This window comes from Phalacrocorax carbo, chromosome 21, assembly GCF_963921805.1.
Source record: "Phalacrocorax carbo chromosome 21, bPhaCar2.1, whole genome shotgun sequence".
NCBI lineage: Eukaryota > Metazoa > Chordata > Aves > Suliformes > Phalacrocoracidae > Phalacrocorax > Phalacrocorax carbo.
This window is the reverse complement of record NC_087533.1, coordinates 4,697,566-4,769,654: the sequence shown is the minus strand read 5'-3', so window position 1 is coordinate 4,769,654 and position 72,089 is coordinate 4,697,566. Positions and strand designations below refer to the sequence as shown.

The 72,089-nt window shown below is 42.5% G+C and overlaps 2 long non-coding RNA genes across 2 annotated transcripts in view; both read right to left on the bottom strand.

The window, feature by feature from the left end:
- LOC135316692 (uncharacterized) overlaps positions 1 to 336 on the bottom strand; it is a 93,782-nt gene extending 93,446 nt beyond the window's left edge. The window contains exon 1 of the long non-coding RNA XR_010375936.1: positions 258 to 336. This is a non-coding gene — a long non-coding RNA (uncharacterized LOC135316692). The remainder of the gene's footprint in view (positions 1 to 257) is intronic.
- A 26,649-nt stretch (positions 337 to 26,985) lies between these two features.
- Positions 26,986 to 67,794, bottom strand: LOC135316673 (uncharacterized). Its single transcript, XR_010375915.1, has 3 exons — positions 67,493 to 67,794; positions 63,551 to 63,607; positions 26,986 to 27,159 (listed from the first exon to the last, which is right to left on the bottom strand). It is a non-coding gene; the product is annotated as an uncharacterized LOC135316673 (long non-coding RNA).
- Between the last annotated feature and the right edge of the window lie 4,295 nt (positions 67,795 to 72,089).

Sequence of the window (72,089 nt, the reverse complement as noted above, 5' to 3'; positions counted from 1 at the left end):
TGCTGACCATCAGGAGGGCCGGACTCCTACCTCGGGAGCCCTGATCCACTCCCTCGACGTCCCACTGACTAAGGACAGCTCCACATTCACATTTCTGCTTTCGTGGGCTAAGGCTGGGCTTGCGTGAATATCATCCCTAGTCTCCTCTCCTTTAGACATATATGAATCTGCAACCTTCCTTTAAACACTATAGAGGTAAGCGTGACACAGAAATTACGAGATAATTAGAGAGATGTATGGAAAACAAATATACATACCCTTTGTTCCACTGGGTTGCTCTGAAACACAATGCTATGGTTTGTCCCTTCTCTCTCAATCTCTCACCAACGCTCAGCTACATGGGAGAAAACAAATTTATATTAAACTCAAGCATTATGTCTAGTTCATTACTAACACCTTCTAAACAGTGCTGAGCCTCTTACATAGACACTTTGTGCGATAACCCCAACCTATAGGGCAAATCAAGCCACAACAACTGACAGCAGTTACAGTCTTGGCCTATATTCTGAATTAAAATATAAGCAACTAGTAATAAAAACAGCAACACACACACACAAAAAAAATCTGGGTTCTGCAAAAGCTACTTAATTTCCCACGCCCAAAATCTATGTTGCAGTCTCTTTATATCTGAGATGCATGTGTATGACAGATGGCAGCTCCTGCAGTACATGTAATACACCACCTTTGTACAAATATCGTACTGTACAAATAATCATCAGTTAGTTTCTGCAATAATTGTGCAGGTAGGATCATTAACACCACCCTTAATTTTACTGGTAAGTTGGCTGAGACAGAAGGGTGCAGAGGATTGTCTAAAGCAAATAAGTAACAATGAGAACTCCAAAGCATCCTCCCATCTCTGAGTCCATGAAGGGCTTTTTTAAATTGAAAAAGAAAAAAATAATCTTCGGCATAGTTTGACCCAATGCCAACTGAAGTTTGAAGATTTAAAACAAACAAACAAACAATGGACTTCAGCTCACACCCAAGGTTCATAGCTAATAAAACATTTATGTTACACTAAAAATGTGGCTTAGCTTAAGTATCCATTTTTAACTATCAACTGAAGTGAAAACATTAATTCATGCAAATCAATATTCCCTAAACAATAATTTTCCTCTAGAACATTTCTTCTTTTTTAATATAAACTCTTATCTAACATAACCCATTTAAAGTATTATATCTGCAGAGTTCAGCAATTAGCTCAGTAAATTGTTTTCCTTGAGTGTATGCAAGGTTACATTACATAGTGAAATATAAAGTGTATGCTATAGTGAATGAAAACCTCTCTTTGAGCAATGATTATCTTTCAAAAAGGCTGGGATAAGGGCCAAATTACCAAAACAAATTCAAGCCAGCTATTAGAGTTGTACTTGTTCATCCAAAGTCCCCTGTTATTTCATGCAAGTATCCACTTTCAATGCATCTTCGGAGGTTTTCAAATGTAATTGTTTATATGTAGTACCCACAGACTGTGTTTTCCTGAAAACAATGGCCAGAAAAATCCAATCTGAGGAATAAACAAGCAAGCAAATAGGAAATGGGTGCGAAGAAAAGCACAGAGACAAAGAAGGGACGGTACAAAAACCAGCCAAATGAAAGCAGGAGGTGGCACTGAGGGTACTTCAGGTGCTACCAAAAGTGGGGACAAGGACGGAGGAGCCACACCTCCTCTGCCTGCTAATGCAAAACAAAACTCATGAGAGTCACAGAGATTTGTGGAAATATAATATTTCACATGGAGATTGTAGAAGACTGCTGAATCACCTAAGCCATCCTACTCAAAATATGGCTTACCTCAAAATCGAATGTGATGTTGTCTACTTGAGCTCTGAAAATCCCTAAGAATGGAGATCCCACAGCCTCGCTGGGCCCCTGCTCCAGTGCTGCACCACTCTCCCAGGTCTGGGTCCATCCCCACGCAATATATGCAATCAGAATTTCCCTTGTTGCAGCTATGACAGAAGGGTGGGGGTTTTTTTCCCCAATTGTTTAAAGAAGGCTTCATTCAGCTCTTCCTCTCAATCAGGTTGTTTATAGATGATGACCACCACAACACCTTCTTTGTGGGCCTCCCTACTCTGTTCCTGACCCACAAGTTCCCAACACCCACTGCTACTCCTCTGCACAAAAAAACCAACCCCCTATCATTTTCTGCTGTGTACATCTTTGTCAAAGAGCTGTATCCATCCACTGTAACACTCTGGTCACGTGAACTATTCCACCATGCCTGCCATTGCAGCAAACCTTGATTAAAGCCCTTAGTACTGAAGTACTAATTAAATAAAGGTACTGTTACATACAGTAGGTGAAGCAAGGCACACAGATACTAAGAGGGCTAATTGCCCTCAAGTGTTAATGACAGAGCTGTGAAGACAATATAGGAACCCAAACTCCTCATCTTACAAGTTACCTTTTAAACTAAATAGCTGTTGATGATGCCCTAGAGGGCAAAATGAGAAGGAAAGCTTCTCATGGAGAACAGTCACATGGGGCCAGATGCTCAGCAGATCAAAATCGGTCAACTCCACTGCCTTCAATGCAGCTATGCCAATTTACATCAGTTGATGATGTGACCTATATTATGAACACTAGCTCGAAGCAGCTGAGAAATATAACCCTGATTTATTCCAAATACATTATATTTAATGCTGTCACTTATCTTTTACATGCCAACATGCAAGCTCAGGAGACAAACACATTTGGATACTCTCAGCTGGGAACCGTGTTCTTGCAACGCTCCTAGATGATGCACATACTGTCTCTATTTGTGTTCACCCTTTCAGATGGCATAGTGCCCACGAAGCAAGCTGATTAGCACTTGCCCTGGGCTATCAAGGCAAGGCAATGGTATGTTTAGATCAGCAAACTGCATAACAATATAAATGTCATCTATTCTACAAGAAGCTTTGGCAGTATTTGCATCTTGTGCTTCACTACATGTATGTGCCAAAAAGAATCTCAAAGGCTTGCAAAAGAAAGACAGCCATGGGATTCGCCAGCCCTCCTGGTTGCCAAGACATGCTGTATAGCAGTGGGTGCCTCATTATAATCCCTAAGGACCATCTACCGGGTGTCAGGTTGTATATAATGTGAACACTACTGGTCCATAAATATCTACCAGGCATCAGATTGTATATAATGTGAACACTACTGGTACATATATATATATATATATCTCCTTTTTTGCTCAGCCAGGCTCATAAGCAGAAAAAGAACCACAGTGTGTCTGGCACAGTTCAAGACATGATCTGTACACTCGCCCAGAAAAGATGGCATCCAGCCTAAACAGAATAGCCTTGGGTGGTCACTAGCTGGTTGTGCAACATCTTTGCTGACGGGGCAAACTGTAGCAATACCTAGCAGATACAATGGATAATGGGCTAAAGACACTGAGTTTAGGACACTAGCTGGAGTGCACGCCAGGCCTCTAATGGCCTGGCACTCATTAGCATTTGATTGTTACTGGAGACCTATATGACATGAAATGATGGTCTCACTCCAATTCCTGGTGAGCAAATGTCAGCACCATTATCGCAGTAAACATCCATCTTAGTGGTCTTACCAAAGAAGCCAAGGACTGAATGGGAAGAAAGGCTGATCTGCGTCTCATTGTCAGCGGAGGGGACTTTCCAGGACAGAGCTGGGCCGAGCTAGCAGGGTTCAGAATTGCTGCCTCCACAAGTTCTACTTAAATTTTTCACAGTGAGGACAGTCACTATTGGAATAATCTCCCCAGGGAAGGGGTTGACTCGGCCACGTGCGGCACCTTCAAGAGTCGCCTGGACAGGGTGCTGGGCCACCTTGTCTAGGCTGGGCTCTTCCTAGAAAGGTTGGACTAGATGATCCCTGAGGTCCCTTCCAGCCTGGGATCCTGTGATTCTGTAATTCTTTAGCAGATGGGAGAGGATGCAGAAAGAGAAGATATAGGTTGGGAAAGATGTACCAAAAGAGAGAGAATGCTCTCAGACAGAGATAGGAAAGACAACTCTGCAGATAAGCAGAAAAACGTCATGGCATGACATGCTAAGCGGATAGTGGACTAACACACCCCAATCATCGGGAACAGAAACTTAATTCTGAGTACATAACTGAACAGGACACTGTAGCAAATTCAAGGACCATTTACCAAATTTCACAGGTCTTTCTCTGGAGTTTACATTTTATTCACACACTAGGAACCAATAGAAGCGTTAAAGATAAAACCCTCAACTTTTCTGTGTCAATTAATCCAACAGCCTGAGGCAGAGCTCTCAGCACTCTGGAATCTTCCAACAGTTTCCTCCTATAGCAAATCCAGGAGCTTTCTGCATGGTTTGTATAAACTCACAGCTAAATGCTTTATCCTGACTACTTATTAGTATCTATTATTTGCTTTATAAAAGTTTTGTTTTCACGACAAACATACAAACCACTTGAACTAACCGTTGCTCCAACCACTGTTTATGAGCGAGGCTTCCTACCCTGAGATGCTCCTCTGTCATTCTGTACAACCTCATTGCGTTTCTATTTCATTATCCAAGTCTTGGTCAATGTTAGAACCATAGCACAGACAGCAAGGCTACAGAGTGACTCTCCTAAGAAGATTATGCAAAGTGCCACTTAGAATTAAATTTCTATTTGAAATTTTTTATTCTTAGTTATGCCAATGAAAATCAGAAAAGATGTTTCGTGTTTCTAATATTAAAGCGGAGGCCTTAACTTTTTGAGAATCCTTAGTCATGCCCTTCTGCTACTGCATATCCCTCAAATTCGTAGTTACAATACTTTATGTTAACAACTTTATTTCTGAAAATAGAAATTGGGCTGAAATGCTTCTGTTTGGTTAGCAGTATCCAGATGCATTGAACTTCTGTTACATAAGAGGATTTGTACTTTATACTAAAGTTTTGGGGAGAGAGATATTTAAAAGATTATGAAATATGCCGGGGGGGTAGGAAGAAAAGAAAAAAAAAGAAAAGAATGTTGGAACATATCCATCAATATTTCAGTATAAATTGTTGAAGCACCAGAATTACCTGGTGCTATTATCTTTCAGAATGTATAGCTCCTAGCACTGATCTTTACATTTAACAGAAAAACTGGTTTAATACTAAGTTAATGAATGTTAATTAAGATGTTGGGGAAAAATCTGTCATAATTGAGTAATGAAACTAATGCACCTTGTGCATTCATTTCAGATGTCTCTGCTACTCTGACGGTATCAAGCCTAAGTGGCCTTTTATGAGATATACTTGCCAACACTAATCTCTATACAAAGTCTGATTCTTTCTGCCTATTGACCAAAGATCAGATTGGGACTCTCACAGCAAGCAGTGCCATACTGTATATGAAGCCTTAACAAAGTCAGCGGTACTTAAGATGAGCTAGACAACTGGAGTCTGGCTCCAAGAAAGCATTATGTAAAAGGACTTGGATTTCTCTCAAGGGTTTTGGTTTTTTAAGAAAAAACAATTAGAGACAATTGTGTTAATATGTCACAGAGTCAGTCATTTTTTTGTGTGTGGTTTTTTTCCCCCCTTATATTGAGCCTTTGCAGAAATAGTTCCTAGTTGCCTATCCATTGATCTACCTATTTTCCAAAGCGTTTGTCGAATCAGACTGGGGTTTGATCACACACCGTGTCAACTGCAGGTCCATTTATGGCATGTATGTTTAAGATGATAAACAGGGCAGGTTTTGCAATGGTAATGTGGAACGTAAGAAGAGCCCAAACAAAGAATCCCATTGACATAGCTGTGTTTTGGATCAGGCCCACTGTGAATTTGAAGACGGAATAAGAAGCAGGATAGCTACTCCCTTCCAGTAAATATGCAAAGTTCTCTTCTCACATACAATGGAAACAGTTTTACACTGATGTAGATCATGGTCCATGGATAATCAGCCCGCTATTCACTTCCCCAGCTTTGCGGAAGCGTAATCAGGAAAGCATTATGAAGAAAAACCTGCCCTGCAGGGATAGACTTGCTTTAATAATGTTTATGACTTGTCCATATTGTATTTATGTCTGGAAGTTGATTTCTTGGGTTTTCCCACCCTTCCCCCACTCTCAGCCCCAAAGACAACTTGCAGGCTGAATCCTCCACCAGGATAAGGGAAGCGCTAGTGACCGATGGACAGTACTCTCCCCTCTGCACGCTCAAGATCGTAGCCAGAAATAATGCTTGATTTTGTCTAACACGCAGGTCAAAGCTTGCATTTTCCTGAAGTGACTGGCCCAAAAACAAGCACATGCTTCACAAATGAACAGGTCTGGACTGAAAGAGCAACACTTACTCTGGTCGGCTGCTGGCCTCCTGTCACACTTGTCTGGAAAACAGTCCAGATTCAGGCCACAAATAGCAATAATAAAAGAAAATTATTGACGACTTCCCTAGTATCTGCCAGGGTCACAATTTTTACGGAGCCATACAAATGTGTCATCAATGCTAGTTCTTTTAAAGCCATCAATCTTGGTCACCCAGACCCATCCCAGGAAACAGATCCCAGAGAGGAGCCAATCTGCAGAGCAACTGCAGAAAGACAGGCTGTGAGAAAATCCATGCAGAAATTTGCTTCATCTATGTACACTCAGGCACATTCTGCAGGCAGAAATCTGCTGGGTTTGCTTTTGCTGTGTTATTCCATTCTGATTTCACTGCTCGCTTCTGCAAAATCTGCTGCAAACTTCCCAATTTTCTGGTGCTTTCAAAAGACACCAAACACTGAAGCTTGGTTTGGCTTGTGTGGCAGTTAAATCTGAAGGCGTTCAAAGGTATGCACTGAAATGAAGTTTCCAGGGAAGAAGATAGGTGACAGGAATTTCTTGGGCTTTTTGTTACATTTCGCTGTTGTCAAAGTGCTTTGACTAACGCTGCTGTAAGCTACGAAAATTCCCGGGTACCGCTAATTTTTTGGGTGCCTGTTTGCTTACATTCAAAGCTGAGTTGTAGGGCTACTAGCCTTACCCGGACTCGCAAAGGATCAACGCTCCTGAAAACAGAGCACAGCCCATTTTAACACAAACGCCCCAAAACGAGACAAGGCCATCTTTACCATTTTTGGACCCAACCCATGCTGAAGCATGGAGCGTGTTTGAGCTCCCCAAACTCCAGGCTGCTCTTTCTCCTTCCAAGCCCCAGATGAGGCACCCACTCACCCACAAACACCGTGGAGAGCAGGTGAATCTGATCCTGAGAGGCTGAGCCGGAGAGTGCACTGAACTGGGCATAGCTGCAGAGGTCGCAACCGAAATGAGAAAGACAGCTTTTGCTCATGGCCTTGGGGCACTCCCTGACTTCTGCAAGGAGATGGGGCGGTAGGAATCTCTTGCAATGGCCCTGATGACCTCTTCTTGGCAGCAAGTGTGTGCACGCCACCAAAGGCAGGTGAAGGGGAGCATCTATGGCTCTTGAGCCTCGCGGCTGCACGGGACCAAAATCTTTGTTCTGTTTTATAACACTAAGGTTCTTCTAAAAGACATAAAATAAACAAGTCAGTCGTGTTTTCACTCTCCCATGCACCACTCAGCACCCATATTTGTCTACAAGAAAAGCCCCTGAAAGCCACAAGGTTTCTTTTTTATTTACCTCTTTTATCTTCGCTTATTTTCTATGAAGAAAAGTAACCCAACCTTGGTTTAGTATAAACCTAGCCAGAAACAAAAACCCTCTTGAATTCCTCTTCATTATAAATGGATTGTCAATGTGTTAAATAAATCAGTGAAAATGGAAATCCAAAAATAAATAGCCATCCTGCTGTTGCTATGACAACTCAAATTTTTTACCTGGACAGAGATTTTATGTTTCACAGTTAGTAATCACTGAAAAGGAGGGTCACATTTTTTTAATCCTGGCACATTTCACCACCTACCCCCAACATAAAAAAAAGGGATTATTTTGGGTTACTTTTTAGCAAATGAGGGAAGATCAAAGAGAGGAGCTATTTTTCATTCCAGACAGGAGAGACGAGATATACATACCATTTACAACAACATAGCTTATAACATCTACTCAGCCCAGAAAGCACAAAATATTACAGTAGGATTTCAAAGGCTTTAATGTGGCCTTGCTATGCAAAAAGCACAGCGTATATAGAATAAGATTAACATAGCTTAAAACTATATTTTGGCTCATAATTTAAGGCAATTTTAGTATGGTAAAAAGCAACATCATCTCAGAATGTCAGCAATGTTGCAGTTTGTGCCATCCTTCATGCCAGTGCAATGTGTGTCTCAATGACCCAGCAGTCAAGATTACAAAGTTAATACACTGCCTAGTCCTTAAAATGGTAGAAATCAACCCAGTTCCCTCAAAGTCCGTGACCAGGGAAGGCCCAAAGCACTGAAGAATCAGAGCCACACACTACAGCGGAATGAACTCCTGGGTTATATCTGCCGTGTGAGGGGGGACAAAACACTGTCATCCTCTGGGATGGTAAATAGAGGGAAATTCAGCAGAGAGAGAGGTGGGAGCCACTAATAAGATGCCAGGTGTCACAGCACTTTGAGCTGGTGTCACCTGGGAATCCCTCGGCCTGCCCAGAGAAGTCACATAAAGGTCTTTTTTTCATTTTACCTGCCGTAAACAGTCTACTCAGTACCTCCTTGTCTGGGGGCTGGTGGGTGAATTCACTGAGAAACGGGTCAGATCAGACATCATCTCTTGGCTGGTACGCGTTTGCAAAAGCAAGCCTTCCCTTCACCCCAAGAGGTGACAAAAAAAGCCAAAATCGCTAAAAAGTTGACAAATTGGAAACGCAGTTTAAAAAAAGATGTCTTGAAAATAGTGTCACTTCGGTATGTTTCCATTGGCCAATTTCTCTGTAAAATATTTACAGTAATAAAATGCATTTTTCAAAACAACATTGTCTTGACCAAAATATTTTCTTCAGTTTGAAACTTTGTAACTTGTTTCCAAAAAAACATTTAGAATTGGGTGTAGGGAGCTGAAGCAGCACAGAACCAAACTGCTTCTCGTGAAGAGTCTCCATAAAACAGCATTTTCCACAAAAAAAACCCAACCTTTTGTCAGAAAATGTCTTGACCTGCATTAAACGGAATTAATTAATCCCAGTCAGAATCTAGCCTAATGGCAATAAAATGCTAAATACTCCCCAAATCAGACACAATATCCCCGGCAGTGAAGTGATAAATTCTCCCAGAATCTTACACAATATATCTGGCCACGTTCGGTATTTTTTACAATCAAATGTTTGCACAGTTTTGTTACTACTGTGTGTTCCTACCAGCCAAAGGCTGTATCCAGTTACTCTTATTTTACATAGATATGCATACACACATATGCACACACACTGCGATTGTGAAAGTGCTCTAAACAAATATGGGTGTTTGCATCCTGACTTGCCCGAAAAGCAAAGCAGACTGTTCAAGCAGCAGCCGGTGAAAGCAAGCATTCAATTCTACTCAGAGGCTCGTTTTCCTCTAAATGGGCCTCTCAGACTCAGTGACAACTCTTAGCTGCCTGAGAAAAAACACTGGAATAAAAAAAAAAAAAAAGAACCTATTTTCCAGTGCAAAGTAATCCCTGTTCCATTGCCATGGCACCAGACATCCGTCTCTTTCTTTCATTGACCAGACGAGGTCCTCCTCAGCCCCTCGCTTCTTTTAAAAAAAAAAAAAAATTTTTTTTTTTTTTTGTTCATGCGTGTGTGTGCGCCTGAATTTGTTTCCTTGGTAGGAAAAGGAGTCATTAAAGTATTAGTTTAGGTTGATTGATTCTTTGGGTACAGAAGAGGGTTCTGGGGCTTTGTAATCTCTGACATGATCTCAAAACAGAGGCTCTTCAGCATGATACAATATTGAAATAATAAAAGGAAGATGCAGCTTTCCCCTCAGAAAGCTAAACAGTTTATAGGCTGCAAGTCAAACCTCCTCCAAAAACTTTGTGATTTCTTCAAGGTATAGTGAACAGCAGAGAAATAAAGGAGTATAATGTAATCTTTTTTGGTTTGAACTTTAAAGCAGTTTATACACAAGGTACAATTCTGAAATGCCCTTTACCATGGCAGCAGCTGAGAACCTGGCTGTAGACTGCAGTAAAATATAAAAGAGAAGAAAGGCAAAAACCTTAAACTGAGTCAGTTTAAAATTAAAAAGAAAAGGGGCGGGGGGAGTCTATGCTCAGAGACATCCCGGTGCTGAAAGACATAGCAATACTGTGGAGGTTACCAAAACCACCTTAGCTCTGCCCTCATATTTTCGGATACCCCCCATCTTCTACTTCCCGAGCTAAGGAAAGCCAGCCTATTTCCAGCTTCTCTGGGTGAACAGAGCAGTAAAAAAGTGCTGGGTCATGACTCAGCATCTGTTGCTTTGTTTCAGTAGGTTATTGTATTGGGTAAGATTAAAAGACACATGTGATTGCATCTCAGCAGCTCTAGGAAGCTGCAGCTCGCCCTGGATGGGGGGGATGTTGCAGGCACTTGGCTTTTTCAGGAATGATTCAGCACCTTGGCAGGATCGGGCTCTTTGGTGGCAAGAAAAGAAAGCACACGCGCAACTGGATGTGCTGACTTTTCTTTAGGGGAACTAGAACCTGTGCTTACTGACGGGCTTTGTAGGAAAAACAAAAGGAAATTGCTCTCCCACACAGAAGGATACATCTTTGGCTGCAATTTATGTGGCTCGCTCTCAATGAATAATTCTAAATAACCATCCTGCGTGCCTTCCCTCCAACAAGAGTCCTGACAAGACAGATGGCTCAGAATTGCCTAATGCCACGGTTCACCTTTTTATTTCATAAAAAAATCGATTTTCTGTGGCATCCGCAGGCCAATGCAGGAGGAAGCAGAGAGAGGCAGCAAATGTATATGCAGTGCACACACAGACTGCGCTGCTGACGGCGCACGCGCCGGCACACACACGCGCAAAATTGATTCCCTGTGGCTCCTGCAGTCTGATCAATTTTGCATTCAGTGCAGACCTAGAGTGAATTTATTACTCCTCGGAAACTTTCTAGCAGAAAGGGAGATGGATCCATTATGGCAGAGCCCAGGGTTTCAGTCAGACATCTCCTGCAGTCCCCCCGCAGTTTTTGACTCATCCCTTTCCACAGCGCTTCCCCTGAAGGTAAGAGGGCACCTGATTTAAGACCAGCAGGTTCAACATTAAGGGTCACACCAATGTTACTGGCATTATGGCGTTTCCCAGAGGCACTGTTTGGCGCAGAGGCCCCATTATACCACACAAATTTCGATATTTAGATTACAAGACACAGCAAGAAGAAAGGGAGGAGGAGAAACTGAGAAGTGACTTAAAACACATACATAACATCACCAGCAACAAAACCAAGACACTGAGTCCAAACCATTTACCAACCTGCAGCCCATAGCCAATTCCTCCTGCCCAAGGCTAAGAGGACTCTTTTCTTGCACACGTGGGACAAAGTTCCTTTGCAACGTTCTGGATGCTTTGGCATTTACATCTCCCAGAAATCATCTCCCACTCCAGTAAGGAAAATATGTCTCCCCCAGTTGACACAACTGTGAAACTAACTTCTGTCTGACACTTCCGTGTGTGATGGCAGCACACAGAGAAAGCCAGAAGAAACCTCCTTCTGTGATAAGGCTCCATTTCAGGGTCAGGATTTCTAGGGCCCTAAGAAATAGAGGGTATTTTTCTATTCCAGGAAAGTCTGGGCTCCGAGAAGATTCTCTGGCTCATTTGATATGCAACAGCGGGTTCAACATCCATGTTCAATCTCTTTTGCCATGTGCAACCAGGAATTACAGTAAATTCAACCCAGGAGGGAAGAAAGAAGACAGACGACTGTCCATCTCATCACTCTCCCTGGAAAGGACGGGTAACAGTAAGGGAATGCTACTTCCTTAAGCTGGGTGGGGGCATTATGTGATCTCTCTTTGCTTTTAGTTCTCTTTCAATTTAAACAGAGTTTGTAATTCAATGCCTTCCCCGGAGTATTTTCCTGCCTCCTTTAAAATGTCGGGGTAGAGGTTATGAACTCCAGTGTGATTACTGCTGCAAAAAGGAAGAGGAATACGATGGAGCAAGATGGCAGATGTTAGACAATTAGTCAGGAACACGTCTGTAGCTCAATGACCTTTATGATTAGATTCAGTTTCTGGAAGACGAAGCTTAGATATGGATAAAAAGTCGGCTGCTTACCCCACCTCTGCTTTGAGCCAGACAAAATCTCGGCACCTACACCCAGAAAAATACTGCAATACCTCAAAAGCCCATTAGTTTCAAACCTGTTCTCCCGTTTCATTTTCTCACCCCCACATACTACGATGGATTTGCTCTTGGCTAGCAAGACCATCCATGGCAGAAAAATCAGGCACCTCGTGAATTTTTTTGCCCGTTGTCTACTCATGCCTCACAACCCCTCCTGAGGATGCTCTAGGATTGGATCTAAACTGCCTTCTACCCACCACAATTTTTATCTAGACAAATAAAATTTAAAGCACTACGAAATCGGAATGGCAGCCTTTCACACCTTGACTTCTCGTAGGCGCACACGACGCCGCCAGGTGCCAGACAGGGGAGATCCAGTCTCCCCCATTGTCAGTGCTGCAAGATGCACTAAAAATAGAGCCACATCACATATAGCCGAGCTGCACCCAGCTGCACACAGGTCCAATTCAGCTCCCTTATGCAGCGCGCAAATTAACACCAGCGAATGAGTTACGCTGGGTGAACCTGATGCACAGCAAAATTACATTCTGCTATATAATTCCAAACAGGTCTTTCACCAGGATCATGAAAACGATACCCCTGCAAACAGATTTGTCAAAGTCCTATTGTCTGTGCTGCTCTGCAACACTTTCCTCTGTGGCCAATTCCACAGACTACCAGAAGAGGGGGATCACATACAGTACTGGCCAAAAGGTGAGTTTACCACCAGAATCAGTTTAACAGATTTTTTTATTAATTTAATTTTGCCCTTTCCCCCTCCAATTCCCACTGGTGACAGGAAAATAGTATGAAAAAACCCCTCCTTTCCAAGAATCCCTGTGCCATGTCAACAAAGCTACAGTCAGTGAGGTAAGGTGTTAACATAGCAATTTATTGTGGTTTTGTAGGAAAAGTGTGGTTTTAAGTTAAACGACACTAAATTTTAAAAAGTAAATTAGAAATATTTAGTTCCTGAGGCAAAGTAATAATGGAACAAATAATGGAAAACGATGGGCCTCTGAGCAGCTTTTATGGACCTGATTCAGGTTCCACACACACAGTTGCAACGACGTAGTACAATGCTGACACACAGAGCCTGGCTGCAGTAAGCTGGTGCAGAAATAAGACATATTTGATCTTTTTCTTCTTTTTTTCTTTTTTGACAGAAAAGGCAATCCAGCACACAGAAGGAATTGAGCAGAAACTTTACCAGTATTACCTGAAGCTAGGGAGAACCCAGTCCCTGGACTGGCCCAGACTTCACAAACTCCACAAGCAGTGAGTCTTAAAATATACCATTAGAGCTGAAGAGAAGCCTTAGAATTCAAGGAAAAACCCTGAACCCTAAAGCCATTAGTAGAAAATGAAGATTTATCAGCTTTCCCTGCCCCAGGCTGCTGTCTCATGAGCCGTTCTTTAGGTAGCGGTGTTGGATGAAACGAGATCTCACCCCCTCTCTGCTGCCCATCGCCTGACCCTACCCCCATTTTCCCAACTCAGACATGCCAGGACACTGTGTAGGAGCCAGATCCCTGCTTTTCCAAACATCCCAAAATGCTCGCTATGGCAGCATACCCACAAGGTACTCCAGTGCCCTAAAGGCACCCGAAGAATTGCAGTCATATTGACAGAGAGGGCTCCCACTTTGGTTTACAGCAATTTATCTTTTTGGATTTGAAGAGCAAGAATGCCTAATTTAGCAGATGCTGGCATAAGAGAGAAGTGGATCAGGCACCCAAATCCTGTAGGCTGCCACACAAATCCCTGTCATAGACTGAAAGTTTTCCCCCATGCTTTCTAGCAGGTTGATGCAATGCATTACCATGCAGCAAACAACAACAAAAAAATCTCTTTAGACACTGTGGGCCAGATTCTCTACTGATGCAAATGAAAACTAAGGAGGGATGTATGCTGATTTATTCAAGGTGGGGCCCAGGTGCTTTCCAAAAAAAACCAAAAATTCTATTTTCACTTGCTTACTTTCACAGAAGAAAGAAGCCAGCTTCAGAAAGAAGCCAGCCAGACCCCTGGGGAGAAGGGGAAAAAAGCAAAAGCAAACCAGGCTCCTCCTGGTGTTCACAGCAGCCGCAGTACAGACTGGGGGCGGGGGGGCTAAGTCTGGCCTAGGAAGGGCTGGGACCTGGGACCCCAGGCTGGACGGGGCACACCCACTAACCTCCGAACAATCGGATGAGCAATCTTTGTCAGGAACAAAAGACATCTGCTGAGTAAAACAGGAATTGACTCAGAACAAGGACAAAGCCAGACAGTATCACATGACGCGCCAGTCTGTTCCAGCAAGATGCCAGGGTCAACGGCAACTAATGCACCCAATAAGTCAAGAGGAATCAATAATGCTAAATAGCTCAGTGTCTTCTATATGAAGCAAATCAGTGCAAATGCAGTTAAAACGGGCTCTGCGCTCCACACACTGCAGCCTGAAATCTGATTGAAGCCCGTCATGTGACACGTCGGCATCGGCAGTCTGAGGTTCCCACAGCTGCGGTAAAATGTCTTTTCAAGCTTGATACATGCATAAAGCAGGTTTGAATATGGATGTTTGTTAACCAGTTTTTTTTAGAGACCTAAAATGGGAGCAGAGCAAGGAGACACTGGATTTTTAGAAACACATACATATTGCCCACGCAAAGAGGCTGTTTAATAACAAACCCCACTTCCCAACCACCCCCTCACCATTAAAGTACATTCCAGCTTCCAAATGCTGTCTGTGCATTTGGATGCGTATACTCACACTAGGCATACAAGAAATACATGCCTACCTAAATATTCCAGCAATAACTACCCAACAATACAGGTGTTGCAAGCAGAAACGGCTGTGCCACGAGGAAAGTCTGAGCCTAAAACTTGGAATTCAAGTCCCTACAATGCCTTTGTGCTCTGTTTAACTTTGGGTCAGGTCACTTAGCCCCTCCATGCCTCAGTTTCCCGTTTGTAAGACAGGACATCACCACTGAGTCCCGCCTTTGGGAAGCTATGAGAAGAACACATTAGCAAAATAGGACACACCCTGACAATACCGGAATATAGGCCAGGAGAGAACCTACATTTATGTGAGAAGAACTATTATATGGCTTAACCCAATTATTAGCAAATCATTGTCTCAAAGTTAACTACAACTCAAAAAAAGTATCAAACTTATATTAGGTAATAGTTCAACAGGTCCTTCTCTTTCTCCATGGCAGACTTGGCATGCAGATGATTTTGCATTATCATTACACAAAACGGGACACTTATTTCAATCTTTCATTCTGAATTGGCAGGAGATATCCTAGCTATTGTCCTCCAAGGTAACACAGAGAACAAATACCCACTCCTTCCTTTCGATTCAAACTCAGATCATATCCCTCAGGGAAACAAGCTCAGCTCCTCACTTAGCAACTGGGCTGGTTTTGGCTGGGGTAGCATTCGTTTTCTTCACAGTAACTAGTGTGGGGCTATGGTTTGGATTTGTGCTGAAAACAGTGTTGGTAACCCAGGGATGGTTCTGTTCCTGCTGAGCAGGGCTTGCGCGGAGTCAGGGCCTTTCCTGCTCCTCACCCCACCCCACCAGCAAGGGGCTGGGGGGCACAAGGAGCTGGGAGGGGACACGGCTGGGACAGCTGACCCCAGCCGACCCCAGGGCTGTCCCACACTGTCTGGCACCGTGCTCAGCCCATGGAGCTGGGGGAGGAGAGGGAAGGGGGCACACTGGGAGCGATGGCGTTTGCCTTCCCCAGTCCCCGTTGGGCGTGATGGAGCCCTGCTGTCCTGGGGATGGCTGAGCACCCGCCTGGCGTGGGGAGGAGGGAAGGGATTCCTTGGTTTGCTTTGCTTGAGTGCATGGCTTTTGCTTTCCCTGTGAAACTGTCTTTGTCTCAACCCACGAGTTTTCTCGCTTCTACTCTTCCGATTCTCTTCCCCGTCCCAGCCAGGGGGAGCGAGTGAGCGGCCGTGTGGGGCTGGGTCGCCGCCTGGGGTTACGCTATGTCAGTAACTTCTCTGACCACCTGTAATTCAGCACAATGATTCTACCTCTGTATATTGAAAATAAATGAGCATTGATTTTCCCTTAATAAATCTCACAAAGCTGTGGAAAGATTACATGCGCCTTGCAAACATTTTTAAAATTCTAAAATTTATTATGTTTCATACTTTGGGATTTTTTTAAACTAGATTTTCCCTCTAAAATCACTTGTCCAGTTGAGAAAGTTTGCAAAGAACGCAATATTTAAAAGTTTCATTTTCTACTATTTAACACATCATCTTTTATTACTAAAGACTGCCATGTGCATCTTTCTGCCCTTTTCAACATGTTGGCCCACCTTGGCAATTCTTGGAACTATAATGTGGATTTTATTGTTAGATGGCGCAGCACTGTAGGGAAAACCACAATCCAAAAAACACAAATGAATTCTAACCAGTTCAAAGGGAAGGGAAGCAATGCAGAGGGAGGCACTACTCAGCAATTCACATCTAAGAAAGTAACTGAATAGAAGTAATCTGAATCAAAGAGTAACAAAATAGCATCGCAGCATATATTACCACTTTCCCTGGCATCTCTCTCTCAATCATCTAAATGGTTCATTTAACCTGTTCCTAAGTGCCTCTGTGGAAGAAATGCAAATTTTTATGCAAGTAAAAATGACTCATCACTCAAGCAGGAGGATCTTAACCCAAGTCAGCAAATAAGTTAGAAGTGAAATTGGTAACACAGATAAGACAGAAAGCCACGAGCAAAGATGAGTATACATCAAAGCGTGGCATAGAAAACACATCTTAAATATCTTAACACATGCCAGAAAGTCATGTCTTGGCCTGAAAGAGTATACAGTTCAACACAGAGGCCTGCTACCATCACAGCAACCAAACACAGAAGGACAGATTCCTGCAACAGAACATCTCCTGTGGGAGACAGCATGCGTATGATGGAGTACTGCTGTCATGAGGACACGGCAGGAAGCGTTGAGATTTCCTCATCTGATTTCCCATTTCCCCATCAGTTCCACTTCCAAATATCACAACGCATGGCTGACCTTGGTCATTCACACACATTTCTCTACCCCACGAGCAACTGAAATTCAGGACTTTCAGGTAGAGAAAGGCCGGTGAGTGGTTCTCTACACTCCAGACATAATACAGCACAAAACACTGCACAGAGGCTTTTATACAGCAGGAGAAGAGAAGGAATTAGGAAAGCTAATACTGAAGAGGCCCCAACTCTACCCTGAGCTCTGTAAAGCAGCTGGGTGAAGTATTTCGGGATGAACAGGACTAAGCGCAGATATTATTGTTATTATTTATTATATAACATCCTATACTGCTGCATTTTCAATTCACCCACAACCACCTCCTGGAGCACTTACACTGTCACTCTGTTCTTATGTTGCCCTAGTTTTCCAGCTTTCTTCTGTCTAGGTAAATATAGAGGCCCCATCTCTGAAGCAGCTGAGTACCTATTATATCCTGCTGTTTCTCCCTCGCACTTATCCTATTATGCTATTACAGCTGGTGTAGGGTCGTGTGTTTTCTATTTTGTGACATAATATTGTGGGCCCAATTTCACCATCACTAATACACTATATAATAAGGGCGAGATGCACAGGAGTGCTGGTAAGAGCACTTCATGTGGCAGGAGTCAGGGCTACAAATGGTTAGACTGCTATCACTCGGCAGGCACCAGGATCTGCTCATTCCCACAGATACTGTTATGCCTTCCATTTATATATAAATTACCACTGTAGATATAAAGACAGTACCTACCTAAAATAACAACCACAGCAAATACAGCCACTTAATATGTGCAAATAGAGACAACCTGGATGCATATCAGAATGAATAACCTCTCCCTGCAGTTTAGGCAGAGGAAAATATTATTTCAGGACTTCTGCTCTTCTCAGCTCCTTCCACCTTCTGCAGCTGAAGGTACCTGAGCCCTGACCAGCAAAACGGGAAGTGAGCACTGGCAGTAGTATATGGGGCTTTCCCTTCTCCCAGACTCTTTGTGCGGGGGAATTTTTTGACCTTTTGCCTTTAAAATCGCCACTGATATTTTTATTCTTGGAATGAAGTCAAAGTGACCCCCTGGGGAGCTCTTCAGTGGTCACTGGTCCAGCAGCACTTTGTTGTGACACTCTGAGCCAGTGTCCATAAGCCTACATACATTAGGCACTTGAGGCCAGGCTAAATTTCAGCCTACTGCCAGCCCAGTACACTGTGGATGGAGAACAGCTGATCAGGAGGAGCTCCAAAGCCAATCAAAAAGCATTGAAAAGAGACAGAATTTAGCAATTTAGAGTTCTCCACTAGAACAATAATGTCATTTTCAAGCCCAAGCTGGTGCCTCCTTGACATCAGGTCATGTAGAACAAAAAAGAAACTCTGCTGCACGTTGAATACCCAGAAGTAGCAGCTACACAAGCAAACAAGGGAAAGCCAAAGGCAGCTGCATACCTGTGAGCACAGGTGCAGCGCGCAACAGGGCAGCAGGACTGAGCAGAGGCACAGAGCCTTTCATCTCTGCCTGAACAAAATGCAGTGCAGGCAATGAGTACAGCCTGTAAAGTCATCACACAGTCCCTGTGACCCATTCCATAAATATCCAGGGTTTATCATTGCTATTACTGCACATGTAGAAGCTACCAAGCAAGACCGGGTGGTAATTCCCTAAGCTCAGTGCCAACAGAGAGTTACAAACTTTGAAAGCAACGGGAATTACTTGCCTCAAATTAATACCATGTTCTAAGCTGAAGCATACGTTGTTTTTAAGAACAGAGTAGGTTCCTAAATCTCTTTTTCAAAATGCTGCTTTCGGGGATTTGCCTATGGTCGCACAGAAAAGGCACTGCAGTGCTACCACACCCAGATCTCAGCTGCTTCAACTTCAAGCCTTGGCAACAAGAGCAAAGGCCCTGGACCAAGACTGATATCACGGACAAGGAATAAGTAGTAAATTTTTATCCTATTTTAAAATATAAAATAATTGCAAAATAGCATAATTATTGATTAGTTAGGGCCTTCTGTCAAAATTTCAATTTTTTTTAATAAGGACTATCATGCAAATATACATTGTATTATAAATATTATCAGGTATCCATATCTTCTGTTACAGTTATAGCTAACCTGCTTATCAGAAACAAAAAAAGAAGAGAGATGCAAGTTGATGAAGAGCAAATTCTGCTTTTGGGTTCCTTCTCCTTCTCTGACTTTTAAAACAGGCTGTTCTAATCTCTCTCCAGTGCCACTGAAATAGGTAGATAAATCAACGAGGCTAATTCTTAATTCTGAAGAATATGGCAGCTACTGAGCCAAAGAGGACCAGAAGAGCATTAGAAGAAACTGTAAAGGGGAAGGAGGGACATTTGTGGTACTCAAGGGCTTTTGCTCAAATCAGCACCATCCCTGAGCTCAGAGGATTATCTGCACCAAGATCATTCTGTAAACTAAATAAAATAATAAGAAAGTCCTTCATCATTTCAGTGAAGTGCTAAGTGAATTAACCACCATCTGTCTGGACCAGACTAACTCAGGGAACAGGCTGAGGTATTCCTGTATCTCTTCCTGTGAATGGTCTTGAGGACCTAACTGAAATGTGGCTCAACTCTCTAGGAAAACTCAATAGGAAATGAATGCTGTTGACCTGACAATGACTTTCCTGGCATAGCTGAAATAAGCTCATTGAATAACAGTGATGCAAAATGCAGGATCGGTTTACTGAGAAGTATTCCAAGGAGTCCAGCGCATTTTAAAATAATGAGATTATCACAGGGAGTCACTTTTGTCTACAGTATTATTTGGTGGCTGATTGCGGCCAGCAGTTTCTTGTTTAGAGGGGTGAAAACCCCACTGTAAATAAATAGATATAGGATAATCCACCTATTAGAAAGAGTTTGATCTAAAATCCATTGGAGTTCCCTGAAGGACTCCTACCAGCTTGTTGGCTGTTGAATCAGCTTCCATGAAGTTAAACTCTTCTCAGTTAAGACTCTTTGAGAGGAAAATTCTTTTTTTAGTAAAGATTACCTGGATTTGACCAAGATTTGACCGATGCAAAATATGTTAAATCTCATGTTATTTTACTCAGAACAGTCCTACTGGCAGCAGTGACACATGGGAAGTAGCGTCGTTCCCTTAAATCATCCCATAAACTGCACTATCAGCTGTGATCAGCCACGATTTCAACCATGCCATCCTGGGCAAGGACCCAGCCCAACACTTACGGTGTAATGCTCCTGAATTTCTGCCACAAACAATGCAACTCTAATGAGACTTCGTGGCTTAATAAATTGTACGTTACAGAGCTCTTGACATAAAATTCCCATTCTTTACTGCTGGTTTGCACTTCTTGCCAGTGTCAGTCAATCTTTTACCAAAGCCAAAATCAGTTCCCAACAAACACACCAAGCTTTGGACTTCACTGAAATCCATCCAGGAGACACCAAGAACAGATTCATAACTTACAGTAATTTCATAATTTGAGCATCTTGTGTTTTGTTCAACAGTTCATGTGGCAAGCGTGGCCATGTAAACTGAAGAACAGAACCTCCACTGCATTTTAATTGAAGGATTCAGTAACAGCACAATGAAAAATGCATTTATAAAACTCCCACTTGTCGAAAGAGCAGAGATTTTAAACCTACTCAGGCAAAGGCCAGTTTGCGCAACAATTCTGTCTCTTTTTGATTCTTTCTTTATTTTCCAATTCCCTATAACCTTTGCAGGGGTTATGTGTCACTGTGATCCACTTTCCATAATATCATACATTCCTTCGCAACCACTCTAATATCCTTGTTTTACAGCCTGTAGTGGAGAGTCCCATTGAATTGAAATGATGTTACAATGAGAGACAAAGCAGTGAGAGATGAGAATTAGGTTTACTGTTTCTATTTCTCCTGTAATAAAACCAGTTAGCATTATAATCAATGCCCATCTTTATGGTGGATTAATTCATGAAGACATCTAAAGTCACCTCTTCTCTTATAGTCAGCCTGTAATGTCACAGAAACAAAATCATATTAATAGTTTATAAGCTTTTTATCTATAAATGTGCAGCCCAGGGCTTTTCAGTTTGCTAGTTTGTCACAGCTACCTTGTCCAGCTACCCTGGGACTGCACCCAGGACCTCCAAAGTTAAACCACCAATCCTTTGCAGCCTGAGCTGCAGGGTCAGAGTCTAAGAGCCAAGACAGACGCAGTTCCTCTGAGATCTGGGCGCTCAAGGGACGCACAGTACACACTGACCAACCGGCTATACCCTTCTCTGAACAGCGGGGACTGGCCTGGGGCTTCTCTGTTGAGCTTCCACTATTTGTGATGACTACAGTGTCTGCCAGAACACACAACTAATTACAGCCTGACCTGGAGGTGGGGGACTTCAAGCAAGTCTCCATTAGCTGCACTGCATCACATATCTGAGCTAACTCCAAAAGACCTATTCTGCCTATATCTCTCAGCACTGCTCCGGGGAGAGAGATCAGCTTGGGATCTAAAAAATATAATGCCACATTAACCTGGCATAATTAGCCTCTGCTTCAGCTAGGCTGGTCCTGCTCTGAGCATCTGAACTAACCCGTCTGCAGTTTGTTCTCTGTACGTTGCAGATACCCACACCGAGTGGAATAGCCAGCTGGTGAGTTCAGGGGCCAGATCCAGTTCACGAGGCAGAAAATCTGGTCCCCGGGGAGGCTGGCTGATCAACAGGCCAGACAAACTAGTATTTCTGTGTGCCTGCTTAAGTGCGTGAAAGGGCAAGACACAGGTCAGCAGCACTTATTAAGCTGCCAGTAAAACGGGGCATCCATCAGACGCATACCAGTGGGTTACACAAACACGTGTTTACAGAACTTGACTCACACGCAGTTTCAATGACTTCAACGGGACTGTCACGTGTCCAGTGACACGCGTGCACAAGCATCTGTAGGATACGGAGGGGCAAAGCCAGCCCCCATATGATCTGTACGTTAAGGGAAAGATTAGCATTTGATGCCTGTTTCAAATCGTAAGCAGCCCCGCTGCAATTAATCACAGCTTGGCTGACGAAGCATGCTGCACTGAAATGGCAACATGCATTCTGGGAAACTAACACTGTCATCTTCAGCCGCAACAAGTTTATTTTAAACCTCAGAACAATGAAGGTTTGTCACCGAGTCCCTTGCCTCACCTACTCCTCTAAATGCAGCTTTCTAAACAAGTAAGAAGCAGATGGCCCAAAAGATCATTCACCGAGCTTTAGATTCCTCTACCACCTTCTGGATGGGGGCTTCCAAAACAGGGATCTGTGTCCTCAGAAACAAAACACGGTCTTAATGACTGAAAGTATTGGGTCAGTATATGGAACAGAAACGTAAAAGAACACCCATTCATCCGCACTCAAGGAAGAGGGTAGGGTATATGCTACGTGAGGCGTTACACTTCTATACATACTTAATTGCTGAACACTCACAACAAGATTTTATTAACTACTGAATTAAACTATATACAGGATTAATTACTGCCTTTGAACTACTGCTGGCATTTCTTCAATTCTCTCTCTCCCCATTCAATTCTTCCTTTTATTAGCATTTTACCCACTTTACCTACAATAGTTAAGTCCATCCTGGAAAGTATACAAAAGCTATGTAACCATCTTAAATCACATTAAATGATATGTAAATATTTGCTTTTTTCCCCCCAACATTTTAAAAACTTTATCAAAACTGAAATCTTTATGCCTTTCTTTGCAAGAAGATATTTTTTTTAAAAATCTCTCCCAGGATTTCACTCACTAGCCTATTACAGTTTCTAATAGAAAAATATATTACTGAAAAACTCCTGATCAGCTTTTGCTTTAAATTAAGGTCTTAGTTTTTATCACAGGCCGATACCAAATCCACTGCTAAAAACTGGCAAATCATTTCTCCTTTCACACAGTTTATTGAGGTGTAAAAGAAAAAAAATAAAAGAAGCTATATTATAAGGGCAGCTATTGCAATGAAGAAATGTTCCGTGATCTAGACCTATTTCCTATAGTCCATCTCTATGTCAGAAATTGGAGATCTGTACAGCTGAATTCTCCCAGAAAGCTAAATCCAAACCCTTTGCTCCAGAAGCACAGGCCAATCATCAAGGATAGACTGAGTTGTGTTTTTCATACAACCAGTCGCAGCTCAAAAAAAAAAGACAACCTGACAGATGTGGTCTTGTTTTGAGACCCCTTCTTCTTCCCCACCATGGTTGTCATGGGGAGGCACCATGAGGACTGTCCACTACATGGCGTGGAAAAGAAGCAGCAGTCCCACCAGCCATAGAGGTATGGGCAGAAGGTGTCATCTGCAGCTCCACTATCAGGGATTTAGTAGGTACGGCTAAAATAGATCATGTAAGAGAAAGACTGGGCAAGTTTCTTCCTGGAGGAGCCACAAACTTACAGCTTGTCCTATAGCAACTGTAACAGAGATTCTTTGAGATATTTAATGTTTGGGAGTTTATTTGTTCTACCAGATATCAATATGTTGCCTGATAATTCGAAGACGGAACATATACAGTAACTAAAAAGAAAAAAAATTCCCAATAAAAGATAAAATATGCAAACAGAAAAATGCACATTTATCTATTAAGCGGATGGGGACTGTGACATTTGCACGCAAGGCAGATTTCAGGACCTTTAGACACAAGGATACTGTCCAAAGAGAAAAAAAAAGAAATTAAATTAGATACATTACTCTCCCAGGGTTCTGACCTCTTCTTGGTTTGGCCTCAACCTACGACATCCCCACAGCCCTGCCTCAGCCAGGCTCCCATAGCAGAGTCCACCACAGCACCTGCTGGCGGTCCATCGACCGGGAGCCTAGCAAACGGCAGGCCCCACAACAGCGCAGCCTCACCTCAGTAGATGCAGCTGGAGAGTTACCCCCTACCCAGACCCAGCACCAGCACGCACCGGCACTTGGTGGGGATCAGCGCTGATCACTGCCTCACACCAGAAATGAGGCTGCTCCTAACGGGTTTGCCTAACACCCTGCGCAGCTGTAATGAGCTGCAGGTAGAAAAGGTGGCACTCCATACGAGTTCAGTGCTCACAGGTAAAAACTGTCTGCTTCTTTAACAGGCCGCATTTCAGAGATCTGCTCCCTCCGCTGGCCTGAGTTAACGGGTTTGGGTGTTCATCATTTCCCAGCATCAGGCCACCTACGTCCACCAAATCACAGGATAATTCAGGTTGGAAAGGACCTCAGGAGGTCTCTAGTCCAAGCCAAGGCTCAACACAGGGCCAGTCCTGTGATAAAACCGAGTTACTCAGGGTTTTGTCCACTCCCCCAACCACCCTGTTGCTTTCAGCAAGACATAATCCTCCACTGGCAATCATCACCACTGTTTGATTTCCATTGCCTACTGCGTGTTGCTGAATCTTAATGCCAACTGGGCATTTTTCTGAGCTGCAGCTTGTACCTGAATTAATTTTTTTACCACTGACCTATTATTTATACAGAATTCAAAATGTATAACAAGGATAAATGAAATCACTTGACATGATGTCCTAACTCAAGCAGTTTATCAGCTTATTTCACAACAAAACAAGCAAAATGAGAAAGTTAAATAAATGAGGGAAAAAGAACCATAGTTACAGTGAAAAAAATCACCCAGTTCATTTAGATATGTGCCTGCTGCCTAGCTAATCTATCTAGAGCCTTGACAAATATGCTGATATATTAGAAGAATAAATCATTTCTTGTTGTCAATACTGAAGAAGTGAGGTTTTAGGAGGGATTTGCATGTTGAGAAGGTGATGACTTGGCAAAGACTGGAAGGATTTTCTACGCACAGGTGGGAATATGAACCAGAGATTAATATCAAGGTAGGTATCAGCAGCAGAATGGAGGGAGGTATAACCAGAAACTAAGTCTGAGGTAAATTCTGTAGGAAGAACATGACTTGCAACTGGTTTATTGCTCTCCGGCATTTAAACCTCACACTGACACGTTCCCTATGCACTTAGGGCCAGATCACACCTGTGTTCAGTGTCCTCTCAGCTGACTATGCCTTCTCTCTACACAGTGTATTATATGGCCTCTTAATCTCATTCCCTTATCATTTTGCCGAGTAATACAGAACGAAGCTGGACAAGACAATAAAAACCAGTAAAGAATGAGAAAACGATTAACAGTGCAGAGCTTGATTTTTGCTTTGGTAAAAGCTTGAACAGGCCCCTGAACCTTATTGAAATTACTGCACATTCCGTAGCATCTGAAAAAATAGACCAGGACCTACAAGGCGACAAGTGCCTTCTATTAGACTTCGGTCCCTTCTCAAACAACAGACAAAAAATGTTGAAAAACCAAAGGAACAAGTGTCAGGTGGAAACACAATCTGTCTATTGCCCTTTTGAAACCTGTAGTTCACACCCAGGTTAAGTCCTTCATCATAGTCAAAGTTAACGTGAAGAAACAAAATGTCCACACCTTCCAGCACGTGCACGTTTCCACGCTGACTACCCGTGTTCAGAAGAATGTATTCACGTGACTAGAAGTGGCAATTCCACACACAGGCTGGAGAAAGCAGTTGACTAGATTTCAAGCTCATAAACAAAGTTGAAGTTATACCGCAAATAATTTTCCTACCGAAATCACATTTTGGCAAAGTGATATTCTGCGAAGCTGAAATGATGTTCTGAACTCTGAATTAATACTGAGCATATGAGGCACTGCTGACACAACATCAAAATATAGCAATTGCCCTGAGTCAGAAAGAAAGCAACAATTATTAAAGAATTATTTTCTCTTTCTTGCCAATATTGTCACATGAAAGTTTTCTGTTGTGCTAACATACCAATGGCTTTCAAAGATCTGCTTTTGTTAAACTATGTCACATGTTTGTGTGTCATACACAAGGAAGAACGAAATCTGCCAGCACAAAACTGTCCCAACCTCAAGGAAGACCAGAGCCCCCGACGATTTTACACAAGAACTTCAACCTGCCTCACATCCTGCAGTTGAAGCAGGTCTCCAACTGATGTTGAACACTGTGGCAGTTTTAATCAGAGAAGGGTCTATCCCCTTACACTTTCTGTATTCAGAATCCTTTCAACAGACATAGTTAACCACAGATTTGCACTGATTTACTGAAAACCAACATAATCTTATCCATTAGTAGAATAATTGCCTGGCTAGTCTTTCACTCCACACTTCTCTCCTAGCTTCCCATGGCTAAATGAGTCTCTCCAAGCAAGCTTTTCCCAGCGGAAGATAATGTGTTGTTCCATGTCTTATTTCAGATGCTTCCACTTCTATCAGGGCAGTAAACATCCTATTTTCTACCTGCCAAGCTGCAATTGCTTTGCTCCCACTGAATAATACATAATTCTATAAACAAGCATATGGAAACCAGTGACAATCCCTGGAGAATATGTTGCCCATGACATGCAGAGTGTACCTGGCCACAAAATTCATTGCAACGGCTTGGTGGTTTGTAAAACTTACAAGGCAAGTAAATGCAGTGGGTTACCTAATCAGTGATTTAAAGTGATATTGCTCTACCTATGTGCATCTCAGGTGGTAAAAGGATATGGATTTGGAATTAGTAAAAGGTTAATAACCCAATGGTTCAGTTTTTCCTGCCATGACCTACTAAGGGGAGCTCTTCTTGCATTTTGGACTATGTAAACCCCCTCCCACCCCCCCCACCCCCCCGCCTCCATATTCATGAGCATGTAATGCCACACAGGCCAGAGGCAGGTTGTGAAAGAACACGTGGCGGTAGAAGAATCTGCCCCCTGAATCATTACAAAACTTTACTGGCAAAATTTATACGTGTGAGAAGCAAGCACTTCTAAGGGTTCACCAGTGAAGGTCCAACCAGGGGAAAACGATACTTGCCTGAACCTCAGTGCGGGATGGAGTCTCTGGAGAAGAGGCAGTAGGTGAGATCCTCCTCCTGTGCCTTGTGTAGGTCCTTCATGGAGACTTTGGGCCTTGACTCTTGCCTTCAGAAGAATCCAGATGACCCTTTCTCTTTCTTGTTTATGAGCAATTCCCACTGAAGTCATCAGGTTACTCCTATAGGGGTGGGGAGGGAAGAGAGAGAGATTTATTCCTATGCAGAGCAGGACTATAAGAGTTGTGCTTCACTGAAATCCCAGAGGGGAAAGTTAAACAGGTGCCTGGGTCTTGAGCTGACACTGTACACAGAGCACTTCAATCTCAGATTACAGAATGGATCTGGAGGGGAAAAGAAAAAGCCATTTTTTCCCCTAATATTAAAAGCAACATGAACACAAGTTGTTTTGATAAATAGGGAGACAAAATTAATTTAAAAAATTAAACAGAGCAAGGTTTTCCCTTCTCTACCCGGAACAGTTCTCTCCTAATCCCAAGGCTGTAACAGTTCCCCAGTCAATCCCCCTGAATCACCCTTTTTGCAGCAAAATACATGCATGGGGCCAAATGTTGCTGCCTTTGCCCTGACTAAACAACTTTTTCCTCCCAGGTAGACCCAACATCTCAGCCACCACCACCACATTCCCACTGACACTGTGGAATGTCCAAACATGCAAAATTCCACCCTAGTTCTCTGGAGAGGATAATATTTCCCTACCCAGACCTACCTAAAGAAAACACATCAAGTTATTCAAATATTTATTCTTAGATTCTGGAAGGTCAGACTGATATCACTTCTGCAAGCATAAGTCCGGAGTAATGACTGAAACTCAAGGATTTACACCCGTGTGTTTGCAATCAGCATGAAGTCACTCAGTGGGCATCTATCATCAGAAGTGTAAAATGAGAGCTTTGCATGCATAAAGCACTGCAAGATAAGCCCACAGTCTCAAAAAGCAATGAGCCAGGCCTGATTCTGCTGCTGCATCAGTATTCAGCAGTGGTTTCAGTGGGACAGCTCGGTATTTACACTGGAGTAAGGAAAATCAGGATTAGGCACCATCTGTCTCAGAGTTGAGCGACCAGAATTGCTCTACACATTTGAATCCTCTTCCCCGTTTCTTTAATCTCTTACACATTCCAGGTTTTCCATTCAGCTTCAGTGACAAAAGATTTTACAAAATGACAGTCCAGATTGAGAGAAGAGAAATGACAACCTCTGACAAAAGAGATACCAAACTTTTATCAATGATAAGTGCTCCTTCCACACAGACACTGGTCTGCAATGGTAAATATAAGGCAGATGTCGAATGGAAATTAAACATTGTGCTCCCAGGGTGGCCTCGGCTGCATTCAGAGTTTGATTTAAAACAAGGCCAGAGTTCTTTCATCATTTCTTCAGAAAGTTTCAATTCTAAAGATATTCCAAACAGAGACATACTTGACCTAGAACTTGGCAATGCAAGACGATATATATATGTGTAAAAAAGACTAATACGGAGAATAAAAGGCAAAGCAAGTTGTCTGTAGGGCGGACTCAGAGAATCTCTTCATCAAATCACTTATATTTCAGCATTCTGAGAGTTAAAAGTGAATTCAGGTGAAACATCTTTTCCCGTTTCTTTCAAACTCAATTCACAACAAACATTTATCATTTAGGAGACTCGCACAACTAGATATTCTTAACCATAAGCAAACAGGAGCCTAACTATTCAGCAGTTTAAGGAGTATTTTCCTGCAAGCTTCTTTAAGACATAAACCGTATTTACATCTGTGAAAGCACTCTGTCTGTTATTATTAGACATGATAAAATAGCACTAGACATTTGCAATGACTTAGATATTCAGACTCAAGAAGCACACATTTGAATGGTCTGTAGTGTTTTCTTTTTATAATTTCTGATAACAGCTCATTCAAAATAATGTAATAATAGACTTTTAAAAATTAAATCCCCAAAGTGCTAAACAGCCTGTAAAATTAGGAGAGTAAGTATAAATTTAGGGGTTGAAAAGATGCTCGTATTTACAAAAGCAGTTAAAAGCATAAACCAAATTGCATTTGCTTCTCTCTTACTTTGTTACATTTTTAAGACAAAAAAAATACTGAAAGTGAAATGACTAGATTATTTACAACTTGAATACGTAAATACGTTTGTACTCTTCTTGGAAGCCATATTTTAGAAATAATTTATTTTTCTAAACAATTTCATTTCAAACGCAGTAAAACAAAAAAACTTTTGAGGCCATGACTTTGTAACCTCCCTAAAGTTTTGAACACCGGAAAAGCCGGCCTGTTCACACAAGACAATCAAGCACATACTTAAATGTCAAGTAAAGTCCTGTATACATTTTTTCCTCCCATGAAAGGAAGAAACTGTGACAAGATTTTACTTTTAGATGACCTGACAAACCAGCACTTTCTGGCACGAGCAGGACAGTCATTCCCCCTCCATTTCCCAGTGAAAGATTCAACCATCTGAAACACAAACCTCATTCTACACTGAGATATTTTCAAATAAAACCAAGTTGTAAACAGTCTCTCTGGCCTTTTAAAAAATCATTTTCAATCGCTTTAAAACATAAAATATAGATGGATGGATGAATGAATGGACAGCTAGAGAAATGCTTTCAGTCATGCTTCCTCCCCCCCACCCTTAAAATTGAAAAGCATCAGTATCCAAATAGCAACAGGAAATTTTTACCTTGTGGCTAAATAGCTCACTGTTCACTTTGCAGCTGCCTCTATTTTTTTGCTGGGCAAAACACCAATACAAAAGTCTTTCCTAAGAAACCAAGCTTTTGACATAAGGGCAGCGACAAACGCAAACCTACAAAGAATTTTTTCCCCCGTCCCGTCGTTATAATTCCTAATTTTGTGGGATGTATTGCTGGGCTGTTTATCATAACAGTGTGCAATAAAAAGGACGACTAACTCTTGCAATTTTCTCCCTACTCCTCCCCTTGACAGGGGCCACTGATAGGGAAAGAGGCTCGGAAAAGCAGAGCAGTGAAAGGCTAAGAAACAATAGGGAACCATGGCTTTGACAATGCAGCCCTGAACCCTTTTTGCTCCCGCTGTGACACTTGCATTCAAGAGCAAGGGCGGCTGCCATCATAAGAATGGACAATGGCATGAGGAATACAAGGGAGAGGGGGGATAAAAAAAAAAAGGAAATCAGATGAATTCAGAGCTAAGATGGCAGAGCTCTCACCTTTTCCGCTTTTTTCGAGTAATCTGGATGGAGACGTCCCGCAGAGAAGAGATAAAAAGGGTGTGCTGAACTGTTGGATGGTTCTGAAGACTTCTGCATTTGCAAACGCATTTTAGAACTATTTGTAGGGGTATATATGCTGCATGCCATCTCTCTGTCTCTGTCTCTCTCTCTCTCTCTGTGTCTCTCTCTCTTCTGTTTTATGTCCTGCTATCTCCATCACACACCTCTAATAGTATGAAGACTTTCTGCCCATGTAAGTAAGTGAGAGTGTGTGTTCCTTAATGTTTGAATCAAGACACACGTCTGCATGCATTTCTAATCTAAGGAGCCTATAGCAGTTACTACAACTATCAATTAGTCAGCAATAGCTTGAGATCCCCATGTGTCTGGGTGAACAAAGGTGAGAAACACATGCAAATAGTACTACAGCACCTGGGTCACGTACAGTAACTTAGCTAGCAACAAATAATTGCATCTGTTTCTGCCTTTTCGATGCTTCTTGCTCATTGTTATGTAAAGTTACAGGTTATTAATGTGAATAGTAACACAATTAGGCATGGCATTGTATATTTTCATTTGAACAACACAATAAAAGGAAATTAAGCTTAACTAGATGGAAATAAATGGTGACTTAAAGGCTTTAAACTAAAAGATTCTCTGATCTGTAGCAGTGCTTCCATTTTTTGATCAATTGTTCCCGAGTTAAAGATGCAAATGATGTAGATGTATTTGGTCATTTCATATATATTAGATAAGAAACTGATTATTCCAGAGCAGACAGAGAGGATGCCTAATGTCCTGAAGTTAAGTCCATAAAGAGGGTAAGCTAAATCTGTTACTATTTTTTTTAATTAAGCGACTGTTACTTTTAAAATCATTTTAAGGGTGGTTTTTTTCAGATGTTTTAGACTTAAGCCAAACAATTTAGAAGAAAGATACGGTACCTTTTACTCTCTCCTTCTTCTTAACCTCAAAAAATGAGCTTTACCTTTAAAAACTGTCAGAGTCAAAATGGACTAAGAAAAAATGCCCTGAACAAAATCAAAAACAACAAAATGAAAAAGCTCCAAAATCCAGCACCACCCTGACTCCACCACAAGAAAAGACAGAGCTAGGTTGCTATCCATGAGCAGAGAGCATTTCAAAGGTGACAACACAGTCTGTGGACAATGTTAGTTACACAGATTTGATAAGAGCGACTACGGCTCCAAACTGTAATTTAATTTGCAGAAATTATACCCCACGCTTCGAGGTGCAGGGAACTCAAAAAATTAAGCCGTTTGACGGGAAGAGTTTGTTGCTGAGAAGCAAGCATTTTTCCTCATGTACAATATGCTTATAGAGTCCTGCAAGGATGCACGCTGCATAACCCTCTCTCGTTAGCTCTCTTTCTACTTATATCAGCTTCCACGGGAGGCTAATTAGTGACACCAAAGGAAAAACATTCTTCCCAATTTTGGGCTCTTAGAAACTGTCAAGTTTATTTAGCTTTAGATGGCATAATGAGAAAAAAAAAATCTTAAATTTAAAAACAACAGAAATACTTCCTTAAAGAAATAACTCCCCAGCTGCCTCACCTTTCAAGAACAGGCTAGTGGCTAGAAGATTACAGCCAGCCACTGCTAACAATATAGAAGGTGCTTACAACGAAGCAAGATTAAAGAAAAGCTGCAGCAAGACAGTGTCTTTGCCCAGAGAAGCCCTGAGTGCGAGCGTCCCAGAGCTGACTGTACAGCGTAAAATAAAGCAATAACGGGCTTTAAAAGAAACGGTGCTAAATGGGTGTTGTGCTGACCCGCCATGCAGTTTCATTTCAAAACTTAGCTGTTGGGAATTGCAGGTGCTATGGAGACAGAAGATTTCCAATATGCCAAGCGCAGAGTTTATCGTAGGCTCTTTGCTCTCTGAAAGACAGGCACCGCATAGAGGACTAGCACAACACGGAGAGCAGTGGCCGGCTTTGCAACTCCACCAGAAACAACCACGCTCGCGGTCCCTTTGCCAGAGGTCTTATCAGGCAGACAAAAGCATAACAAAAACTACAAAATAATCTCGCCCTTCGCCGAACAATGAGACCTTAAAATATACGTACGCAAGGGTATTACATGCAGAATTGGCAGGGGGAGGGGCAGGGGGATGAGAACAACATTTCCCATCAATGCGTTTTATTTCTTAGTGTCTGAAAAGGCTGTTTCCCACTTTAATGTGAATTACTCATCTCTTATCGGGCCAGTCTGTTGCCTGCAAATGTACATCTCAGGTGAAAAGGGGCATTTATTTAGGAGTTCAAACAGAAACTAATCGCTCGATACTTATCTGGGGTTGAAAAGTAGTTAAATAGAATAGTAAAGACTGTAATCATTCCCATGGCTATCTATCTGGTAACACCACTTGGGCACGCAGGTCCGTCAGACGGTAAGGTAGCTAAGGGAGGAAGGCGGTTAAACCACAGTGCTGGATATTTTTACTCCTGTATTTTACGTCCAATTCTTCTAGCTCCTCATCTGATTCCTGATACCGTCGCTCCTTCAAACATATCACATTCTGATAAAATAAGTCAGCTTTCTTTAAAAAAAAACAAAACAAACCCAAACAGATGAACAGACACCACTAATCAGATGTAATGTAATCGAATGCTCTTCTTCATCTGATCTGTCTACTCTGTGTAATCTAGCTATTCTACCAGCTCCAGCATTTGTAATAGGCATGACATCGATTCAGATCTCGTATAATGTTATTTCAGTATTTTATTCTTAAATGAGACTACAATTTGGGTGGCTACTTTGCATTCAAAACTCTTCATCAACTTTGTAAATGATATCATGTGCAAAGGCAAAGCTGATCTACACCTTTCTGCTACGTTTTAATCGCTGCATTCCATAATGCTGCAGACAATTCTCAGAGCAGGGCACAAATTTTATAACAGACAAAGGAGCAACAGGAATTTAACAACAGAACTGCCCACGATCACCACTGAAAAATGAAAACCACAAAGCTATTCTGTAAGATCTGCCTTCGGACACAAGCTGCAGAGAGATGCAATCTTGCCTGCGTACAACACTGATATGTTTTTATGTTTTCTAAAATGCAGAAAGATTTCCTTAAAAAGAAGCATTTAAACCACATAGGCTTCACCCGAAGAAAAAGAAAACCTCGTCTTATTTTACAGGACAAGCAGGATTCACAGATTAATGGACAAATCAGTCTGCTAGGTAAATGACAGCAGTGGAAAGAACAAACAAACCCTCTTGTACAAACAAATATATTTGAATGTCATAAAAATGTTGACAACAGTTATGTGATTAAAGCAATTGTTTTTTTTCATTTAAGGCCTTACCATTGGAATAATTTAAAATTAAGTGAGAAACATCAGCCCCTTGGGTTTTGCAGAAGAGATTTAATTTGTAGAAATAGTTGTGGGGTTCTTTAAACGTAGCTATTTTCAACGTTGCAAGATAAAGCTCTTTTTTTTCTAATTTTATTTTAAGAATAGACCCCATTTAGGATTTCACATTGTAAATCTCCCTATGTCTGAATGCTGTTACAAGGTTTGACAATGAAAGAATAATTCATGTCAGACAAAAAGAGCCCTTCAATCAGCTTCATGCAGCTTTTCTCCTGCAGGGCTATGCCAAAACGAATGTGGAATCCTGAACTGAACCATCCATCACATTTCCCGAGTCTTTCAATTAATGACACTGCAATCAGATCGATGGCGTGTAATAAGAAAAGAGCTTTGCATTTCTATACCTATTAATTCGCTGAGTAACTCCAGTGGTAAAACGTGACCAGAAAGGGAAAAGAAAAGAAAATTTCATCCTCCTAGCAAGATTTTTGGGGATGTTTAAGCCACTCTGTACAAGCCTCGGCTCTACATTCCTGTCTCACCCCAAGTCCCGAGCGCTCAAAGCAAAAATCACATAGGATTTTTTTTTTGTTTAAAAGCAGGACAGCCTCCCTTCCAGACAGGTATTTTCTTTTCTGCTGCTAAGCACGTGGAGCGCTAAGTGTTTTCTAGGTAGACACTCTAGATTACAAAGAGGAGTCCATTTTTCTTCCAGGCTCAGACTGGTCAACCCCCACCAGACTTCTGTTAGCCAGAAATGTCCTCTGCAGTCGGAGCCATGGAGGGGCGCAGTCACTTACAGGGCAGGGCTCTGTGGACTCGTTCTCCGGTGCGAAGGCAGTAATTAGCGACAAAATTTCCAGATCACAGAACATGCCAAGGATGGAGTTACCTCACGCAGTGATTAACCTCCAACAAAACGAGGTGGGGGAGAGAGCTGGGCAGGGGGTGAGGGCAGCCAGGACAAAAAAAGTCTACCAGCAACCATGGGATGAAATTAGAGCGACCTCACGTCAGTGAACTGGCATAAGATTTTTGGATCGATGACAAAAATTATCGAGGCTTTGCAGAATGGAGCTGCCAAGCACATTTCAATTCCCTTACTGCAAACATTGTGGGTATTGTTTGGAGAAGCCGAACACTACAGGAATGAGAGAACTGCAATTAACCAGAACACTGCGTTTGTTAAAATTATTTAATTTGGAACTGCCTCTTTTTTTTTTAAAAAGGTAGCTTTCTTGCCTTAAAATGCCTGACTTACAAAATACCCTCTCTTCAAATATTACGCAGCATTTCCTAAAAAGCTACCAAGCCTCTCCTTTCTGGGTCACGCGGAAATAAGAGCTCAAACCAAAAGGCATTACCACCTTGCAGCTGACGAGCAGCTTAGAAGGAAGGAGTGATTTGGAGGACCTCCCAGGAGATAAGGGTGGGTCACAGGCAATGAGACACACATCTTGCCCACAGAAAGATCCCCGTTGTGTTCCCTTGGACAGGAAACTGGACGTGAACTGCCCCTGCCAACATTAACCCCTTCCTCTGGATCAGATGAAGCCTTCAATCTCCAGTGCTGACACTTAATTCAGCAGCTTTGGCTCTACCTCAAAGGAAAGAAGCTGCAGCTGTGATAGGAGATGGACCCAGGACAAAACCCACAAAAAGACCTTCTTTTGGGAGCAATAGACTTTCAGTGAGGTTGTGTATTTTGGAAATCTTCAGAAAGGGAAAATAAATCTTTATGAGAGAAAACAAGAAATGGAACAACAGAAAACAAGGGAGGTTTTTAAGGTTCACTTCACCAATCCTTTCAAATATCAAAGAGTGCTTTTAAAGGATCATTCCTGGCTTTGCCTCTTAGCATCTTTTATGATCAAATTTCAGCAATTTCTAATTTCAGCAGCACCTCAAAAAAAAAAAAAGCCTTGTTAATGCTGCATCTCAGTGTACCCATCCATGCCACACATGGAGTCGGGCACAGTCTGTAAGCTTGCGGGCCTGGAAGGGGAACTGAAAACACCATGGCAATAAGTGAAATGGCACAATGCCCATGAGCTGACTTGCAAAATAATTGCAGCTAAAGCACAGTGAGAGATGCCCAGTCACTGGCAGACAAAGAAAAATAAATAAATTATGTAGAAGCAACAACAATTCATTTCCAAATAAAACGTGACAGTTGAATGCAAGCTAAAGAAAAAGGGAAAAAGAAACGTGGGATGAGAAACCTGTAAAACCAAAAGACTTTAACCAGGAAGCCAAATGCAAAATATTTATATTGCCTGTCACTGTGTCTTGCCCTCTCTCAACAGAGCACGTAGATGCACACAACCATAGGTGTCTCAGGATCCCACCACGTTTCAGAAGAGCAGGGTTCACAGCCCAGTTGCAGCACACATACCTTAGTGACCTCCAAGGTGGAATCAGCCCCGATCACCCCTCCTGACTTACGGGGCACATTACATCAACAACCACCCCAACTAGTTTTAGTGCGTATGTCAACATCTATACACAGGGAGGTGTCTTTAAGCCCAGTGAGACTGCAGGAGTTGGAGGGGATATTTCTGACATTTTACAAGATTCTCACAGCGAATACGTGATCGGAGATTTACAGCTCTGAACAGTGCCTTGCACCGTCCAGTTGCAAAGCACAGTATGTGCTCCACAGCTTAATAACATACAAATGTCTTGTCTGCTAGTAGGTCAGGGAGAGGAGAGAAAGGGGTGCCGCCTCGAGCCATTATTTCAGCACTGGCTGCCTTCCAGGAACTAACAGAGCTTCAGAAGGCACGGGCAGGCTTGCTTACATCTGCTTCCCTCCGCTGTAGCTGCAGACAGACTTACACACTGATATTTTTGGTTGTTTTTTTTTTTAATGGGTTTGGACAAGCTTTCAGTAGGTATTCTCAGGGTTCTTTTCCCCTTCTCTCTCAAAGGAGCTTTGGGAGCGACCACTGCAAATGAATTTGATGAAGAGAAGGCTTCTATAATTGTTTGCCTTGTTCGGCGGCTGGGGCAACGACAGCATCTGGCCTTGTGGTAACGCATCTGTCTGCAAAGGCTGCGGAGCCTCTGTTAGCCCATCAGCAGAAAAAGTCAGATACCTGCCTTGCTGTCATACAGACAGGCACACAACAAATCCACCTGGACTGTTCAAAGTCCTGTCCAGACCTAAGCTTTGGGAGCCAGACCTTGTCCCATGTGGTGGGATGCGTTTCTGGAAATTTAGCCAAGACACAGAGCTTCAGCTATCAAGGTCCTGGGTTCAATCCCCACTGATCACAATGTTTAAATAGTCATTATTCAATTTCCTTTCTATTGAAATAGTAACTAAAAAGACACCTTCACAATGCCTCTGGTGCTCTAGCACATGATTAATACTACAATTAAATTTCAGCATTAAAACAATCAATTCAACAAAGATGCTGCTAGTCAGCCACCACCTATAAAAACTCCCCTGTGTCTCCTTATCTAGGAATCCTATCCTTAGCTTTCTCCAAATCCCCGTTCAAACCGTAGCACTGCAATCACTGCTTTCCATCAAAATAAAAGTAGGTATATTTCAATACCTACCCTTCACAAATAATTATCTGACAACACAATATTATTAAAAGGTAGGTAAGAAAATTGAAGGAAAATCTGAAGGTAAGTGAGATCACAGAATCAAAGAATGTTTTGGGTTGGCACCTAATGAGACAGGGGCACAGGGTCCTGTTGAAAGGATAGAGTGTTGCCACTGGAATGAAAAAAGGTTGAGGAGCACTGGTTTAAGAGTCAAAGATCAGGGTGGGGTGGGGGGTGATCCCAGCTTCACATTCCTCACGATGCCATGGAATAAAAAAGAGCACTTTAGTTTTGTTCTGGGCTCTCTCCACCAACTGATCTCATCCTCAGATAAAACAATAGAATCACATATACAAATATTGGCAGCGCTCAGCCTTGTTTTTCACTGCAAGCCCAAAGGGTGTGCGGCATTGAAATTGCAAGCTCTTCTGAGCATGCCTGATCAGCTCTGCCTGCCAGATTTTCAATCTCTGGTGGCCAGTTCTGTTCCCAATTTATACAAAAACGCAGCTTCTAGTACGCATGGTGTTCTGAGGACAAGCTCCGGTCCTCAGGCCCATCTGAACCAGGAGAACACCACACATGAAGGAAGCAGTCACAGAAAGGAGTTTATTAATTGGCCTCTCTTGATCTCCGTGCTGGGATCTCTACTGAAAGCCATGGGGCTTGGTGAGAACAGCTCTCCAATGGATTTATTTTCCCATTGCACCTCCTGGAGGCGTAACCTTGGAGGTATAGCACAGAAGGTGGAAGTCTAAACCATTCCAGGACCCCCAGCTGCTCCGGGAGTCAGTGAAATTTGCTGGCGGCTCCATAGCAGAGAGCAAGAACCGCCCTGCACACTCATCAGTCCCACCCAGCTCAGAAAGGAGCAGACAATAGTCCATCGTCACCCAGACAGAAGCAATTAGCTCTTGTTCCCTCATCAGGGGTGTTTTCTCAGACATTTAATTAACACCAATAATTCAGTAGTACCAACTTGTTTTTAAGGAAGGACAAGCATGCTTTTCTCTTTTTTTTTTTTTCTATTGAGTTGTGTAAGTGCCTACAGATGCTATAAAGATTTTCAGAAATATCCAATAAATGGGCTCTATTTAAAAAAAAAAAAAACAAACAACCAAAAGCAACCCCAGTGGGCTTTTATCTGCATCTTTCAGCAACTAAACAACTTATTTTAAAATATCAGCTACATGTTTAAAATATCAATGACATGTTTAGGGCTGACACTATACTCATATAACTTTTGATGTAAAAAATGAGTTGCCAAAACTATTCACGTAGCCTCCCTCTACAATGAATGCAAACAGAACACTTCCAATAGGCAGTTCACTTCCAAACACAGGATCTAAAATAGCTAATATCACTCAATCTCTGGACATGCCCCCTTCTCTCCACTGGTTAGAAAGAGATCCTGACTGACCAGCATAGCCCTACTAATTTTTAGACATTTCAAATTAGACAACATTAATAGTCTCCAAAGTGCCTAGCCCTTGTATGACTAACGCTGGGATTTCCTACAGGGATGTAGCAGCTTAAAACTGATAAAACTCTTGGATATCCTACGTCATTTGAAAATAATACATTTCAAAAGCCAGTATCTTAACTGTCCCACACAACTTTTTGACACACAGACTGATAATGTCTCATTCATTCCTCTAATATCTCAGGAGTAGAAACTTGTGAGAAAGAGGTTATGGAGAATGTTATTTATCCTACTTAAGCAAATCTCTTCTTAATATCAAGTGCCTAATAATTTTCTTTTGTCTGTTACCTTGGTTCTCACCTGTTTATTGTTCTTCTGCCTCTGCTATACTCATATATACACGCACAGAGACATACATATGTTTGGTCTTGACGGATATGGAGATAACTCTTACAAAAAGGAGCTTAGTCTTAAATAATGCCAGGATACAGAAAAAAAACCTATTTACATTTCTGTGGGCTAAGAAATAAGTCTTATTCACTCAAAAGCTGAGAAGTGGGATCATTTGAGGTACTATCAGATGCTTATCAGATTTATACCAATGGTTAGTGAGCCTTAACTGCAAACACAGACATATCAGTGTTCTTGTAAGTCAGCTGCTGCATGTTTTAAAGGGAATTCACCTCTTCTCCAAGAGTACATTAGTCACATATAAATTGTTGAACCTGGAGAAATAGAACTTTCCTGATGGTCACAGTAGTTGCCTTATGGAAGACTTTATTACCCTTACATTAGCCTGTAAAATTACATTATTGAACTCACAGCTAACCACTGGTGTTTCGACTCAGCAGCCTTCTGCAGCAGAATACAACGGGCTGACCATGCACTGTGAGTGAGAGTCACACCTTCAAAGGCAGAATACAAGCATTATATACTGCTTTGGCTCGCTGGAGGATGTGCATGAGTTTAAATACCTGTGTATTAGAGTACAAGAGAAGCATATTTTTGGTTCCCGCCAACATATTCTGAGACCAACCATATTTGGTCTGAAGCAGATCTAGCAAAACTTTATATTTTAGGTGAAATCTGATAAAACTAATATCCTCTGAACAGTTTTTGGCATCTAAGCCCCAACACAGAAAAGATGACCCTACAGAACAAACACAGTGAATCTGAGCTCTTCAGTTTACCTTGAGCCTTTACACAGAGATCAGAGGCCAATTATACTAGAGAAGTTTGATACAACTCCACTGTGTTTCCTGGACACTTTCAGCTATTTAATTAACCACTAATACTGGCTACTGCGCTATCGTATGATTTTCCAAGTTTTACAGTCCAGTTTCTTTTAGGAATTCGCTTTCAGAATGTGTGGAGAGAAGATGATACTGCAAAAACAGCGTTACCACTCTGTAAACCGTGTCACCTATGAGCTTGCTCAGACCTCGAAGAAAATGCCTGAAGAACCCCTTGAAATTCAAGCTTAGCCTGGTGTAAGTAGGTGTTTTCACTAACAGTAGTGAGGTTTTGGCCCATTTTTTCAATTGAAAATCTGGTACAACGAAGTCCACAGAACTGAAAACACATACAAACCGTGATCAGAGACTTAGGTTTCTAAACCGTATTGAGGTTGCAAAAACAAATTGACATCGACATATGGAGAAAGTCTGAAGTTGCAGCAAACATTCACATATGTGAGAAACTTTGGCATGTAGGAGTCCCCATTAAATTCAAATATACAATGCACAAGATTAAAGTTATTCAGAGGCATTAATGTCTGCAAGATCAGACCCTGAGATTTCTCTGTGTAGTAACAGTTACTTTAGGTTTAATCTGTTATTGCATTAATATCTATAAAGAGCATATATAAATACAAATCAGGTGGCAGCTGCAGTCTTACTGAAGAAAAACAAAAAGATTGAAGAGCTAGGGGGGACCTAAATTGCCCATGATGGCAATTTCCAATGCCACATATTTTGGGATTATCATCCTGCTCAAACTGCAGCTCTTTTTTTCCAGACACAATACACACACACATATATAGATAAGAATGAAAGAGGCAAAGAAATGAATTTGAGAAAAAAGAGAACGACAATACTGATGGGGAAAATTGCTTCAAAATGGACAGATTGCCCTTACACAGGAGCAAGTGATAGCCTTAAGTACGGCAACCCCCCTCAGATTTCTGTGAAAAGCCTGATGTGCTCTACTTAACACTTAAGAAAATTCACTAGGGAATAATGACCTCTAATTTATTTTGGCTACAGTGATCTTCATCTGTGCTTCTGTTAATCTCACTCTGAAGATTTCAGGATACTTTTTAACTAGGGACTGACTCATTCTCTAGCTGCCTAGTAGTTAATCTGCTCAGCTATTTCCCCAAATAACCGTCTGCTCTACCTTGTATTTGTTTCACTCTCTTAGTTCTTGGTTCGTCCTGCTGGCTTATTCAGCACCCTTTAAATTTCTCCTCTGGCCTTATGTCTGGTTGCTTATGTTTTGGGCAGACAATAGAGGTGATACAGGCCATTATTCATGAGAAGCTTCAAGTGTAACGTGAGAAACATCTCATCTCCTGACCCCTGTTAGCATAAGAATTGCTGATAAAATTCTGGACTGAAAGAGAAGAATCTTCTGGGAAAAATATAGGCAAAAGTTTCACTTGAGAGATGCGTTTTGTAAGAAGAATCCAGATTAATTCTCTGCCTAAGGACCAGATCTAACTCCTAGTGCAGAAACTGGGAATCTAGAGAGGTAGCGCGGGAGAGACCTTACATGCTTGCAAAATTTTAAAGAGAAGGATTTTCCTTACCACTCCTACATCTCTGTGCTCCCACATTTTATTTTTTTTTTAATCCAAGGATCACAAAGTGATTTGCACACTTCAGTGAATGAAGCCTTGCAACGTTCCTGGAGAGGGTGTAAATGCAGTTCTATTGATTCCACATCCGGCTCACCTTAGTTAAAGATTGAAGACATCTCCTTGGATCATGCATTTTCATGCATTATCAAGTTACCAAGTTTTAAGCAGTTTCAACTGATTTTAACAGTCACATCTGAAAGAAGTTGGGGTGATGCAGTGGAAAAATCACACATACCAAAAGCATAGTCTCTGTCAAAGGATCGGATGCTAAACTGAGAAAACATCTGCTCATAGAAAGCAATATTTGGTAACCCTAGAAGTAGGTATCTGCAATTTAGAAGCAAAGGCAGGAACTGACCCACCCTACCACATGCCAATGTACCAATGGAAAACCCACAGACAGGTAGGTAGGCAGACAGATGCATTTTTCCCAAAGCAACAAATGCCACGCCACAATACACCTACAAAACATACTGAGGGCCAAATTCTTTCTAACAAAACTTTTCAGAGCCTACTGACTTAATACCAATTCATTCAATTTGCGGATGTATCAGTGGCTCTGGCAATTTCGTATCATACCTGCTAAAGAAGTCAACACCATTAACTCTGCCCATGTGGAGAACAGCATAACACAACATAGAACTGGCTCTCCAGGGGAGTGGCATGCACCTTAACCAGAAGGGTATCAGAGAGCACTGGTAGGCAGGCACATCCATGGGACAATTTTCAGTAGAAAGAAGTGCTATCCTGCTTGCTGAGACAGGAAGAGACAAAGTGTTTAGGAAACCCATTTCATCCCGTGTGCCCCGCAACGGGGATAAATTATGTGAGTGAAGTTTTTCCATAACTAGCTTTGGTGATTCTAATCCCAGTTACTTTTTCCTGTTCCTTGTTTGCTTTGAGACACTGTATCAATCCCAAGTAGACCCACAAGCAAACTATTGATGCTGTCTGTACTTCCAATACTTCCTGGGTATTATTTAACAACAAAGTTGGCGCAATTGGCATCAATGGGGTTGCCTTAGCAACCCTACCAACTTCATTTTATTTACATGAGGTATATAACAAGATAACGTGTCGTATCTCTAAGTGGCAGAGTTCTCCACCCTCAGCTTTAGCTAGAGGAACTGCACAAACCTAAACTGAGATGATTTCTGTGCTGATTCACCATATGATAACAGACTACAGGACTTGCACATGAGCCTGGCTAAAGCTCTTTAGCTGAACACTTGTCACATCAGAGCACAACCATTCAACTCATTTCTGTCCTCCCCAAATTCTTAAAGGCTGATCACGTATCCAAACTCAACAGTGTAAGACCTGGCACAGATGTAAGGGATGCTAACGAGTTCAAGCAACTTGCAATAGATGGTCCCACTTTGTCTAACTGGAGCCCAAAGGGTTTGTCATCCAACAGCAGGGCCATGCATGGGATTCAGAAGGCAGGTACACTCCCGGGATACCCTCCTTCTGTGTCTCCACTGCATGATTCCAGAGGTGGATCTGGGATGATGGGCTCAAATCTGAGGTGAACATGGGCCAGAAGGGGATCACTACCCTCTGAAGATTTTCAAATGCACTGGAGCCCAATTATGACACGCAATTTAACTGTTTAGCGGCACAAAGCTGTGAATAATAATTCACACATTTGAGAACCTACACAAAATCACCTCTGAAACTCACCAAGCTCTGCCATTACTAAAATGCAAACACAACAATTTTAGTATCATATTGTACCAATACTATTTAAAAATCTTACCATATTCACGAGGGGAAAGTGCTACTTTCACCCTTTTACGGTCGGGTGAAGTGAGATGCAGAGGTGCATAATTTGACCCAGGATATAAATCATGTCTGTGTCAGTCACAGACCAGAACAGTTCACAGCTTTCAGGTGAGTTTTCAGTGCACTAGATCTTACTGGCTTTCAGCACTAACTAAACCTATACTACTTTAAAGTAGTATTAAATAAATGGCAAACAGCAAACCAAATGGGCAATTAATGTTCTTGGGTGGATTAAAGGAAAAATCTACATGTACATACTCAAACTATTCCAAAACAAAATCTAAACATACTGAGAAATGTTTATACATGTGCAAACTGCTAATGGCATGCAAGAGGCTTATCTTTCAAATATCAGAGGTCAATGAGAAGGAATATGTGAATTTCCAAATGTTCCTTGCTTGGCTGATCCATCAATATGATAACTAATACATACTTAAACTCCTCAATGTACTCCCTGAAATTAAAACAACCAGATAGCACAGAAAGAGCTTAAATAACCATTATCAATGGATTTCAGATAAAAATCAAGAAATAATTTCAGAAAGATCACCCAACACAATCAAATGAAATAGCTTTGGAAATAGGTCAGGGAAGTGTGAGCTGGCAACCAATTACATTTCCTATGCAGAGGCAGTTCGGCAACAGTCTCCCCCGATTAAAAGCTTGACAAAGTTGGTCCAAGCTGCACTCCTCACTAATTGATGGGGAAAAAAGCCTTCAGAAAAAACTAACAATTTTCTACTTACCAATAGTGCTCACCATAGAGCAGATGTTTGCTCAGAGATAGGGTTTGGGTAGAGGCTGCACCTTTTCCCTCCTTGTTTTGGGAAATTAGGAGTGGCTAATTAGTGGTCCTCACTCTACCTCCCAAGCCACCCACTGCACACGCGCAGGGCAGGACACGCTCCCCTGCTCGACCCGTAACGTGTCCCCAAGAAATGACAGCACCGGAGGCAGGATTGCTGGGCATCCCCGTGCCAAGTACGGGCTAAGGGGAGCTCAGGGTGCCTGTACCATTGTGTGCCGGCACAACCAGCACAGCCCCCAGCACAGCCCCCAGCACAGCAGTGGCACTCCTGGCGTAGGATGTTTTGACACACACGTTGAGTTAGGAAAGCTGACTACCTCTGTGTTAAAGCTTAAGGGGCAAAATAGAAAGAGACTGGAATACTTACATAGGTTTACAAGTCACCAGCAGTTTAAAGGTTTTTAGTGTCCCTTTTTAGTGTCGTAAAGCTAGTGCTAAGGACCTCACCGAATCTTCTGCAACACCAAAACACTAAATTCCCCTTTATTTCAAGAGACACTAGACACCAAGTCTTTCCTTTGTTGTTTGCTTTTATCTCATTTTCAACCTATCCCTGTCATTATCAACTGAATACCTTTTAAATTCTGGCCCTTAGGCACTTTTTTTGTTTAAAATAGGACTTAGAAGTCCAAGTCATTTACATGCTCCTGTAAATGCGACCCTGCTCTCAGAAGAGTAAGGGGAGAGTCCTAGAAGACTAGAGTATGGAAAAGAAACTCACAGTATGGAAGAAACTAAGGAATTCCATCAAGTAATTAACATTGTCTGCATGACAACACTTTACATGTTTCATGTGTGGAAATGTAGAAACACTTCCACTTTCCCTTATAAACGGTGTTGTTATTTTAATTTTAATATCATCTAGAGGTTCCAACTAGAATTAGGGTGCCTCAACATTACTGACACACTCCTGTCACTCTACAGTCCAGGTCCTTAAGAAAAATATCAAATGTTACTCAATCCACCACAAAAACACACAACTTCGGAGCACTGGAAGAGCAGACTCACTAATTAGTTCAAGGGAGGACATTTCAAAACAAGGCGATTGAAAGCAAGGGTCAAGGTTAGCACTGAATTTCACACACATGAAGTTTGAGAGGAAAAATGCTTCTCTCTGGGCGTCTCTTCCTGCTAACCTTGTTTCGGCGCTGGCTGGCCTAGCTGCCTCTCGCGCTCTCCTCTCTCCTGGGCGGAACCCTGCAGTTCTTTGATTTCCTTTCATATTTGCAGCTATGTCATTTCTGGCTGACCCTTCCCAAACCTTGGATGTTTTTCTCTTGGAGCTGCAGGAGCATTACATATGCTTATCAGGAGACCAGCCCAGAGCCAGACTAGTGGTAAGGCTTCGAGGGTCTTCAGCAACTTTTTGACAATTCTGAGAGGTTGGGGAAACCAGGAGGAAAGGTGGGAGCCAATTTCCCCATAATTTTGGTCTTTATTTTTCTTTCTCCCCACATGCCCCCAGAAAGATAACACCACATATTTTTCTGTCTTTAGAGCCATTACTGTCTTGGATAATGGGGCAGTTCCTCACAAACATCAGTTACTGGAAATCGTGTATAAAATTGTCCTGTCTCCACTTCCTGGTCTTCTCTCCTCCTCCACAAAGAGTCTCTCCTAAAAAGAGCACAAATGACTGTCATTAAAGATGAAGCTTGTGGGTTGTGAAGTTTTGGCTGCTTTAAAAATCAGACAGACCAAGTCAGCTCAGCCCAGCTTAAACTACAGAATCACAGATGGCCAAGCCACCACGGGCTTTCACAGAGAGGAGCCCAAGCCACACATCTGCACTACAGTTTGAAACCTCAGGGTTTCATTTAGGGTTGCTCAGACCTAGACTGTATGGTTTAGCCTCTTCTCCCACATGAAACTTTACTCCTCTATGGGTGTTGCATTTGGGGGTTTATGGGAGCTATCAGGATACATTTTGGTTACTAGGCGAGAAACCCCTGATAATTAGTATTCCCACAGGATGTTTCTCATCCTTCCTGACTCCCAGCGCATCAGAAGTACCATCTTATCAGCTGCTCCTGAAGCATCTCAGCAACCCGCTCTGCTTGTGCAGGACTGGTCAACAACACCACACAAAAAAACTCAGCTGGAAAGACTACGCACACCAGAAGACAGATCATGCACAGAACCTAGAAATGCCACCCATAAAGGCCTACGGCACCATCATTTCATAAAAATGATAATTAAATGCCCTTTGTTAATGGTACTAAAGCTTACTCATTTAAGCATGGCATCATCCGTATTACACTCAAAAGCCTATCAATACAATGCAAAACCACCACTTTTAGGTGTTAGCTTCTTTGAAGGGGCTGGAGCAAAACAAATTAGTCCTAAACATCTTGGATTTTCCAAGGAGAAATATTTCTGTGAACAAATGAAGAAAACAGACTCCCAGGGCCCCTCATAAATTCTGGCACAGAAAGGCATGTGCTTCCATTGAGTACATTTCAGAACAATATTTCCTGAGGCATTTCTGAATGGTATTGATTTACATGCAAAAGATGATGTCTGCAGCCATGCAAAAGGACAGGACAACAAAGGTGAAAGAACAATGCATCAAGAAACAAATGTAGACCTTTTTTTCTTCAAGTTAATTAAAAGAAACTAGGTCTGATTCCCTTTGTTTGACACCAGTAGGATACCATTCACTGCTCAAGAGTTAATCCTGATTTACTGCAGCAAATCAGAGCGATACGCGCTCAGCATATGAGCCATTCTAAGTTGCAATCAGACAGAGACTTCAGCACAATGCTCCCTACATCTGCAACAAACTCGGATCAAATTTTACTAATCACCTACCTCTTTTCAATCCATTATGTTGACCATTAAGATAATCATATGAATTTGTAAGTCTGAGATGGGAGAGCCATGTGAGCCTCCATGGTTGTGTTTCTATGGAAACAATTCCCCTGGCATCTTCGGTCCACATTCGGTATTCCTGTCTGACTCTTCATCTCATTCACGCGCTCAAAATCCCCTTTTCCCGAACTCTCATTTCAGGAGGGCTACGTTGTTTTCTTTTTTCTATTCCTCCATTGAGCTGGATATCACAGGGATGACGCGGTGTCTAGCAGGTCACTGTGCCCCACTCCTGACCCAGAGAAATCAGGATGAAGGCATCGGGGCAGCACAGTCTCCACAGGCTCTTTTAGCACTTTTGCTTTTTTTGGTGCAACTGGCAAGACTGAAGATTAGTCCTAATTACGTTTTACAGGTCTGGCCTCTTTCATCCCTCAGCGAAGATTACGCATGAATTGCAATGGAAACTGATATCTGTAGCAACTTCCTTCCAGAAGCTACTACACTCCCATCTCCTTCCTCTGCTCTCTGGTGGCTTCACCCATCTCATCAAAGCCATCACTTATGCGAAAGGTGGCAACCTCCGAACTCCACGTACAGCCAAGCCACACCGCGCTTCAGCTGTGGGACAGGAGAGCTCCCTACCCAGCTGGAACCAGGAGCATGTAAGGGAGCCAGAAATTAACTTCTCTGTTAAAATTTGGCCATAATGCTTCAATTAACGCTCCATCCTTATGAAAAGTACCACATCCCAAGCAACAGGGCCTCCATCACTTCCCTTCTGAGACTATTTTGCAGTAGAATGGGCTTCACACTTAATTTTCCTAAGAGTCAGCCCACATTTTTAATTGCTCAATCTCACTGTAATTCAATCCCCGTGGACCATCATGAACAATTCGTTCCTTGTGTCTGCAGAGCGGCCACAATCTTGATCAACTCAGCAGGGACGGAACTAAGGGTTTCTAAGGCTGAAAACATGAGCTGCTATACCCTGTTCCAACACGCTACACTCACTAATTGGGGTATTTAGAGACTGTTCCTCTGTGCAAGCATTGCACAGAAGGAGGCACGTCATATACATTCAGCAGTGGATTACACCTGCAGCTTCTTGCTACTTCTCATGGCGATGTCCCTCCATTTTCTGGGACTGCGTTAGACTTTTCTCTACTGCCTTAAAAGCTCTCTGTATTTCTGCAAGAGCAGGTGAAGAAAATAGTAACAGACACGTCCTTAAAGTCCATCCTTTTGCCAATATTCAGCTGGAGCATTAAATAAAATTTTAAGCTTTCTGGTACCAGCTCTGCTTGTTAGCAAAGGTAGAGGCACTACAGAAAGAAGATGTCCAAATATCTTCTGCATTTAACCACTCTGTATTCTGAATATACCGGGAATTAACTTGCAGGAGTTAAAACGCCAGTTGCCTCCCTAAACTACTGCTTCCACTCCTGCTGGTGCCAGTTTTAAAAAAGCGCAAGGGCCACATTTTTAGACAGTATAATTTGGCACAGATCCCATAGCTCCATTGTTTTCACTGGAACTGCGGTAAATTACACCAGATGAGGATATTGCTCTAAAAAGATTTTGCTTTAAAACAAACACACAAACAAAAACAGGTTTAGACAAGACTGGGGATTTTGAAGCTGCATTCCTGTCTCCAGAAACTTCCAATGACTTGCAGTAGTCTTTGCTTCACCAAGCCACAAATTTGTAACGCCTTTAATCTTCCCATGTAAGTCAGATCCTCTATTCCCTTAATCGTTTTTGTTGCTTTTCTCTGAATTCTGTCCAATTTACCACACACTACAGACTACATTACATCTGAAAGGCCAGAAGTATGGTGTACAGAAGCTCATTTTTGAATTCTATGACCTCAATTCTTGGGAGGATTTCAGAGACCAGACACCAGGCTATAAATGAGGAATGTGTGCCCGTATAGCTGGGTAATTTAAATGCATTTTCTGTGAATAAATCTACTAGGTACTTTCTTGATCTGTACAATCTTCTGCCATAGGGGCCTAACATAAAAATACTTCAAAGACTCTAACAAATTCCCTCAAGATGTGATCTTCAGCATTTCAAAAGCTGAAAGACATAGACAAGGTTTAAAGTGATCATGATATATTTTTTCAAGGAAATACTCTTCAGCAACTCCTGTTCACCCATTTCTTGAAAGTGAAATTACACCACCTCTCTCTATATATATATCTTTTTAACTTATTGACTATCTTATAAGCAATGCAAAGATGAAGTGGATTTGACATTTGGTTAGGGTTTACTATACCTCATTATCTTTAAATGAAGCACAGCAATGCTTCCTTCCTTCAAATACCCACTAGACAGTTCCAAATGGAAATCCTCTAGCCACAGACCTTCACCACTTCCCTTGCCTCTTGCAGCACTAAGAAAGTTTAGATTTGGATTCAAGTTTCAGCCCCGATCTCTCTCCCCATGTTAGGCTGAAACAAGACCCTGCATAGTAACACTTTTGTGAAAGATTATTTTTATGTTACACCTCAGTCACATCTCTGATATTAATTATACAGTTTGAGCTTTAAGCCAAAAGATATTTTGAAACTGGTGCTCTTGGCTGAAACCAAGATTCCTCATGTCCTCCAAATAGTTTCATAACAAACTCTCCTAGACTGCGGCATATTTAATGAGAAAGCAGATGATCAATTGCAGCCCGCCTTGCACGGTTAACTCAATCAACAAACTACTAATGACTCCAGCATGTTACAGCTTTTTTGGCTAATGAGAACCGTATTGACCAGATTTTCCCCGTTCTCCCAGGATCAAATGCCAATATGGAACGAGTTCTGGTACAACTGTAACATAAGCCTGCAAGGAAAACGCTGACCAGCAATAGCAGGACACAGCCTGAGTGTCATTAGGGAGCAAAATATCTCCCAGACTTGTGGGCCAGCCTTTCCGAACCCTTCCTTAGTATGTGCCTGTCTGGTGAAACCAGAGAAAGGCAGAGCCGCAGCGCAAGCGCGGAGCTTCCACCTTGGTGCACAGTGTTTCGAGACAGAAAAGCCTTTTGTTCCCGGCACACTGGCTGCACCGCCGCCTGTCCCACCACTCCTCCTCCTCACTGCTTTCTGCTGCCGTTGTGCGGCAAGTTAATTCGTAGCAGGTGAGAAGTAAATATGCTTTGCTTTCTCTTCTTTCACTTCTGTGCTGCCTGTTGCTGCAATGCACCCTCGCCTCCGTTTCTTCTTCCCTCCTCCTTCAAAGAGAATTCAAGTGACCATTTTCTGTATGAAACCTGAGAGCTGAGCATGCTCTAAGTGAAGAGCAGCATTTATTGTAGAGGCTGAGGACTGAGATGGGGAACAGTTCATCGGGTGTTATCTTGCCTGTTAAATAAAGATTTGCTCCATGGAAAGCAATGGAAAGAATTCCAGTGACTTCAGTCATCTTTGGACTAGAGCTTTCTTCCCTTACAAAATAACCTTCAGTTTCCGGTACAGACTGATTTCTAAAATGACCAGTTTCTAAAACAGACTTTCCATTCTGCACCCTGGAGAAAATACTGCAGTCTGACCAACTTCTCTCCATCGACAGGAGACCTTGGTTCCATTTTTGTCTACACTATCGTTTCGCTGGGTGACAAGTCACTTCCTTTCTCCAGCCCTTCACTTCCCTCTATCAAACAGGGATAACACAGAATACTTTGTCCTCTGGGAAGTAAAACTGCTACAGAAAAAAAACAGGTCATCTTAACGCTGCACCACCTGAGAGCCACACACTTTGCCATCCCTGGCTGCAACCAAACCAAAGCAAAAAACAAAAACACAACAGGTAAAAGGGGGAGAAAGGAGTAATTAGGACCTGTGAATCAACTGGAAAGCATCAATTCTCCAAAGCTTCTTTTCAGGCTAAGCTAATTTGCTAGTATCATTTTGAACAAAAATCATGGAGAGCGCATACAGTTCATCAATAGGGATTGTGTTCCTTCCTCTTTAAGAGGTGCTCCTACACAGTTCTCTCCTCTTTAAAAGGCTTAAATATTAAATATCATTCAGCCAAGTCATAGTGGGGGTCCACGCTTGACTTCATTCCTCTCTTAACAATGTCCTCAGGCCAGCCGCCAGGAATTCAGACACTTAATAACTTCCCTGGGCTGAGAACTCTTCACCTCGGGCATGCTCTCCTCTTATCTACAGGGGGAAATGTTCCTATTCATTTCATGTCTGCTCTGACCACAGCACTCCTTGCTTCACTGGCTCTCTCCTGTGCTAGTCTTCAGGTTCAAACTTTCCAGCCTCATCTGCTAGTCCACCCACACCCCCTTATTCCGGTAGCTTCCTACTCCCTCTTAACATAGCCTCAGCTTTCACCCTACAACATCTAAATCCTTTGTCCCCTTCCCCTACCCTGACTTCCATGTCGTCTTCTGTAACACCACCCTCTCCCTTGCAAAGGCTGATCCACAGAACTCTAGGCCTCTGCTATTGTGACAAGTTCTGATAAAGGATATTTCACACAGCCTTGTATTTTTAATGCTGAGTGGCCTTGTTTCAAAGCCATATTTCTAACAGTAGGCTACCCTCTTCTCATGCGCATTCGGCTTTGCAAGAGCAGTTCCAGGGACTTGTGAGCAGAAGCTGAAGCTCCACATTTGCAAGCAGGTTTCTACTCTTCCCTTAGAGTGTGCTTGGAGGTTCTGAACAAACACTGATCATGTTTCTCTCCTCCAGTCACTTCACAATCGTTTCCATCCTTTTTTTTTTGAGGGACACAAGCCAGCTAGCTAGAAATGGCCACCAGAAATGTGCTTTCACTGGTTTACTCGGTTTTAACCTCCGTTCTCTCCTCACCCTGTACAAAAAGTTTACAATTAAAAATTCAGAATTGGGTCCAAAACTGTGTGATTTAAGTCCATTCTTATCCACTGCTAACAGGTAGGAGCCATTCCCTACCAGCATGGCTTAAGAAATGTCCACGTCACTCTAGGCTTTATTCTCCTAGGCATCAAGAAGCCAGCTCTTGAAATATATGACTGGTAAAGTCTTGGAAGAGGCTGCAGTCTAAAGCAAATTAAAGTTACAGTAAAAATAACTTTGCCACTGCTCTTGGTTTTCTTCTGTAAATGGAACAGGGCATTAGCACAGCCAGTTTTTGTACTACAGGAGTCCTTCCTCAGATTGCTTTTAAGTTCATTAAGTTCCAGCCTCAGGAAGAAAATGGTAGCATTTGATTTATTGGTACAGGGGAAGAAGGATGAAATAAGCAATAAATCTAGTAACAGTGGTGTTACTCCAGCTCACTGCAAGCCAGTCCCAAGGAGCACCCAGATTCCAGTCCACGATTAGCACATATATCTGATGTACCAGTCCTCTCCTTGCTCTGTGCCTTGGCTTCCCTGCTCAGAGTAAGAGGATGCTAACTGTGAAGCTGAATTCCATTACATTTGGCAGAGACATAAAAATATAAAATCATGTACTCACAAGCAAATCCATGGAGACAGTGTTATCAAGCAACATACTTCTATATAAAGTATGTCTCTAGGATACATACAAAAGAACCGGCGTGAAGGCATTAGGGTAGTCCTACAGTTATGACACCCTTGAGGTATTTTGTTCTGGTACTGACTCTGCCACAGACACCCTGTGTGTGCCGGGGCAAATCATCAACTCTCTCCCCATCTGTACAACACAAAACCAATCCATCCTTCCTTGTTTTCTTCCTCCTCTCAGGGCTACTGGCATTACAATCTCTTAGGGCCAGAAAGTTACTCCTTCTGGATATGCTTGCAAAAATGACAGAGCCCCAGATTCAGCTGCTGCACTACCAGTACAAATCATGGGCCACCAATACACGTAATATTAGACAGACCCAGACTTACAGGCAGAAGAGAAGGAAACAGCTTCCCTAGAATGGATTATTTGTGACTTCTGAAGCAAATATGAGAAAACTAATGAATTTTCTCCCTGTTGTTGTTTGGGTTTTTTTATTATTATTATTATTATTACCTTCAAAGAGCAGAAAGGAACGACTAGAATGTTTCTGGACAAATCAATGAAACTAACACCCAACAAATGACTTTTCCTCAGTGTCTCATAAGTACCTGTCAACTTCAGGAGTGCCACCACAACTGAACGGAGAGATTTAAAGCCAGATTATTCATTAGAGAGCAAACTATTATTCTAGAGAATTAAATGAATTGGCTAGTGGCCAGCCTTCCTTACGGTGTAGGTACCACTAGTAAAATGGAAAGTGGCTGCTGTTTGGTTTGCACAAAAGCACAGAGGAGAAAAAAGTCTTTTAAGAGGAACAAGAACCAGGCTGTTCAACTGACAATGGTCCGACATCCTCACAAGATGGCATGAAGGGTAAGCAGACATACAGCATAATCAGGGAACCATGAAAACAAGCAGAAGTCTGTAAACACCAGAGATAGCCTCTATTTTATGGCATCACTAACAATCAACCAACTAAGCACACTATAATGAATGCATTCATAAAATAAAGAGGCTGGGAGGGTGTCTCAATAACTCCAATTTTCTTTTATACAGTAGATACTACTGACTTGCCATATGCAGTTCTGGATTAAAAGCCAAATTGTTATCTTCTCTGATATAGCTCGCATTTTGATTAAATGCTAACATTTCAAAGTAGGAGTTACAAACCTCACCATTAATCATCTTCATTCTATGAAGTGATATGCCACCTTTATCTCCCTAGAGCCCTTTTCTCAGGATAACCTTCTTCTCAAGTCCCCCTCCTAAAACAGTTATTTATGATGCCTAGCACAAAAGGCAAGGGGACGAACACGAGCTCTGTTATACAACATCGCATGCGTCTGTGCGGTAGAACCAGGAATAGCAACCGCAGCTAGCAGCAAGCAAGCCAGCCTCTGAGCAAGAGCACAGCTGTGTTGGTTCTTCGTCGCTCCCAAGTAATGCTGTTAGTATACCCACACTATACCGAAAGAGAGCTAGTATTATTATATTACTCCATAAGAAACAACCTACAGGAGTATCAGAAGTCTGCTATGAGGAATGGACAGAAAAACCAGGGTAGCAAGAGTAAGTCGACTCACACCACCCCTTTTTCTAATTCCCTATCCATGCTTTGCTCATTCCTCCTGGTTAGAGCAGCTAGAAACCCTTGAGATGGCAACACTGAATTTTGCTTACCCTGCTGAGGAACCCAAAGTTAGTTCTGGATTACCCTGCTCTGCAAATACACCAGTCTTACAAGTTTCCTTTCTTTGGTCTCACCATGAAGGCAGCAATTAAAACCGTGCAAGTCAGTTTTCTATCAAAAAGTATTGAGCTACTTGGACAGACATAATTTTTAATATGTCTCTTAATGCTTCTAATGCACCACAGTGGTACACCATTTTCTTTTTCATTAAAGCTGGCTCTAATACTTGCTAAGAGCCCTTGGTGAATTATTTTAACACAGTCTCCATAACTTCTGACAAATAGCTGGTTAAGATTTACCCTGCTATTGCTGAAGAAGTAGAAAGATCATTATACTGGGCAAGAAGATGAAAAGTTATCTCACCAAGAAAGCGTTTGTACAAGCTAATCTCCCTATTTCTCTGGTGTCTGTGATGACAGTCAAGTTGATCAGGTCCTGTGGCTCTGATCTAGAGAAATAGTATGCAAAAATCCTCAGGCACTTGGATGACTCTGAGGCTCTGTGCCTTCCAGAAAGTCTTCTTGGGTGAAATAACCTACTTTTGCAGGTGGCAAGGATGGAAAGATGGAGGACATCCCATTACTTCATCACTACAGCTCTCTACAGACCTGATCCAGCTCCTCAGTACCGCCACTACAAAAATCTGCTGAAGTATGCCCAAGGCATTCCTGCTACTACGCATACAAGTGGCTCAATTTGCATTAAAACATAAATACAGAGAGTTGCCTACCTTTCCACACCCCATTTCTTTGCCAGGGACACACAAACCGCTGTAAGGCAGCTTGATATTTCTGCTGCCCTCCTCCTCTCCCCCGCACTGCAAGATTTTGCAGATCACAAAGTAAACAGCACTTTCCATGCTCTGTTCCTAATGTCTTTGAGAAGTGTGTGCTTCCAGTCCTGCCCTCCACATTTAAAGTGGCTGGCTTTCCTGCATTTGGGTTGCGTTATCTCAGCATAGGTGTTTTTCAGTTCAGTTGGCTGGGGAATAGGCACTTACGCTAATAAGGTCTCTGACAGATGCCATCTTCCCCTTTGTTTTCCGAGAGCTTCCTGCTACATTCCTGCCACTCTTTTATTTACTCATCAGTTCGTTTGAAAACTCACTGTTCACTGGTACTTTAACGGAAGCTTGTGGTTACTTGTGGTTTTCAAAAAGGAAGGGTGCATTTCAGATGACACACAGTAAAACAGTCTGACCATGTGTAAAAATAAGATTAAACCGCACAGCCCATGGTTCCAAGTAGTCCAGCTTTGCCACAGATAATGCACTCTGAGGAGGCTTAGGATGCAAATTGAGCATTTTTTTTCTTCAAAAACTACCCAGCTGCTGAAGGTGCAAAAGGCAGAGTTTTAGGATAAGCTTTCTGGTGCAATTTTTTTCCATCAAACTCTACTTATGATGTCTTAGCTGAGTGGATTCAGAATCTGTTATGGTAAAACAGGTCAAAGTGGATATGGAAAAAGATATTTCCATTCTTCAAAGACAGAAAAACAATTTTTCATCTTTTCTGACTGGATACAGTTAAAGAAGATTACAGCTGGTATGACTGCTTTCGGCAGCCTAGTGTTTGACCTATAATTCTGTAAAAATATAACTAACCCTTCATACATTGACTGTCAAAAATTTTCCCCCGTGGGCTTTTTGTTCTCAGTCTTCTTTATATGGAAAATTTACCCTATTATAGATCTGCATATGAAGACTCCCTGGCCTACTTCATGATCAGACAGAACAGATTAAACCAAATAGAATATAACCACAGTTCAAAACTATGTCTGGTCATCTTAACTACCCAAGAGAGTGTGCCTTCAAAACAAACAGGGTAAGGAAAGGACAAAAAAGGAAAGACTCATCTCTTCCTTGTGTCCGAACAGCTGAGAGCACGCTTCAGCTGCCTGTTTGATGAAAGATGTCAAACAGCAACAACTCTTAAGGACTGCAACACACATTCACCACTTCCAAAAATGAATCCATATTGTAGGAACACAAACGGGGAGGCAGCAAATCAATCTGCCTGATCTGTCCTCCAACAGGAGACGGCACCGCTTCTTGAGCTACCGCAACATGATGCACAACAGCACCACATTACAGAGCTGCTTTCTTCGCACATGGACTTTGAAGCTGAGGGGAACGTTCATGCAGAAGCCCAGTCTAGTGTGAACGTGTCAACAAAGCTCAGAGGAAACAGCTATCCTGCATAGAGAATTTTTGCTCCCACCGCAACAAAAAGGGAGGGAAAAAAATGCACTCTGAAAGCTGTTTCCCAATACTGCTGCTTTGTGTAACTGTAGGAGCTTTCAGAGAACTACCACTGTAAGCACAGAAACGTAAATTAACTCTGTCATGTCTATGACAGAAGTAAGAATAGATAAAGTTCACCATTAGCCTTACACATCACACCAGGTGCAGCCTCTGCTTTAGGGAGTCCCTAAAGTATGGATTGCCAAGAGATGGGAGGACATATAAACCCCACTCTTACACAGTCTTTCCCTAAGCACACGCCACTCAACGCTACCAGTGACAAGGTACAAGGCGAGGACCCGGTGTAACATCCCTTACTTTACTGCTGCCATCACGGCTGCCATACAGAGCAGCTGTACATCGCATCCTAGTGTGCCACAAATTACAAATACAGATAGTCCTACTGAAAGCAAAGGGAAGCTCCACGTGCATCTGAGCCACACCAAGTCACACTCCTGTCCAGGGAGAGGGATCCCTGGTTTCTCCATCACCAGGGAAAAATCCCCCACGCTCCTCAAAAGGCCTTTGTTCACATGCAGAGCCACCTCAGCTTGGCCAGCTCACCAGAGCTACAGGAGCTCAAGACCACATGGCAGACACAGGGATTGCCTTGTGATTTTTGGTGGCGTGTTGTTGATGACAAAGAGCTTGGCATATGATGGAAAAGCAAGGTTAATGCAGCCAAGCACAGAATAGGTCCTATGCAACTCCTTACTTGCCACTTTAAGTTTGACTTTCTCTATTTACTTTTTAATTTAATGTATTCTTTTGATCTCTCTTTCTCTCCCTTCTCTTGTCTCCCTGAGTTTGCTGACACAGTAGAAGCATGACAAGCTCAGACAAGCTAACCTACTTTTTTCTTTTTCTCTTGTACATGTTAACGCTCCCACTCCTCTACCTAGCATATGAAAGCATATTGCAAGTATCATTATAATGATACTTCCAATCCCCCTGTGAAGTAATTCCCCCAACTGACAGGTGAAGAAACTGAGACACACAGAGCTCTTAAATTACTTGCCCCTCAAGCTTACAGAGGAAGCCAGCGACACAGGTGGAAATGAAACTCAACAGATTTATGTTTTTCTTGGTCCCAGTCTATATAAAATTATTATACCTCCACCCATCACAGGTCTGTCAAATACCTCCATTTCTAAGTACAGTAGTAATAACAAAACTTTAGCTATCCACTACACAGAGTTATACGTTTCTATGCTTTAATTGCAGCCAAGGAACACTCATCGCCATGTCCTGTGCGCCTGCAGCCTGTACTGCTGCCTGTTAGCTCAGGTTCAAGGGGTCCATGCTGCCTCTAAAGCTCAAGGTCTGTGTTATTGGGAAGGGGCTACAGCTTACCTGCTTTCTGTAGCCCAAAGCCTGTACACTGCATGGAACAGAATTTGTTTACACATTAAGCCATGTAACATACTCTTTTTATTTCTAGCCTGAGCTTCCAAATGCTCTGGACACAGTTCCCCGTGTGTGCTCACGTTTGGGACTTTCAGCTGGACTTGGGCAGGTTCAAACCCATGCCTAACTGAAATTCACCATAACCATGGATATCGCTCAGTCAAGCTGTTTTCCCTCTCCGTATGGAATAATTCAGTGCTAAGCCATGAGCTCGATTTTACAGAGATTAGATTTCCAGTTATGACACTGAGTAGAATTCAATATCCATCACCCCCTCCAGGGGACTGAATAATCTTCAGCATTTACAAACCCAAATTTTCAAAAGCAAGTACACCTTTGAAATTAGTCTAAAATTACTTGAATTCAAGTATTGACAGCTTTGGGGTTAATAGTCTCAAAGACGTCCTCTGAAAAAAATCATGCCTTTTTTATTTTATGAAAGATGAAATTAGCACATTATCCTGGAGCTCAGTCTTAAAGGCAAAAAATCCATACACTACAAGAGGCAAATGATAAAATCAAAAATGGACTTTGGACAAAGCATATAACTTTTGTGCCAGATGGTCTGTCTACACCAGAGCACTCAAAAAAATTAAAACATATTTATTTTTGATGTAAGTTATTTGAGCACCATTTAAATCCCTGTATAGACTTTTCACTTCACAATCAAAGTGGCTTTAATTAGGTTTCACTAAATTTACTTTGGAAACGAATCAAGCTTAAACAAAATCACTTTCACCACGAACAAGAGTAACCACAGAGGGGTTCAGTGCATTTTAACTAATGCATTTTATGTATGCATCATTAGTTTAATACGAATTAACTTCTGATTATTCCAGTGTAGACAAGCCCACACTTCTTTACATCTAAATGTGTAATAATACTCCCTTTGTCTTGTCAGTTGGAACAGTGAGCTCTCTGGAGCAATTATACTAAAGGTACAAGACATTCTACGCTTAGGCCAGGATCTCTCAGGATTCAGATGCATAGAGCTGCTGCATGTAAGCAGTAAGTACTCTGTTCGGACTACTCTTATGAGTGAAGTTACTCACACACGTACCTGCAGGATTGGATACAACAAATGAAAACCTTAAGCCGTCTAGCATCACAAGGAACACATTCTCACACAGGCACTATTTATACCCCAAAACTTCATCCAGTTTCTCACACCAAAACACCAGGGTGGATCTGTGCATGTGTATTTCAGTTCTAATGTTTAATTATCTTGAACACAGCGATATCCACACCACTCCAGAAAGAAATCAATTCCCCCTTTGCTCTGAGCTATAAATGCATGTATTCCATAGTCAGCCTAACAGAACAGACATATGGGATCATACATCTGGGAAGCATATGAAAGGCATTCTCAGATATAAAATTATTTTGCAAAGCATCTCTCTCAGACACAGCTTTAGGTATTTTTTCCTTCGTTTGCACACTGGAAAATTTGACTGATGTTTTTGGTTTATAAGATATTAAGTAATAATCACCCAGTTGCATTACTGGAATGCTTTTCACTCCTAAAATCTCCCACTACACCTTATAGATCTTATCGGCAGTATTTCTTTGACATGCTAGTACTCTCTGTTTCTGCCATTAGCCCTGGGACTCATTTCTCCCATCACTGATGTGAGGCTGCCTCTGGGGTTACACTGGGCACGCAAATACCTTCCTAGGACAGACAGTAAAGGATGAAAAATCACAAGATTTTTACAGGCAATCAGGAAAACAGGAAGCAGGCATGAACTGGATTTAGACATGTTTTCAGTGCTGATGGCTCTGAGGGTTTCTCAAACCAAAGGAGGAGAACTCCTACTGCAAAGCAGCTCCTCAGGAAGGCACGGCCACCAACAACAACTCAGAGGAGTCAGCAAGCACGTCCCTATAGAAAACTCACAGCAGCAAGCACAGCTGCAACACTGCCTGGTGGCAGACTCCAAAATGATGGTGGCCCATCACAGGCTCGTAGCAAACCAAAAAAGTCTAGTCATCTTCCCATCTAAGATGGGATTTTCCCTTCCTCACTCAACTGGCAACAAAACCATGTGAAACAGGCGCCCTGGGCAATTCTTCATCTGCAAACTGGCAATCATAACATTTCACTTTTGCCACCTCCTGACTGCCGTGTCTTCGGGGTCATGGACTCCGGACATACAGCACTTAACACAACGAGGGGCTAAACGCAACTGAAGGTATTAGGCGTTCTAATGATTCTATTTTTCTTTTGGAATATCCAAACCTGTCCAGTGGCCGCCATCCCACATGGCAGGGAGAGAATGCAAATGAAATGAAAGGCCATAATGATGCTAAGATGAAACTGAGCCTTAGAAGAAGGCTTAAACTTGTCCACACCAGAAACCTTCATCCTATCCCACAAAACCCTCTGCAGTAAAAGCTGAAGACCTCTGCCACAACATGAGCTTCATGGAGGGGCAGGCACACAACAGTAACCAGGCTGTACGCGTTGATTTATACCTGAAGCACAAAAGCATTTTGATGGTGGAGACACAATGGTGGAAGAAATGCTGAAATCTTAAGGTTTCCCTCCAAGCTGTAAACTACCCAATATTTTCCCATTTCAATCAAAAATACAATCCTCGTGGAAAAAAAAATGGGGAAATAACATTTTGGGCAACTCTTCTCCAGTGATTTGCTACCAAAAAAAAAATCCCATGATGGGGATTCTAGCCAGAATTAGTCTCTGTGTCTGTTACTAGTGAGAGACAAATCAGACCCCAAGGCATTGTGCTAAATCACAAGGGTGGCGGCTACTATGTTTCAGTTAAGTATTTGTATTTCTCCCTCTCTCCTTCAGGTTTTCCTTGGAGGCCCAAGAAAGCATTTACAGGAGCACAGGGTCTTTTCTGTGCTGGAACTGCCTTTCTTTTCCTCCCTCCCTCTGTTTTAGGAGAGTGGCAATGCTATGAAAAGGCCGGATCTTGTTATACTTTATTGCCATTAAGGACGAAGTAAAAAGAGTGAGACCGATAAACACAAAGATGCCAAGATACAAGGAGTCTACATGCTTGAATGCCCAGCCCCGGCTGCTTTGTTCCGTGACTAATAACCAATACTTTGGCGGAGGTCATATATATACACATTTGCCACAGTGCAGAAAGCGGAGGTGCGAAAAGATACGCTTTATACCAACGGACCATTTCATTTCCTATGGCATAGCATCCCTTTGCCCCTTGGATGAATCATAAACCTTCTTGTTATTCACATTTCTCCTCTGAATTGATACCTCCTGTTCTACTTTTCCTCTCTACAGCACTCGGTGCTGCAGAAATGCTTCTGAGCAATTCACTGCAGAAAATCTTTGGGGAAAGAAAAACAAACATTTAAGGCTGGGCAACATGGACCCACCTGGAACCCAAATCACATAGCAAGTAACAAGATTTAACTATAGACTTTGAATTCAGGCCAGACCGACTGAAATTTCACTGAATTCAGTTATCCCGGGCTAATTCAGTGGTTTCTGCGGCAGCAGCTCCCAGCAAATCACCTGGAAATCTCATACGCTTCAACTCCAGAGCACTCTGCATTCCTCTGAAGCTTGACCTTCCCAGCTGGCCTCGCTGCCCTGACCCACAGCCGTAACCCCGGGCCAGGTACTCCTGGGTCAGCCTTTCTGAAGCATGAGCCCTAAATTTCCAAGGAAGGCAGTAACTTTGCTATATGTGAAGCTCGTGTTTTGATACAGCTCCCTAAATCTGCCTCGCTTCTGCTGAAGAACCCAGCGAACTCAAACCTGAACAATTTTCAGACTTTAGTCTGAAATCCAGAGTCCAGCCAGAGTCCAGGAAATCATTCAGTATCATCACCATTATATTGGAGATCCAGGGTTCACTATGCCCCCAATTTCAGAGGACTTACTGGCTGTGGATCAAAAACCCAAGCAAGGTGGGAGGAGGGACTCTGTGAAACACCCCACGATCTATCCCAGTCCTTGCATGCATCCCCAGGGCACGGTACCAGTCCGACAAAGCTTTCTGACAAAGTTCTCCACAACCCACTGCAGCACACGAGGCTCAGCCTTTCTGTGGGGAACTTGGAAGCAACGTGTTTGCCCTAGGGAAATCCTGTGCTACTGATGAACTGCATGGGGCAGGAGGGAGAGACTTCAGCTACACAGACAGGTCATGAGAGCAAAACCCACTTACTTCAATAGAATAATGAAAGGGGCCAAGGGCTTAAGGCTCAATATTTGTAGAGTTTAAACTTCTGTGCTTACACATCATTTAAGTTTCACATTACCGTCTATAAAAACTGAACAGGAAAGAATATGCAATACAATGAAAAATAAAATTAAATTTAAAAAAAAAATCTGTTACACCCCCGCCACTATGGTCCAAAATGAGTTTTCAGCATAAAACCAAAGTCTTTGTCCAGCCACATTCCACAACACAAATTTCAATACATTAAAGCAACAGTGCTCAGATTCAAGACACTTGTAGGCCATCAAGGTGAGACTTTTCATTCAGGCTCATAAACTAGGACGTCATTGCAAATGGTTTAGAAGCCTAGCAAAATTTTAATATACATGCCAATGTGTGTGACCAAAGGGATTACCCCAGAATGGCTCACCTGATTAGTTATACAAATGCCTGCCTTTTTCTTTTTTTCTTTTAATCCAAGACTGTGCAGAATGCCAAATGGGGGAATGGAGCAGGGTATGTGCTGGAATGTCTGAAGGCTACAGACTTGGGATTTATATTCCATGTTGAATTCATTGTTCTCTCTCCTACCCCCGCTGCCCTCTAAAAAAAAGCCGCAGCCATGACAGAAATGAATTAGCCTGAGGTACAGGTCACACCTTCAAGGGCAGTAAGCATTCTGGGTAAAATCAATAGAGAAGATGGGAGTCTCTAACAGCTGAAGCAGAAAGAATGACGCATTGATAGCTTTACATATACCCAAACAAAGGCACTTTGGAGAAACCCCGGTCCCTGCTGCCTTGTGAACACAAAGCTCGTTTTTTTCAACCACCTGAACCCCAACAGCAACACAGAGGCAATTCAGAAAGGCACCCATTTCTTCGGAGAATTTGCATATCGATGCAGAAAATTCTGCTTGTTTGCATCCCAGCCCGGGAAGGAGTTCCAGATGCTGAATTCTGGCCCAGGTTGCAACCCCCACAAACTTCTACGGAGATCAGAATCTGCACTGAACTTCAGCTTACATTTTGCAGCACTCTCCAGCCTCTCAAAAAAAAAAAAAAAATCCCCTGAACTTCAGTGAACACAGAAACAAGTTCAGGAGGCAGCAACAGGCACTAATACTGTGTGTTGCATTATTTTCACATGTGATTTTAAAGCAAAGGATAATATATTCAAAATCACTTACATCCATTGAGAGCCTTAAACTCAGGCTTCAGTATTTCTGAATCATGGTTCCTCTGAAATGAGGTGATAAGGTTTATAAGCATATGGGATATATGAAGATTCATGCAGAAGTCTAGTGGTTTTTACTAACGCCCCTATAGTGAGTAAAGTATTAAGTCTCAGAGTGAGGCACATAACCTGTTCAGACACTTCACAGATCCCATGGGGATCCTACTTGCGTTTTCAGGTTCCTAAAAGCTTTAAAGCCTGATTTAAGCTCCCATAATACTTCTAAAAGTACAACTTAGACTCCTCAGTCCCACAGGAGTTTTTGAAATTGCTACCCGGGAGGTTTCTCAATAGACAGAGCTAAAAGCTTTTCTCCTCTTCTGTCCCTCCCAGACTTCTCCAGAGACGACTTTGGCCCAAATACAGCAGGATCTAAATCCAAATGAACCTTGATTTTGTGCAAAGCCAGCAAGAGAATGTCAAATATGTTACTTTCCCCTAGCCTCCTTGTTTGTCTGCCTGTTTTAAGACTCACACAATGTTAACATGTGTATTGTTCTGTGATCGTTAAACTCACACCTCCACCTCTGGTGAAATAGAGTGCAGTTTTGAACTATATTTGTACTTACATTTGTGGAGCCTGTGATCAATATCATAAATAGAATTGTTTTCATTTCCACTGCTACCTGTAAAAATAAATGGAGGAATTCACCATTAATACCAATGCTGCACTAAAGGATTGTCTTTTGCTTACAGTCACTGTCCTATGTCTCAAACACGTAGCAATGATGTGGCAACACCTGCAGCATCTCTCTGCCTCTTAGAAAAATTAAAGTAAAATCAACACCTTGAGGAAAAGCGTTCCTCAGAAATCATCCATGTTTTGCTGCTTCTGCTCTGGAGGCCTTTGCATCTTTGGATGGCCCCCTGAACCCACCAGTGCACAGAGAAAAGAAAGAGGTTGCTTCACTTTGGTCAATGGAGAGGAGGCAGCGCTACTTAAACTCTCCAGCAGAGCAGACCCCTGGCTCTTCAGCTGTCTCAATAGTAATCCTGGGCGCTGATGCTCTACGTGTGGCTATGACTGGCTCAGGAACAGACCTCAGCGAGAGGTGTCTGAGGTACAGCTTGAGATACAGTTCCTCCAGAGTGATGGAGCTGTGAAAACTCCACTGGTGAAAAGGTTAAATGCCTTTTTTTAAAAAAAAAAAAAAGGCGGCTCATTCCCTGCAGCTACTCTCACAGTCTACTCTTGGGGACAGGGAAAGGGAGGAAAGAAAGGCACATTCAAGATCTTCCCAAGAATGACTAAGATCATCTGCCTCAAACAAACAATAAACAGGCTGGCCTACAATGACTTGCCCTGCACTTCCTTGGTTCTTTCTCAACAAAAGCACAGGGCAATAATCCACATTACTACCTGCGGTACTCCAAAATATCGCCCAAGGTACCATTATCAGCTTTTGCCCTGCAATTCTACGCTAGACATGCAAAAATACAGTTGCCTGTTCTGACACGTAGTGCAAACTCTGCTTCCTCAGAAGAGATGCGGTGTCATCTACCGCAGATTTCCCTAAAATAAATCATCCCTTATTTGTTTTATACTTCACTGCACTTAGCGATATGGAAAGTCCTGCCCAGTTTTGGAGAACATTCCAATAAGCACAAGGGTACGTTATCTGAACAAATCACATTTAGCACCTGTAGGTCAAGAATGACCCATTAGAGATACACCCATTTGGGGTCTGTTTGTCTACAGCAGGGCCGGATACCAGCTGGCTTGCTTTTCTGAGTGACTTAGCCAGGGTGTTTCAGATAGGTCTTGACATCCTGATACTCAAAATGCTCCGAGCAATCGCTGTCTTCAAAAAAAGGGCCTAGTAGGATGTCCCTACGCAAGCACTGAAACAAGGAAGCTGCCACAGTTAACTGCTCCAGAAACCCAAGACCACTGTGCTTCTGCTGTGCACATCCTGGGGCAGGAACAGACTCACAGCAAAGGTAACCTACTGCTCAAGGCGATGTGATACATCCCACTCCTGCACCTCCTGCTTTCTCTATTCAAATTTCACCTCTACCTATTGATTATGGCTGGTTTCAGAAGACATGCCTCCATTTCAAAGAGCAAGACTGCAGACAGAACTCAGACAAGAGAGACACATTCTAAGTTTTCCCCCATTTAAGTTGTTCAAAAAGCCAGGATTCAGCACACAAATAAAAGACAGAAAACTATGCTACACACATTTGCAACAGCCTGCTCCACTCTGGAGGCAAATGAAACCTTAGAAAGACCTCAACCTTTCCAAGAACTATGGAACGCCCCTCCCTTGTTTTAAAAATAAAGTAGTATTTTAATTCAACCAATGAACAGTAGTGGACTTGCCTTGGGAATACCTGGAAAGATGAAGGATGAAAATAAAGATGGGCAAGAGGTTAAATGGTTTATTGGCCAAAATCTGGCTGATACTCATTTAATGGGCTTTACTATTATACATCACAGGCGGGGTTGTTAAGCCCTGGGGTCCATGGCCTAGGAGTTGTTTTCCACTTATAACTTCTGTGAGCCTATAAATGGCAAAATCTCAGTGCTAGGAGGGAAAATTAAATAATCAAAAAAATGTTTCCTGTCCCTAATTACGTTTTGCACGTGAAATGGATTCATCCAAAGCTGTTGCATTTAGATACCTGAAACTGAAGAGTAGCATGAGGCAGGTCATGTTGTTTGTGTCTGGATAAGGACAATATTTTGCCTTTCCGCTGTCACTAAAAGGATATAAGCTAAATCTGTGGACTTGAGCTCCAAATGTTAGTGTTCAAAGCTCACATCTGGATGTGCAGTTTTGCAGCCTGGGCTTATCACTTCTCTGCAAGTACAAGGCATTTTTCCTCTATAAATATGCAAAGTACCTTACAAAAGACCCTCCCAGTCACAGTCCCCATTTCACAGCTAAGGCAAATGGAGGCATTGCGTGCAAAGAGACTAGGCTGTGGCCACACCAAGTCCTGGTCCATCTGCAGCACAACCCTGACTGCCTCCATAATCCCCTGCAGGTTGCTAAATCAAAGAAGAGGAAAAACTCAAAGAAATTCTCCCAGCCTTCTCTCGTCAAAAACTTCCTTGGATCTCAGGGGATAAATGTAAGGAAAGATCAGAGAGCTTCAGCTTTGGTCATTTGCAGATTTCCTTCTGCTTGGCCTGGCTGCGCCCCGTCCCTCCACGTAGACGCAGCAGGTAATCCTGGTGGGAATCAGCCGAGAGACCTAGTGCGACCCAGTCACTTCTACTTTTGCTCTACTCTTGCCCTTTGCAAAGAAGAGACGCTGAGGTTTTTTTCTGCAGAGTTCTCAGCTGAGAGTGGTGAGCAGCCGCATAACCTATTGTAGTTTGCAAAGACATTATGCACTTCTAATCCTGTAACCAGGAGTATGCTTCATGACCAACCTGCTACCCTTTTTTCTTACTGAGATCCTTTGCATGGGAAATCAACTTCCAGTTTAAAATAACGAAATAATAAATATATAGCTTTTAAACACCAGGATTTTGCATTTGCTTGTATAATTACTTCTTTGATTATCTCAAGTTTATAAAATTAATATAATTCAAATATTGAAGGCTGTATATACTCTTCAAACTTACAAAATTAAATGCTAACTTTTGATATGCAATATAAACATTCTGAAGAATATCGGAGGACAAAATTTAACACTTGAAACTGCCAAATGTTTCTGACCTACTTCAAAAAAATCATTAACTACAGACAGTTTCTAATTATTTGAGTCCATTTCACTTCTTATTCAGTGGTCATTTTGTTTCTTGACCATTTGGCCCATGTTCAGAAAAATCTCCATTAGGCAGCACAAAGTCTCCAAAAATATGTGTTCTCCTTCCCCTTTCTAAGGTTGGGAATATTTCAAAACCTCAAGAGACAGGAGTTCTAAATATGTCCTTAAAACCAAAAAGTAGAGAGCACTTAAAAATTTACAAGCTCAATAGTCTCTTACATTAAAACATGTTGTTATCAAGCAAAATTGCTTTCTCTCTTTCCTCTGCTAACAGTTTTGCAATTCATTTTCCAGAAAGAACTGCGAACATATTAAAAGGCAAAACATCTATGCTCAGGCTGGAAATGATCACATGAACAAGCCACAAGATTTGCTTGATAACATACAGAGTTTATTATTCAAGAACGAGTCTCTTTCAGCTCTAAGGGAGAGGGCGGGGAGAGAAGGGGGAACAGTCTTTTAAAACACACACACTGGAAGCAAAGATTACATTTATAGGAACCACGAAAAAGAAGAAAAGAAAAAGTAAAGAAAACAAACCTCTGTGCTACCAGCAACTAGATTTTTCAAAAACTAAGCTCAGCTCCCCCAGATCTTCTTGTAACATTTTCACTTAAAACAACTTTACCTTATCAGAGAGGCTGAACAGTCAGAAAGCTGCTAAACTTTTCTAAAAGTTCAGCTCTGCCAAAGATGGGAAGGGACACAGGAGAGCAGAAAACAAAAGCATTAGCTGAAAGTCAAAAGCTGCTCGAAAAGTTAAGTTTCTCCGCACCCCTCTTACTGACCTAAGAAGTCTTCATTTCACAGGTAGCAAAGTTTGTCTTCCTTCTCTACTGCAAGGTTCACACTTGCATGCAGGCACACTGCATTACTGAGAGTGCACTGATCATCAAAAGAATATTGTTTCCAATCTTCCGGTGACTAAGAAGGGAAAGAAAAATGCAGTCCAGCCAGGTACTGTTTCTTCGTGAAAAGTAAATCCGGCATTCTGGAATGAGTTCAAACATAGGGCTTGACAGGCAAAGGAGAAAAGCTTTTTCACTGAGCATGCTTAGTCCTGCACTGCCTGCACACTTAATGAACATTACTTCCTTCCCAGTGGTTACTCCTAGTAGAAATCCACACCCCCTACTCTTTCAGAAGTCAGGAATGCAGCTGAAACCAAAGTCCAGAAAACATGCCCGACACCCAGACAAGGCCCCACAGATCAATAAACTCAGGTTGTGACCCGCAGGTCAGTTTGTCAAACAGGACATCAGGGTGAGTTTTTTCTACACTTGGTATAGTTTGCTTTATGCTTCAGCTAATGCTACTCACTCCCCAGAGAAAATAAAACTCCACTGGCTTTTAAAGAATGATTAAATGCTTCAATAACAGATGGGAATTCTCTTTCAAATCTTGTCTTTCCAAACCTGCTTTAAAGTGAGGAAAGAACGCTGCATAAAGAAGTTTTTCAGACAAAATTAGGTCATTAAATTCCTGAACAAAAGTTATTTGAATTTGTCATAGGTAAGGAGTATCTGGTGACAATTATTTAAAAAAAAAAAAAAAGAAAGGAAAAAAAAAAGCAGCACCATTTATTTAGTTAGGGCCTAATCCTGTTCCGTTTGCAATCACATGGAGTTTTGCCATTACCTTCAATGGGAATAATGCTGGGGTTTTAGATTACAAATGCTTTCAGGCAAGAGCTGTGCCTACTTCAGTGACCTGTACAGGACAGACTGGTTTTGGCACTTCAATTTGCAATTTACAATATTGCTCTGTCTGAGTGTTCCCCCTCAGACAGAAATCCCCCTTCTCACAAAATTCACAAGAGCTGCTGAAGAAAAGTAATTCTACAAGATTGCATGTGTTATTTTTAAAGCTTTTCACTATATTTCAAGCTTTTCAGTTGCTTTCCAATTTTTCCTTGACGTTACACTTAGCTCACATCTCAATTCTCCTCCACAATAGGACTCGAAATTTAGCCTTTTTGTAACGAAGTCTATGCTGGCCCCAACTGCTGTGTCACAGCTTTCATAAAAACACCAAGTGTCCTAAGAATTACAATGAAATAACAAAAGCCATAATATTGTCAGAGTAAGGGGCACTAATCAGAATTACAGCTGGATGGGCCATTATCTAAGACCTCTAAGATAACGAATATTGCTCTGCATTTTAAAATAGGTTAGAACTCGATCATGATCTCAGTGTCTGAGTAACTCCAGACTTCACAAGGCTGCGGGTCCTGATTTGAACAGGGCAGACCATGACAGAGATTAAATCTCTGGATTCCAAGTGGCCCAGACCTTTAGAATATACACCCAATTTAGACTGCAAACTTTAATAGTGCACATTGGGACTGTATTCACATGGATACGTTTCAGAACCGCTGTGGGTCCTTTGCTCCCAAGTGCAACAAAGTCGTTTGTTTTATTTTTAAATAGTTTAACTGCCCACACATCCCTGCTCTTCCTGGTTTCATTCAAGATCATAAAAGGAAATAGTCCCAAAAACTGCTTGACAAAAACAAGCCATGCTGTATTTCCAGTGTACTGAACATGAAGAGGTTTTGGAAATCCCCAGAGAAGTTTCCTGCAGATTTGGAGAAGCAGCCATGTTAGGCTATGTTAGGCTAATTAAACCCAAATGCACTAAACAAACAACTTTTCCCTTTGTATGTTTCCACTTCACATCCCAAAGCTTTCCTTTGGTCAGGAAAGTCCCTAACAGGGGACTTTCCTAACAGGCAGCTAAATTGGAATTTTATCTCTGGACCGTCTCTCAGACACTTTTCTTGGCTCTGCCAAGAACTAAACCTATTAGGGGTTCACTGAGCCCGAGACATCGGAAGCAGGTGGACAGTGTATCTTATTCATGACCAAAAGGAATTACCCTAAAGCTCCGAACTGATGAAGCCAAGGCTTAAACACAGGTTCGCTTAGCAAACAGCTGTGGTTTTAGACATCCTTGTCCCCCTCAGTTGTTCGTTACCACTTCTGCAGCCCAGCTGGACGAACAGGGCACATGCAGGCCTTGACGTGGCATCCAGGAGCTTGAATCGCCACCAGAAGTAGGAGCCAAACCAACGGGCACTGCACTGAAACACCTTTAGCAGCACGCTTGTGCGCTTCATCATTGCGGTGCGACTCTGGGGTGGTAACTTGCTGGAGACACGGTGACACGTGAACACCACAGCCACCCACGAAATGAACAAGTATTTCAGCCCTCCCTGGCACTTACAGGAGAACTGCTGCGTGAACTGCTTCAGATACTCAAGCTGAAACCACGCGCTGCCACCGCAGATCTCCTCCCATCGTGCCAGTGATAGAGCTGCCGAGCACCTCACGGCTGTTGTATGCTCAGGATCCATTTTCCTTGCGAGCATCACGGCGCTGGAGTCCACAAGCTAAAGGCGCATTGCAAATACGCCGTCTGTGAGTCACAACGGAGGGAGCAGACTGCTGATTCCCTTCATGCCTAATTACCCATAAGCGGTTGGCACGATGATTTATTTAGCACAGCGTTGGCCTAGCTTTCGGGCAAGTCCTGTGTCCAAATGGAAAACACTCTACACCTCCAGTTTTCTTTTTGAAAGAAAAATCATGCGGGGCATTCAAGTCCAAAAAAATACTCTCTCGTGAATTATTTGAAAACTATGTGGACTGCTGTATGCCAAAGCTACAATGCCTGTACCTCAAGACGAGCTCAGCTCTATGTATTCTGTCCTGACACAGGTTTACTTGTTGCTTTGAGGGAATCTGGGATCTGTCCTACCAGTTACTACTCAGCTGCCTTTCAGCTGGGACTGCAGGATGACATACCAGGTAACAGTCCAAACTGAATTTAAGTGGGAATGAGGTGCTTAAACACCCTTTAGGCTCTGCAGTTAGGGCCTTTAAAGAGCAAAGAGTTGGGCAGGATTGCAAAGGAACAGGAGGAAAAAAAAAGAAAGAGACCTGTCCTATGCCTAGAAGCTATTAGGTGACTACCAGATGGACCATCAGCAACAGAGAGAGGAAAACACAGTCTCCTTCAGGCATCCATGAGTCAGGACAAGGACTGGGGAAAGCCTGGATAAGTGAAAAGCCTGTAGGGAATGGTACAAGCTTTGCACAGAGAAACTACTTGGGTTTTGGGATGCTGCCCACATATTCTGTTTAACCAGCACACTGTGCCCTAAGGCGCAGACCTGAAACAGACTTTGGCGTGGCATCAGTCCTTCCCAGGGTGAGTGACAGAGCCCACCAACACACATTCACCAAAATCCAACAGGGAACTATTGTTCCTTCAGATGTTGCCACTTTTAATGGGTGCCAAATGGCTGCCCCTCCCAGAGCTAACAACTCCAGCTGGGGCAGCTTTGCTTCTCTTTTCCCCCTAGGATGCATAAAATGCATATTTGCTCTCCTTCCTGACACCAGAAAAGCCTGGATCGCTTCCCACTGTACTGTGAGAGCTTGAAACTTGGCCGTGCTATTTACAGCATCTTCTTTGCCCGGAGGAATTGGAGACGCATCATGATTTTTCCACCATATGCAAGCAGCAGGCACTGCTGCATGTGCCAGCACTACTATATGGTGAGCTCAGCCCTACCTGTCGACTCTTCCCTGTGGCCACTTGAAGTACTACAGTAAAAGAACAGGATTTCCCAACGGATGCTGTCTGCTGGCTCTCATTTTCGTTGTTCTTGATGTTCAGATGCATCCATCCTTCAATTCTTAGTGGGAAAGGACAAATTAAAGAAAGACTGTAAAGGGTGGGGCTCCATTTCTCGTCCTGTAATATTAGCTTTTGGCTGTAGAAAAGCTTTTCAAATGGACTTAAATGACTCAGAAGCCTCAAACCTATTGGTTTTCAGTGGGAGTTGGGCTCCCAGGTTCCTGCTGGAACTGCAGAAAAGCTTGTTCTGCCTGTGAGTGTCTGGAAAAACATCCAGTCCTTTCTGCTTGTGATTTAACAGCCCCAAGAGAGGCTATGGGCATCCAGAGGTGGTCTGGCTGATGAGGTATAACTCAGGGGTCACTTCTAGAGCCTGTTGTGGTGGGTTGACCTTGGCCAGCTGCCAGACGCCTACCCAGCTGCTCTCTCACTCCCCGACCTTAGAGAGACAGGGGGAGAAAATCAGATTTAAAAGCTAATGGTTTCCCAGAGGCTGCAGTCCTTCAGGATAAACCTGCTCCAACATGGGCTTCCTATCAGGAGACCCTGCCTCGGCATGGGCCCCTCCCAGCTACCGCTCCGCAGGGCCCAGCTCTGAAAGAGGCGCCAGCCGGCACCTGCGAGCATCGAGCTCTGTGCAGAGCTCTGCAGAGGAGTGGTCCTCTACAAGGCGGTGAGCCCGAGCCATCACACCGTGCAAGAAACACGAGGGAAGAGCAAAGGAGAGCAGAAGGGCACAGC